General features: G+C 36.9%; 2 protein-coding genes and 1 pseudogene across 3 annotated transcripts; all 3 read left to right on the top strand.

The window, feature by feature from the left end:
* The first annotated feature begins 35041 nt into the window (after positions 1-35041).
* On the top strand, positions 35042-35779 carry LOC143567038 (uncharacterized). Its single transcript, XM_077053563.1, has 2 exons — positions 35042-35187; positions 35249-35779. The coding sequence occupies exons 1-2, from the start codon at positions 35148-35150 to the stop codon at positions 35617-35619; spliced, it is 411 nt and encodes a 136-aa protein (XP_076909678.1). The 5' UTR covers positions 35042-35147; the 3' UTR covers positions 35620-35779.
* Positions 35780-38374: 2595 nt separating this feature from the next.
* Positions 38375-43055, top strand: LOC143567037 (putative phytol kinase 3, chloroplastic). Its single transcript, XM_077053562.1, has 6 exons — positions 38375-38739; positions 39594-39661; positions 40885-41016; positions 41115-41230; positions 42540-42654; positions 42769-43055. Exons 1-6 carry the CDS (start codon positions 38599-38601, stop codon positions 42947-42949), a joined length of 753 nt encoding a protein of 250 aa, XP_076909677.1. The 5' UTR covers positions 38375-38598; the 3' UTR covers positions 42950-43055.
* A 19647-nt stretch (positions 43056-62702) lies between these two features.
* LOC143567036 (putative phytol kinase 3, chloroplastic) lies at positions 62703-67251 on the top strand (annotated as a pseudogene). Its single transcript, XR_013141333.1, has 6 exons — positions 62703-62913; positions 63767-63834; positions 65059-65190; positions 65289-65404; positions 66714-66827; positions 66939-67251. The product of XR_013141333.1 is annotated as a putative phytol kinase 3, chloroplastic (transcript).
* Positions 67252-72089: the final 4838 nt, after the last annotated feature.

The raw sequence follows: 72089 nt of genomic DNA, 5'->3' as shown, positions 1-72089 counted from the left end.
GATCAAGCTTAGTCATTTTTGACTAACTTTATGATTTTTGGGCATGCTTTGAAGTGTTTACACTTTCCGGGTAGAGTACACTAATGTACTAATTTCCCGAGCAAGCTTGAAGTCTTGAGATGAATATGTGTTATAGCTAGCTTTTAACAAGAAATTCTTGTTCTGGGCAAGCTTTGCATTTTATATGCTGATTATTGTTCCAAGCAAACTTTGTGAACTTAGGATAGTCCACCGAGTAAGCTTTGTGATTTGTGTGAATATGTTCTCAAGAAAAGTTTTTTGACCTTTCCGAGCACACTTAGATATTTTTATTTAAGTTTGTCATTTTCGGGTATAATGTGATATGTTGAAGTCTCTCGGGCAGACTAAACTGTTTAGTATAGTTCTCAGGCATACCTGATGATTGAATATGTGTATCCTAGTAAGCTTAGTGCTAACATAGGATTTTCGGGCAAGCTCTTTGAAATTTTAGACTATAGCACACTTAAATGTTAATATGTTTAATTTCATTCATAGCATGCTCTGTAATATTTGTGTTTATGATTTCTTTGAAATTACAAGTGTTTCCGGGTAAACCTTATTTTTCGGGCACACTTTATATTTCGGGTATACTTTTGTTCCCTTAATATACTTGGTAATTTCAAAATTTGACTTTCCGAGTACACTGTCTACTAGAAGTCCTTTCCGGGTACACTTTGTACTCTATAAAGGTTATTCGTATATACTTTGCATTAGAAGGTTGTTCGGGCATACTATTTTTCTGAAAGGTTGCTTGGGCACGCTATGCAACAAAGTATGCTTGATTGAATATGTTTCTTATTCTGATAGGGTTTATGCTAGATTGAGTTATTTAATTTGAATTTGAGAAATTTTTACGGGTATCTTAAGTGATTCCTAGCAAGGATGTTTATTTGATATTTTATACTTGATTATTTGTCTTGTGATTAATTTCTCAAGAAATCAGGTATTTCAGGTAAGCCTCCTTCATTTTACTTAAATTCATTTCAAAATTACTTTAACTTTAAATACTTTACCATTTCTGGACATATTTCAAAGCAAACATTCCTTAAGTAGATAAGGAATTTTTGAGCTAAAAGACAAAACACTTTTTAAGTTTCTCACTTTACCTGGCATGTAAAAGAAAAGGGTAGAATCAAAAGAACTTTATCTACAGCTTTTCTGCCAAAATTTGCAGAGATGTACTTTATATTTGTCTTAACTCTCATTAAAAGGAGACCTGCATATGTTTTTCAAAATTGAAGTTTCACATTTCAAGAATAACTTACATTTCTGTTTTGTGCAGATTTCAATATTATTTAAGACAACGGTTTGAATCGAAAAATTCTTTATGCCTTAATCTTTATTTCTCTTGAATACACTTACTTAAAGTTCTAACTGACAATTGTGTGTTCATTACTTAACAGAGAATCTGCAATGAATCCAACTCCAAGCAATCCAAATTCCTACAGACATCATCTTTCTGAAGAACTGAAGAAAGCATTGCAACGAGTTCAAACCCTAATGTCTGAGGTTGAGAAGACCTCAGCTGCCCCAAAATAGGGGGAGAAATCACTGAATCAGGGGGGATTCGCTGAAGCTTCTTTCTATTTGTGAAGAAAACTGTTCAGATGCTGAAACTGACAATGTTCCAGAAGATCAAAAGAAAGATCTTGAGGAAAGAAATAAACTAAAAGGGAAAGAAATTTCTCCAGAGGATGATAACATTCAGACTTTCAATCTTCAAGAGAACACAATGGACTCAGATATGGATGAATCTGAATTAGAAGCCGAAAGAGTCTATGTGCAAAGAATGACAGAAATTTATGGCATAGAACTTCTAAATCAAATGATGACTGACAAAGACTTTGAAGAACAAGAGAGTCTGATGAAGCTATTTAAAGACAATAAGAAATTAATGGATGAATCAAACTATGAAGATCAAAAGGAAGTCCCCCAAGAATTGATTGAAAATTTCATAAATGATGAGGAAATTCCAAATGGTGTGCTAGTAGCTCTTCTCAAGCTGATTAGACAGGAAGAACCAGAGACAGAGGTAAAAAAGAAACTAGACACTATTATTGACAAAATTTCAATAACCATGGGTGAAGAAGAGAACAATGAATTGAAAAGTTTGAAAATGAAAGATGAATTGGAAGAAGAAATAAAAATTCAAAAGATCTTGTGTAAGTATGGTGGAAAACCAAACTTTTTGGTTGAAAATGGAATTCCCCTTGATTCAGTAAAAGTTATGACAAGAAAAGAGATTTTGAGCAACTTCAAGAAAATAAAAGGACAACAGTTAAACATGAAGAAGGGAGCTGCTCAGTCTCTAGTTGGTAAGAACAAAGGAATATCCAAAAAGATGGTTGATCTATCAAAAATGACAATGAAGGGGAAATCCAAAGTAAAGGAATTCTGCAAAAAGACAACATCCTTGGTCTCAAAACAGAACAGTACAAAGAAAAGGAAGATGTTTGTAACTACTCAAGAAAAACCAAAGCAGATGCACTTGAAGATGGCTAAACCTTTTGTAAAGGCTGCAGCAAAAGCCAAAAACCCTTCAGTCAACTACAAGATTATGCCAAGTGGAGTATTCTATTACTCCAGGACTGAACATCTAAATGTTATGATGGAAAATGGAGAGATGGTGAAGGTCTTCTCTAAAAATGATTTTAGAAAATTCAATCTATGGCAATTTACTGTGATTGCAGCACTGCATCTCTCTGATTATAATGAAAGGCAAAGGCCTACAAGTGCTAAGCAATCAGAACTGTTAAGCAAGAAAAGTTGGACTTTCCATGCCCAAACAAGCACCTCTGGCTAAAATGAAGAATTTTTAGCTTAGGACTTTGCTTTGTAATGTCTTCGGACAGAATTTTGAATATGTAAATTGTTTATGTTATGAATATGTACTTTGATTTTGATTTGATGTGTATTTTGACTAAGTGTAAGTAACCATAGAAATGTTTTGGGTCAGCTGAGGTGTTCCAATCTAGGGGGAGATTGTTGAGTCAAACAATTGACCTAAGGGGGAGATTGTTGAGTCAAAGATTTGACCTAAGAATGATATTTGGAAGATTGGAATCTTCTCAACCTCCTCAGAATTCGCTAAGTATGGATCCGGGCACACCTTAGACCTCCGAGCAAGCTTTTACTTAGCCGGGTACGACATTTTGCCTATCGGGCAAAGTTATCTTCAAGAAGTCTTCTTTAGTGGATATCCGAGCAGGGTTTGCAAATTAGTGTATTATCGGGCAAGGTTCACTAGTTTATGCAAATCCGGGTAAGGTTCACTTTATCAAGCAAGTTTGTTCTTCTTAGCCAAGTAAAGTTCATTCCCGAGTAAGCTTTTGGCTAACCATGCTCTGAAGCCAAGTAATTGGAAGACCGGGCAAGGTATTCATTAATAATTATGGTCCGAGTATGCTTGATGTTTTAGTAGAATATCTCTAAGTAATATCCGGCAAGGTTCAACTCAAGCAAGGAACAGTGTTGTCGGGTACACTTTGCTAATAAGTTATTTTCTAGCAAAAATTTGAATGGACCATTGAAGAACAAGGTTGCTCGTAAGGTTTTGTCGGGCAAAGTTTGGCAAAGTCAAGAAGATTGAAGTCTACCCGGTGAGTATTTTACTTGGTAAAATACTCATCAAATAAAGTTTACCCGGAAACTGATCCCGGACACACTTCTATTATTACCTAGTCTTAAAGGATGACAGAGTACACAGCCTACCCGGATGAATATTGTTGCAAAGCCTACTCGGAAGATGAATATTGTTGCAAAGCCTACCCGGAAGACTTGTTTTACACTTAATATATTTCTGATTATGTAATTTGAACATGTATTTACGTTTGGGGTTTCTAGAAGGAATGACAGCTGTCCTAGGGTGGCAGGCCTATAAATAGGAATAATTTAGGGCACGCCTAAAAACAAGGGCAGCGGTACACACAACAAGGCAGAGTCTCATTAATTAAGAAAGAATATTTGAGTGTGACGTCTGCCTTTCCTATCAAGAAACCCTATATCGATTATCCTTTTGTATGATTAACCTTATATGAATGGAAATCTTTTGAGTGAATCTTGTGTGTGTTAGTTACCTTTGATTATTCATTGCAACTACCCTGTTTGTTATTGATTCCGCCTTTAACAAACAGTAATCTTTCTAAATATAGCAACCCGTCATTAACTCTCTTGTCGACACATTTATTTGTGTGAGTTATGGCATGATTTGAGTAAGATCCAGCAGAAATCGGGGACCTGACACGATCGAATGATATTTATGAAGATATGGTTGTCATGCGATCACCTCGATCGAATGAAATTTATGATTTAAATATGAGTTCTAAGGTATCTACATCATCTGAAACATGTTTCGTCTCTAAAGCCACTGAGAAGGACTCCATTCTGTGGCATTGTAGAATGGGTCATATATATGTTCGAAAGATGAATTATTTAATGGCAAATGACTTGGTCGAAGGTGTTTCCATGAAACACTTTAAGTTAACTGACCACTGTGTTGCTCGCAAGAAAGGTAAACAAAAGAAAAAGTCACACCCTTCTAAGTTATTCAATTCCATTGATAGTCCTTTAGAACGACTTCATATGGATCTGTTCAGTCCAGTGAATCGTGCTTGTATCGCTGGGGATTGGTATTGTCTTGTAGTTTGTAAGGCCCCGTTACCGGTGCCTCACATTTGGACGTTGGATTTACTCATCAACATAGTTCTATTCATCAGAGTTAATAAAAACATATGCGGAATATTAAAACTTTCATAAAATATTACTTAAATCCATAACTTGTTTTAAAACAAACATCCTGTCTCTCGAATAAAACAAAACATTAAACATAAACTCCTCGAGTCTTCCGATGCCAGCCTCTTATTCAATGCCACGTGTTCCCCTCAAGCGAGCTGTCTCATTCTACTCACATGCGTGCATACTAAAGGTCAGCTACGCTGAGTGAGTTCTAGTTAATACAAGTAACATACAATACGTTCTTATATTACATACTTAACCTCTTTTACTTTATTTCGCACATACGTAAGTCTATACCTTCGTTCTTACTTTCATAGTTTCTTTGTTACTTTCAAATTTTATCTTACTTTACATACATACTTCTACGTTTTAAAGATCCTTTCACCCTATAACCTCACATATATTATTAGGGTCTGCCACCCTCCTTCACAGATATTATAAGGGCCTGCCACCCTCCTTCACAGATATTATTAGGGTCTGCCACCCTCCTTCACAGATATTATTTGGAGTCTGCCACCCTCCTTCACATATATTATTAGGGTCTGCCACCCTTTACCGTCAATTCCTCGTTTCATACTTTTCTTTTCTTTTACACTTTCATATACTTCATTTACATACTCATAACCTATAACATATATACATCATACATACACATATATAAGCAATCCCAACCTCAAGCAATCACATGACAGTACGTGCAATATCTGTTAAGACCCGGGCCCCGGTGCGGAAGCGTGAATAATCGGTATTAACAGTGGAGCTTGGATCTAGGGTTAGGATCAGATCTCACTCGTATTCGCTCTTGAAATATGTTTGGATGGATGAGGTGTATTGGGAGAGAGCCTGATTTGATTAACAATCAATAATAGGATGAACAATTGTAATCAAAACACAAACAAGATAAAACTGGTAGTATGATTTCATTAGTCGAATGATTCAATAAAGATGAACCTCTCATACATACATACATACACAAGAAATATCAGCCGCCACCAGGAGAGCTCATCCTGAAGGCGGAGACTCTCTCAAAGGGATAAAAGACTAAATCTCACACATACACAATACAGTCACTCATACTAGACAAATAAATAAAAACATCTATTTATACTAGTCTAGCATGACTTGATCTTCAAGCCATCCACCCTTGGTTGAGACCAAATAATATATTTTTCAACCATATATAAATTCGATACATCGGTCTAATATATAAGTCCAGAAAATCTCCCCGTTAGACCGATGCCATCGAATTTCTTCCATGATCACCTCATAACTCGTTGTCTTTCTTTGAAATTCTCCCCCTCACGTTAAGCTTCTCCAATTGTTCATTTCAAATTATCACTCTTATATCACTTTTGGATATAGTTGTATGGGCATATGAACAAGGCTTTGAAATTCAAAGATCAACTTCAAGTAACAAGGTTATCACAAAAAGAAATAAACTCAATGTGATCATCAAATAATCTTCAATTCTTAACATGAGTCTTTTACTTGATTTGAAGCATGCCATTTGCAATGAAATTCAAAGATTTTTATTCCCCCAATTTCGTTGCAATTGTCTTTAATGAATGTGTCTTCAAATCAAGTGTGGGTGAAACAATATTGATCATCCTCATCAAGATTGTAAAAATCTCAGATAAACATATTCAAAAGTTGGTTGACACTTAATGTGATTAAATCCTTAAGCTTGGTCAACACTTGTTCTTGTAAAGCTCTTGATGAAGTCAAGAAATTGAATGAGGTTTGAATTCCATAAGCTTGTTGATGATTGAAGAAAAATTACCAAAATACCCCTGGTATATATCTTCCGTAGAGAGCAGCTTGGTCAAACGGTCAACGGCACCAAAAACCTGAAAAGTTTCTTCAAAACTTTGAAATGTTTCACAAACTCTGTTTCCTGGCACACAGTGTGCTTTGTAGCACTTTCCTAGCACAAAGTGTGCTTCGGAACACTTTCCTAGCACAAAGTCTGCTTGGGTGCACTTTCCTGGCACAAAGTGTGCTCGGAAGCACTTTCCTAGTACAAAGTGTACCCGGAAAGCAAAACACTTGTGATTTTTTCAATTTTTTCACTAGCACAAAGTATGCTCGGAAGCAGTTTCCTAGCCCAAAGTGTGCTCGGAAGCACTTCACTAGCACAAAGTGTGCTCGGAAAGTAAAGTACTTGTGACTTTAATTTTCTTCACTAGCACCAAGCATGCTCGGGAGCAAAAGTATGCTCGGGAGCAAGGGTGTGCTCGATACAAACTTGTGTTTTCTCTTCACAAGCATAATTGTTGAAGACAAAATAAATTATACTCGAAAAAGAGTCTTCTCGAATAAATGACAAAGTGTGCTCGAGACTTAAAAAGAAAGTTTTCTCGAGGACAAAGGATATGCTCTGGGTTTCACAAAGTGTGCTCGAATTTGATGTGCTCGAGATAAGCTATGCTCGAGCCAAACAAAATGTGTTTGGGCAAAACACATCATGTGCTAGAGACAATACTTAGTCACTATATTTGCTCGAGTCCAATCTTATATGTTCATAGTGTGCTCGAGACATCAAAACTTCATTCCTGAATCATCAGTTGCTGATTTGCCCTAGCAGAACCTGCTCAAATATTCACTTTGCATCTGCTACAACAAATTATGATGAAATTGCCTTTAGTACTTGTTTATTCTTGACTTATACATTCTCCTTATCAGTTTGTACCATCAGCAATATTTTTCAACGCACATCTACTGTTTGTGCAGCACGAGCACACAAAACCCTAATTCTTTAGATCCAGAAACAAGTTTCGTAATCTGAAATAAATCATTGTGGCACCATCCAAGTCATCTCGAAATCAAAGAAACCTATCTTTATAACATCAATCAACCTTTTCAGATCTGGAAATCATCAGATGAACAGAGTCGCCTCAAAACGAGCCAAATAACACTGTTACATCAGATCTGGACCATTCTGACCAAATAAACATGAAATTGATGTTGGATCTCCAAACGAGTCATCAACCCAAACATCAATCCACATACTTTTCTCTAAAACATCAAGTAATTCCAAAACCCCCAAAAATAATATCAACGAACTTCATCGTTTAACGTCCATGGTGGATTCAAGAGCGAAATGAATATGTTCAGCGGTTAGTCTGAATGATTCGGTAACCCCGCTCTGATACCAATTGTTAAGACTCAGGCCCCGGTGCGGAAGCGTAAATAATCGGTATTAACAGTGGATCTCGGATCTAGGGTTAGGATTGAATCTCACTCGTATTCGCTCTTGAAAGATGTTTGGACGGATGAGTTGTATTGGGAGAGAGCCTGATTTGATTGACAATCAATAATAGGATGAACAATTGTAATCAAAACACAAACAAGATAAAACTTGTAGTATGATTTCATTAGTCGAATGATTCAATAAAGATGAACCACTCATACATACATACATACACAAGAAATATCAGTCGCACCAGGAGAGCTCATCCTGGAGGCGGAGACTCTCTTAAAGGGATAAAACCCTAAATCTCACACATACACAATACAGTCACTCATACTAGACAAATGAATAAATACATCTATTTATACTAGTCTAGCATTACTTAATCTTCAAGCCATCCACCCTTGGTTGAGACCAAATAATATATTTTTCACCCATATATAAATTCGATGCGTCGGTCTAATATATAAGTCCCAACAATCTCCCCCTTAGACCGATGCCATCGAATTTCTTCCATGATCACCTCATAACTCGTTGCCTTTATTTGAAATTCTCCCCCTCACGTTAAGCTTCTCCCATTGTTCATTTCGAATTATCACTCTTATATCACTTTTGGATATAGTTGTATGGGCATATGAACAAGGCTTTGAACTTCAAATATCAACTTCAAGTAACAAGGTTATCCCAAAAAGAAATAAACTCAATGTGATCATCAAATAATCTTCAATTCTTAACTTGAGTCTTTTACTTGATTTGAAGCATGCCATTTGCAATGAAATTCAAAGATTTTTACTCCCCTAATTTCATTGCAATTGTCTTTAATGAATTTGTCTTCAAATCAAGTGTGGGTGAAACAATCTTGATCATCCTCATCAAGATTGTAAAAATCTCAGATAAACATATTCAAAAGTTGGTTGACGCTTAATGTGATTAAATCCTTAAGCTTGGTCAACACTTGTTCTTGTAAAGCTCTTGATGAAGTCGTGAAATTTGATGAGGTTCGAATTTCATAAGCTTGTTGATGATTGGAGAAGAATTACCAAAATACCCCTGGTATATATCCTCCGTAGAGAGCAGCTTGGTCAAACGGTCAACGGCACCAAAAATCTGAAAAGTTTTTTCAAAACTTTAAAATGTTTCACAAACTCTGTTTCCTGGCACACAGTGTGCTTGGGATCACTTTCCTAGCACAAAGTGTGCTTCGGAACACTTTCCTAGCACAAAGTCTGCTTGGGTGCACTTTCCTGTTACAAAGTGTGCTCGGAAGCACCTTCCTAGTACAAAGTGTACCCGGAAAGCAAAACACTTGTGATTTTTTCAATTTTTTCACTAGCACAAAGTGTGCTCGGAAGCAGTTTCCTAGCACAAAGTGTGCTCGGAAGCACTTCACTAGCACAAAGTGTGCCCGGAAAGCAAAGTACTTGTGACTTTCATTTTCTTCACTAGCACCAAGCATGCTCGGGAGCAAAAGTATGCTCGGGAGCAAGGGTGTGCTCGACACAAACTTGTGTTTTCTCTTCACAAGCATAATTGTTGAAGACAAAATAAAGTATGCTCGAAAAAGAGTCTTCTCGAATAAATGACAAAGTGTGCTAGAGACTTAAAAAGATAGTTTTCTCGAGGACAAAGGATATGCTCTGGGTTTCACAAAGTGTGCTCGAATTTGATGTGTTCGAGATAAGCTGTGTTCGAGCCAAACAAAATGTGTTTGGGCAAAACACATCATGTGCTCGAGACAATACTTAGTCACTATATTTGCTCGAGTCCAATCTTATATGTTCATAGTGTGCTCGAGACATCAAAACTTCATTTCTTCATCATCAGTTGCTATTTTCCCTAGCAGAACCTGCTCAAATATTCATTTTGCATCTGCTGCAACAAACAATGATGAAATTGCCTTTAGTACTTGTTTATTCTTGACTTATACGTTCTCCTTATCAGTTTGTACCATCAGCAATATTTTTCAACGCACATCTACTGTTTGTGCAGCACGAGCACACAAAACCCTAATTCTTTAGATCCAGAAACAAGTTTCGTAATCTGAAATAAATCATTGTGGCACCATCCAAGTCATCTCGAAATCAAAGAAACCTATCTTTATAACATCAATCAACCTTTTCAGATCTGGAAATCATCAGATGAACAGAGTCGCCCCACAACGAGCCAAATAACACTGTTACATCAGATCTGGACCATTCTGACCAAATAAACATGAAATTGATGTTGGATCTCCAAACGAGTCATCAACCCAAACATCAATCCACATACTTTTCTCTAAAACATCAAGTAATTCCAAAACCCCCAAAAATAATATCAACGAACATCATCGTTTAACGTCCATGGTGGATTCAAGAGCGAAATGAATCTGTTCAGCGGTTAGTCTGAATGATTCGGTAACCCCGCTCTGATACCAATTGTTAAGACCCGGGCCCCGGTGCGGAAGCGTAAATAATCGGTATTAACAGTGGATCTCGGATCTAGGGTTAGGATTGAATCTCACTCGTATTCGCTCTTGAAAGATGTTTGGACGGATGAGGTGTATTGGGAGAGAGCCTGATTTGATTGACAATCAATAATAGGATGAACAATTGTAATCAAAACACAAACAAGATAAAACTGGTAGTATGATTTCATTAGTCGAATGATTCAATAAAGATGAACCACTCATACATACATACATACACAAGAAATATCAGTCGCCACCAGGAGACCTCATCCTGGAGGCGGAGACTCTCTTAAAGGGATAAAACCCTAAATCTCACACATACACAATACAGTCACTCATACTAGACAAATGAATAAAAACATCTATTTATACTAGTCTAGCATGACTTGATCTTCAAGCCATCCACCCTTGGTTGAGACCAAATAATATATTTTTCACCCATATATAAATTCGATGCGTCGGTCTAATATATAAGTCCCAACAATCTCCCCCTTAGACCGATGCCATCGAATTTCTTCCATGATCACCTCATAACTCGTTGCTTTTCTTTGAAATTCCCCCCCTCACGTTAAGCTTCTCCCATTGTTCATTTCAAATTATCACTCTTATATCACTTTTGGATATAGTTGTATGGGCATATGAACAAGGCTTTGAACTTCAAAGATCAACTTCAAGTAACAAGGTTATCACAAAAAGAAATAAACTCAATGTGATCATCTAATAATCTTCAATTCTTAACTTGAGTCTTTTACTTGATTTGAAGCATGCCATTTGCAATGAAATTCAAAGATTTTTACTCCCCCAATTTCGTTGCAATTGTCTTTAATGAATTTGTCTTCAAATCAAGTGTGGGTGAAACAATCTTGATCATCCTCATCAAGATTGTAAAAATCTCAGATAAACATATTCAAAAGTTGGTTGACACTTAATGTGATTAAATCCTTAAGCTTGGTCAACACTTGTTCTTGTAAAGCTCTTGATGAAGTCATGAAATTTGATGAGGTTTGAATTTCATAAGCTTGTTGATGATTGGAGAAAAATTACCAAAATATCCCGGGTATATATCTTCCGTAGAGAGCAGCTTGGTCAAACGGTCAACGGCACCAAAAATCTGAAAAGTTTTTTCAAAACTTTGAAATGTTTCACAAACTCTGTTTCCTGGCACACAGTGTGCTTGGGATCACTTTCCTAGCACAAAGTGTGCTTCGGAACACTTTCCTAGCACAAAGTCTGCTTGGGTGCACTTTCCAGGCACAAAGTGTGCTCGGAAGCACTTTCCTAGTACAAAGTGTACCCAGAAAGCAAAACACCTGTGATTTTTTCAATTTTTTCACTAGCACAAAGTGTGCTCGGAAGCAGTTTCCTAGCACAAAGTGTGCTCGGAAGCACTTCACTAGCACAAAGTGTGCCCGGAAAGCAAAGTACTTGTGACTTTAATTTTCTTCACTAGCACCAAGCATGCTCGGGAGCAAAAGTATGCTCGGGAGCAAGGGTGTGCTCGACACAAACTTGAGTTTTCTCTTCACAAGCATAATTGTTCAAGACAAAACAAAGTATGCTCGAAAAAGAGTCTTCTCGAATAAATGACAAAGTGTGCTCGAGACTTAAAAAGATAGTTTTCTAGTGGACAAAGGATGTGCTCTGGGTTTCACAAAGTGTGCTCGAATTTGATGTGCTCGAGATAAGCTGTGCTCGAGCCAAACAAAATGTGTTTGGGCAAAATACATCATGTGCTCGAGACAATACTTAGTCACTATATTTGCTCGAGTCCAATCTTATATGTTCATAGTGTGCTCGAGACATCAAAACTTCATTTCTGCATCATCAGTTGCTGATTTGCCCTAGCAGAACCTACTCGAATATTCACTTTACATCTGCTGCAACAAACAATGATGAAATTGCCTTTTGTACTTGTTCATTCTTGACTTATACATTCTCCTTATCAGTTTGTACTATCAGTAATATTTTTCAACGCACATCTACTGTTTGTGCAGCACGAGCACACAAAACCCTAATTCTTTAGATCCAGAAACAAGTTTCGTAATCTGAAATAAATCATTGTGGCACCATCCAAGTCATCTCGAAATCAAAGAAACCTATCTTTATAATATCAATCAACCTTTTCAGATCTGGAAATCATCAGATGAACAGAGTCGCCCCAAAACGAGCCAAATAACACTGTTACATCAGATCTGGACCATTCTGACCAAATAAACATGAAATTGATGTTGGATCTCCAAACGAGTCATCAACCCAAACATCAATCCACATACTATTGTCCAAAACATCAAGTAATTTCAAAACCCCCAAAAATAATTTCAACGAACTTCATCGTTTAACGTCCATGGTGGATTCAAGAGCGAAATGAATCTGTTCAGCGGTTAGTCTGAATGATTCGGTAACCCCACTCTGATACCAATTGTTACGACCGGGGCCCCATTGCGGAAGCGTGAATAATCAGTATTAACAGTGGAGCTCGGATCTAGGGTTAGGATCGAATGTCACTCGTATTTGTTCTTTAAAGATGTTTGGATGGAAGAGGTGTATTGGAAGAGAGCCTGATTTGATTAACAATCAATAATAGGATGAACAATTGTAATCAAAACACAAACAAGATAAAACTGGTAGTATGATTTCATTAGTCGAATGATTCAATAAAGATGAACCACTCATACATACATTCATACATACATACATACACAAGAAATATCAGCCGCCACCAGGAGAACTCATCCTGGAGGCGGAGACTCTCTCAAAGCGATAAAACCTTAAATCTCACACATACACAATACAGTCACTCATACTAGACAAATGAATAAAAACATCTATTTATACTAGTCTAGCATGACTTGGTCTTCAAGCCATCCACCCTTGGTTGAGACCAAATAATATATTTTTCACCCACATATAAATTCCTTGCGTCGGTCTAAAATATAAGTCCCAACAATATCCGAAGATTGTTTACGTACCGACAGGCATTCACCATTCTTACATATATCATAATTGGCATACACTTACCACTTAAGGTAAGTGTATTAACTAAACACATCGAGTATGCACACAGCCTCGAAAACATAATAAGGAAATGGGGCTAGAAACTCACCTGAATGCGGTTACGTTCACCGTTTATGGTTATCCCTTTCTTAAGCTGTGCACGACTAACTGTATAACAATTACACGTATCATTTTAACTATCACTACCCATATCGTGTTGCTAGTTTAATTATTGCCCTCAACGAATGGGGGTCCGGGAGCAGCGCCCCTGGCAGCAGGGTTCTAGGGGCGGCAGCCCCTAGCGGGGTCCAAGGGGCAGAGCCACCCTGGCTGGGATTAAGATGGTAATGGGCAAGTTTGCTTTATATTAGATATGGGCTTAGCCCAACTGTTCATTATGGTATCTGGGCCCAACTGGATTTAGGCCCAAAACCCAAAATAATGGGGTGGCCGAAAACATAGCCGAGAACCCCTGTTGACCGAAATCCCAGGTTTGACCGAGAACTCGTGTTTGACCGAGATCCCTACTTGGCCGAGAAAGTGGGTTGACCGAAATCTCTAACTTGATCGAAAACCCTTGTTACTTGTGGGTTGGTAGAGAAAGTGGCCTTGAACCCTCAGTCTTGGCCGAGATCCCTCAGGTTAGGTGTGTTCAGCTCATCTTTCCATCTCTATCATATTACCTAGCTCAGTTAACTGTTTTTAAGGTTCATATCATGAACTTTAACCACCCCTTTCTATTCATACTAACCGTTTTACACCAGTCACTATATCATCATCTAGATCTAACCCGTTTTAGGCATAAAGCTTAGACCTTTATGGTTTTAAAACGTTCTACGCTAGATCTAGGGTTTCCTCTAAGAACCGTATATGCCCATGAGTCCATTTTGTCCCTTTTAAATCATCAAGTTTGAATTTTTATGAAACATCTACACCCGTTCTACTCTAGGGTTAAGTTTCATGGCAAACCGTTCATATAAACGTGACCTTTAAACGAAAAGAATATACCTTTGTGATGTTTCTAGGTTATGGCTTTGCTTGGCTATGAACTACAATCTTGTATGTTGTTGTTAATCAAGGATTTACTAAGGTTTAGCTCGGCCGGCCTTTGGATCCCCTTCTTCCTCTTACGGCCGTGACTAGGGAGGGTGTGTGTGTGTTTTGTGATGTAAAATGGAAAAGATGGATGGAAATGGAAAGGATTAGGGTTTAAGGGGGTATTTATACTCCCTTAAGCCCATGGACCTAAGGCCCATCTTTCCTTTTTAGTCCATCCTTAATCCCATCTAATTAGCCTATTATTTTATTATTTATTTACTATCTCAAGTGAACTTTTCCGCCAAAAGAATTCAATGTAAAATATTATTACTTGAAATTTCAGGATGTTACATAGTTACTGATGACTATTCAATATATTCATGGGTTTTATTTTTGAGTTCGAAAGACCAAACACCTGTTCTAGTTCAAAATTTAATCACTAAGATCGAATCACTATACAAGCAAAAGGTGAGGAGAATTCGAAGTGATAACGGTACTGAATTCACAAACACTGTATTGGATTTCTTTTGTGTTCAAAAAGGAATTCATCGAGAATACAGTGCCCCATATGTACCACAAAAGAATGGTGTTGCTGAGAGGAAAAACAGAACTTTGATTGAAGCAGCTAGAACAATGCTTGCAGATTCTAAGCTTCATGTTCAATTCTGGAGTGAGGCTGTGAATACTGCCTGTTATACGCTTAATCGAGTTTTGCCTGTAAAGAAGCTTAAGAAGACATGTTATGAATTGTTAAACAACAGAAAGCCTAACTTGAAGTACTTGGAGCCTTTTGGGTGTCCGTGTACGATGTTGAAAAGAGATTAACACTGCATTTTTGAGTTTTTTATTTAAGGGATTGGAAAAGAAAAGATAAGAAAATTTTTCTTTTTTTCATTCTTGAGTTTTTTCATTAAAAGAAAAGAAAGAGAATGGAAGGAAAGTTAGGCCTTTTTTCCTTCACAACTTTCCTTCCAAATATGGCCGGATTGTGAAGGAAAGTTTATATCCCATTACCATATTACCAATTTACCCTATCTTAATTCTCTTTTCCATGTTGCTATGAGGACATAATTGTAAAGTTACAAATTTTTTTCCTATCTTTTCTTTCCAATCTAACTCAAGAATGTAATAAACACTTTCTTTTCATTTATTTTAACTCGAGAATGTATTTTAAGTATATAATTTTTTTTCCTTTCTTCCTCTATCCAATCTTATCATTTCTTTTCCTTGTATTTTAAACCCGAGAATGCAGTGTAAGGTAAATTAGATGAAAAAGTTGTGGAAGGTTATTTCTTAAGATATGCATCACCTAAGAAAAGGGTATTTAATTTTACTTCAGGATGTGTTGAAGAGTGGTACCATGTTGATTGCCAAAGCTACACCACACATCCTCAAGGTAAAGGACCCGACTGGATGTTCGATTATGAAGTTCTATTTGACTCATTCACTCGATTAACCGAGCAACCAGATGAAGACTTGGTGCGTGCTTACTTTGAAGATCAATTCTTACCTCCAAGATCTTCTAGTCCTATTTATGTTGATGCTTCTCAAGATGATCTCCCTGATACATCTGATGTGATTTCGATCTCATCTGATGATGGTCATTTTGTTGATTCCTCCTCAGCTCCTCTTCATGAATCACATGAGACTGGTGAATCGTCTCATGATGCTGAGGAGAATATCACTAATTTATCTGAAACAGTTGTTGTGCCTGAAAATTCAACTTTTCGGATTCATTCTTGTCATCCGCAGGACAACATCATTGGTGATTTTGATGTAGGTGTGCAAACACGTCATCAGATTGCTTCTTCCAGTAATGATCATCTTTCATGTGCTTATGCTGATATGCACACTTCCAGGGTGATGAATCTGGCTAAATACACTTGCTTTCTTTCTGAAGTTGAACCAACAAATGTTCGTGTGGCTCTTGCTAAACCATCTTGGGTAGAAGCAATGCAGGAAGAACTGCAACAATTTCAGAGATTGGGTGTATGGGATCTTATTGATAAGCCTACTAGAGTGAAGAAGCCGATCCCTACGAAGTGGGTATTTTAAGTGTAAAAAGGATGACCGTGGGGTGATTGTTCGAAATAAAGCAAGGCTTGTTGTTCAAGGATTTCATCAGCAAGAAGGCATTGATTACACTGAAGTGTATGCTCATGTCGCCCGATTGGAAGCTATACATATTTTCTTGGCCTATGCAACGTATAAGAATATCAAGGTCTATCAGATGGATGTGAAGAGTGCGTTTCTCAACGGAGAATTGCATGAAGAAGTGTTTGTTTTACAACCTCCTGGCTTTGAAGATTCTGTTTATCCAGACCGCGTTAACTGATTAAACAAGGCCCTGTATAGTCTCCATCAAGCCCCCAAAGCTTGGTATGGCACGCTTGCCGACCATCTGACTGATAACGGCTTCAAACGAGGAACTGTCGACTGCACTCTCTTTTATAAATATTTTGGTGATTGTCTGCTCCTCATCCAGATATATGTTGACGACATTATCTTTGGCTCAACAAACGACAAGCTGTGTTAGGATTTCGAGAAATCTATGCAAACGAAGTTCGATATGATCTCGATGGGAGAGATGAACTTTTTCTTAAGGTTGCAGGTTCACCAATATGACAAAGGAATCTTCATTCATCAGATAAAATTTGTGAATGATGTCTTGAGCCGATTCAAGATAACTGCCGGAAAAACCCCTTCAACTCCTCTCCCCGTGTATTACAATTTATAACCGGATAAATTGGAGGATACCGTTGATCCTACCATCTACCGTGCTATGATTGGTTCTTTAATGTATTTAACTGTTTCTCGACATGACATTATGTTTGCAGTTTGTTTGTGTGCTAGGTACCAATCAAGTCCCTGAGTGACTCACATCGCAGCGATTAAACGTATACTTCAGTATCTGAGGGGTAATCATGACATCGGGTTATGGTATCCCAAGGACGACAACTTTGAACTCACTGCGTTTTCCGATTCGGACTATGGAGGATGCAAGATCAACTTTAAATCGACTTCAGCGAGTTGTCAATTTCTGGGAAGCCGGCTTGTTTCCTCGCAGTGTAAGAAGCAGACAACAGTCTCAACTTCAACCGCAAAGGCAGAATACGTGGCAGCCTTGATTTGCTGTTCGCAGGTTCTGTGGATACAACAACATCTACGCGACTATGGTTTGAAGTTTCTTACTACTCCAATTCTTATTGATAACTCTGCTGCAATCAGTATCACCAAAAATCCTGTGCAACATTCAAAACTAAAAATATTAAGATTCGATATCATTTCATAAGAGGTTGTTTTGAAAATAAACTTATCGATATCAAAAAATTGCACACTGATTTTCAACGAGCAGATTTGTTTACCAAGGCATTTGACAAAACTCGTTTTAAATTTTTTACTTGTTTTAAACGGTCTGAAGACACTTGCTGATATCCTTCAACAAGGATGACTATCTTAACTTGCTTTGTTTTCTTTATTTTTAAGTTTACTTTGTTTATGTTTTGGGTTTTAGGGGGTGAAAATCTGAAAAAAACAAAAATATTTTGTCTTTTGTACTAAAAAAAATTGAAAAAGACAAAAATATTGTGCTTTTTGTATGAAAAATCTGAAAAGATAAAAATATTGTGAATTTCTTGTATGTATAGAAAAATCCGAAAAAGTCAAAAAGAGTGTGTTTTTATGTATGTAAAGAGAAAATCCAAAAAAAAATTTTGCATACGTTCCCTGAATATTATGTCAATTACTTACATTTGATGGAAATATACATGTATATGTTTGGTCCTGATGTTTACTCGTAATTGTTCAGGATAGTCATTTACCTGACAATGGAACGTAGTTGGGGCGTTTGTTATCGTTTTTACTTTATTCTTTCACTGAAAATTATGTCAGTTATTTAAGTTTGTGGAACATGCTTGCATGTTTTGGTCATGTTATCTACTTGTAGATTGATAGGATAGCCATTAATCTAAAGGCTGAAAGTGACTTGGGCGATTGAATTTTTTTTTTTGCTCCTAAAAAATTGAGTTTTGAAGCAAAAAGAGAAAATGATAGTACATTGATCATTTGACCCCATATCCAGAAAGAAATAAGCTTAAAAGACTAAGTGCTTAATTGTATTGGTGCACTGATAGGTCTTAAACAAGTCGTTAGAGTAAAGTATGTGATATAAACATAAAGAAACGCCAAATTGAAAGAGATGTTAGTCTCTACCAAAAATATCAGTAAGGATGGCAGAAATGTAATAGCCTGTCATACTCAAGCCTTATATTTCTCTGATCACCAAAAATAAAATAAAGCAAATAACAAGCGTTAGGGTTCTGGACATTGTGAGTATTTATGCGGCTTAATCATCTGGGTATTCATATGCATGAATATTTCAATCGCTTTTAGAGCAAATCCAAAGTCATTAAACTTGATCAATGTTGTACATCGTACAAACTAAACTACTGCTTGATCAAAATGCGTTGTTAGTCATACATTTGATCCTCCCTTGTGCGCGTCTCAATACCAATAAGAAACGGACCCCAGGGGATACAATGTATGTAAGCCGACAGATGGACCCGTGCATACTCACTCACAGTAAAGGAAACTTAATGCATTGCTCAAAAACTTCTAAAAATTTCAAATTTTGATCGACAATATAATGGTTTTAGTCAAGTTGGGGTGATATGGTAAAAATCAAACTAAGTTTGAACCGAGATTAGAGGCTGATAGTTTCTGATATTCTGTGCTCTAATTGAACATTTAATGATATCACAAAAACACTTGAAAGCTTGTTATAAGATTTAAGTGGACAACAATATCAATGACCGACTTAACGTCAGTCACAATATAGCTTAAATATAAAACTGTGATGGAAGGGCAATTTGGTTAATATGATTCTCTCCTTAAACTTAACAAAAATCCAAAAATATGTACTGTTTTTGAAAAACATGCAAAAACACAAAAAAAAATTCTGTTTTTTATTTTACTTTCGGGTATTTTTCCTGTAAATTTTTCGAAAAAAAAATGCAAAATACCAAAAAGATTTTTCTTTTTCATATTATTTAATTCTATTTTAAGTTAAGTGTTTGATCGTAAAACACGTTAAGGTATTACCGTTTACCGAATACGGTAAAGATTAATAATTTATTTGATCATCGGGATACGGGATTTCGTTGATTTTCTTATTTTGAATATTCTTTATTTAATTTATTTATTTATTTAAATTTAAAATTACATAAATGTAGTTCGTTACTCATGAATAACGAATTAGAGTCATTTATAACGAATTGCATCCCAATTCGTGAGCTAATTCGCTTCCGCCACTCTATATCGAATGACTTTAATTCATTATACTTAACTTAACGAATCAAGCACGAATTACTGCTAATTCGTTATTAATCCGTGATAAGTTTTAACGATTTAACTTTAATTCGTTTGCCACGTGTGACTTTATCATAACAAATCAACTGATTCGTTATTTCAAATTTAAACGAATCAGATGATTCGTTGCCTTGGAGACTGTGCCACATCAGTGTATATAGGGATATGTGAAAACCCATTCGTCTTCACTATTCACTTTCTTCCATCTTAAGTAAAGAAACTCTGTCAAAATTTTCTGAAAATCTCGACATCATCAATAACTCATTTTGATTCGTATTTCAGACTCAGAAGGTACTGGGAATCAAACTGGAATGCTTTTCGTCAGTTTTCATGATCTTTTTAAGGGTTAATTTATCGATTAAGTAATCGATTATTAAGTTATATATATGACCTGCAATATACCTAAGTTAAAAAATGTTTTGGACCAAATGAACGATAAGAAACATGTATTGATGTGTTTTCGTGATCCTTGAGATCATTCATTCGGCTTTACATCGTTAATCATGTTCAAATTGAGTCCAGATTTGAATTTTGACTTTTAGAGTTCTTGTTAATTTTGACTTGGACCTATTAGTCAAATTGTAAGCTTATTCATGGCCATTCGTTATAATTTAACGAATTGAAACTACTTCGTGTTCAATACGTTATTATGATCTAACGAATCAGATCTTTCATCAAAAATGATAACGAATCAATATGTAATTCGTTATATCTTCATAACTGATTCGCTAAATATAATTCATATTATTTACTTGATAACGAATTAGTCAATTCATTATAACGAACTACCAATTTGTTATGACGAATCATATTATCTAATGAATGAAATTTTTAAATTATTATAAAATTAAAAGTTTATAAATTATCATAATATTAATCTTTAAATTAAATTTAATATTATGTTTTACCCGTTTTACTAAATCTCGGGTTTTTATGTGTGTTATAGTTATAGCTGACTAGAAGGTTCAGGATCCTCCGGCTGTTGAGCCACAACCGCAACAAGAACAAGTTCTTTCCTTGCTTTCGCACGACAAAAGACATAACATTTGTGCTTTTGTCAGTACGAACTTCGCTGAAGAGGATATCTTTGGTGATTTATTGACTTTTCTCAGAAGATCTATTATTCATTATGCCGTGACAGCGAGACCGAATGTTCACTTTAGTATCATCCGTCAATTCTGGAACTCGGCACTCTACGTTGAAGCCGAGAATCACATTGTAGTTGACATCAATGGGAGGTCTATTATTATCACTCATGGAATAATTAGAAGAGTGTTGAAGTTTGGAGATACTATGGATAATCCGTGTGAGTTTGATCAGGATTTGATTCGGGGTTTATTTAATCGTGTGTTTTATGCTGTGGATCTGGACAAGTCCATGTATAACAAGGCCTAATTGTGTCCAACATACAAGTATCTACTCCATGTGTTAATACATTGCCTTGGTGGACGGAAGGGCGGCTCTGATGAGTGTCGTATCATGTTGCAATCAGCATTTGTTACATTGATTTTAAACAAGCCCTTCAACTTTTCTGAGATGATTTTTTATCATCTAAAGGAGAATTGTCTTGTGGTGAATCGATGCAAGAAATTCTTGATGTATCCTCGGTTTATTCAGCTTATTGTCCAAGATTTGATTCCATACTTGGTGATTGATCAGACCATTCTGAATGATCTGCTGCCACTAGAACATATGACAACCGATACTGTCAGAAGAATGAAGAGTTACAGGAAGGATCCACATCCAAGAACAAAAGATTAATTGGTCATCTGATTAATCCAGATTGTGTATGTCCTTCTAATGATCGCTGGATCCATGACGATTCGGATTCCGAGCGTGAAAAGGGTTTAGGTGGCAACGATGGTGATGATGATGATGGTAATGATGGTGATGGTAGTGATCCGGGTCAACGACGAGCTGAGGTTGAGGCAGCTACTGCTCAAGCTGCTCAACGTAAAAGAAAAGGAAAGGAGGTGGCCAGCGGTGGGCCATCTAAACATCGTGTGACAGCTGGTGCTGGTATTTCATTTGTAGTTCAGCCTCCAAGGTCATCTACTACACAAAGACCGGCGGTGCCGCTTACTACTAGCACCCCGGAAGTTACATTAACGACGACGATGGTTCATGATCAAAGGCTTGGTATGATTCCACATTCTGTATTATCTGATATACCAAGGCCTCCTGCTAGTGCTTCGATGGTTCCTCCAACACCGACGATGAGGCCTAACCAACCTCTGGATGTTACATTTATGAGGATTACACGTCCTCAGGGTCCAATCCAGCCGGTGCATCCATATGTTCATACCATGCCGGCAACTCATCAAACTGACATGCTCTTGAGCTTGATTCAACTTTATGAGAATCAAATGGCTGCTGACCGTCAGGCTCAAGAGCGTATGCTGGAAAATCAAAGAATGTTGATGAGTTATGTTTCTTTCTGCCAAAAGGAGATTCGAGCCCTTCGTGAGATTGTTACGTCTCAGGGGTTGAAGATAAAAGAACAAGAGGATCTGATTCTGCAGCTTACATGTAAAGAAGATGCATTAAAGAAGCTCAGGAATGATGATGAATATCCAGATGAGTCGGGTGCAGGGGGAAGTGAGCCGAAACAAGCTCATAGCTCATCCTCCGGGGCAGGTACTAGTGGAGTGGCTGGTGATTTGGAAAACAGTTAGTCATTTATCAGGACTCGACTAATGCAAAACCAATTGAGTCAATAAAGGCTAATACTGTTATATTTATTGATGGTACGGGGGTGGTCAGAAGCATTGTGAATGCCGATGAGATTGAAGTGGGACATTTTTTTCATCGGTCCTTAACACGAGAGTAGATCTCTAAACTGCTGGGTTTGAATGAAGATGAGCTGAACGTGTTAGAAGCTGAGGAAGATTAAGGTGACAACCGAGGAGGAAGTCATATTTGATACGATGATTCCGATGAACACACCATTTATTTATGAAGATGAGGAGGTCGAGATAAAGGACGTGACGGCTGAGGAATACCCTGATCTGTTTCAGAGAACAAATGTTGATCAGGGTGCTCCTGTATTTACTGAAGAAGATGTTAAAGCAGCCGAAGATCACTTGGAGAAAGTATCAAAGGGTAAGAGTATTAACACAAGATTTGACTCGAAGCCTAATCCGACTGTTGCTGATATCGAAGGATGGTTTGCTTGCCGAAACAAGAGAACTCGGAAGATTATAGATGCATACAGATATGTTGATGAAGAACGAAAGCAGGAAGCCATTGCACGCGCTAAAGCCAATCAGATGACGTCTTTCAAGGTCGTTTCAAAAGTTCGAGGTGATATTATTTCATGGCTTTTCGATTCTGATTTAAAAGTTTGTATCATCAAATGGGAGAACGGCGTTCAGTACTACAAAAACATTACTGACGTTCTCTCATTACCGCGATGGGATGTACGGACCTTCGCGTGTCGACCCTTCATCAACAGTGGGGGAAATCGTCAAGCAAAATGGTTTCATCAACATCTGCTTTTCGAGGTCAATCACGGGTTTAAATTCTTTAAGCAGCAAATTCCAATCCGTAAACGTATTGACAAGACAGATCCAAGAACGGGTTCGAAGAAGCTCGTGCTTAAAGTTAAACCGCCAAAGACGATGAAGACTGTACCGGTCAAGACGCTTAATCAACATATTTATTTGTCTTTCAACCGTTGGTATTATGATAATCGTACTGGCGAGGCCGTTATTGTTTTGGGAAAGGGTTTAAAGACCGAGTTGATTAAGATTATTGATCCAATGTGGCTCGTGAATTTGACTGAGACTGACAATGACGTGCCATTCAAGAATAAGATATTTATCGAGCGTCGTGAAGACTATGACCGAGCAATGCAGTTTCAACATGTCGTTCGTGTATGTCATGAGTATGGAATTCACAGATGTTGGGACTGGCAGACGAAACGCTTCAAATAAGATAAAGACAAAGAGCTCAAGACGAGGGGGTGTCTATTAGTGCACGATTTTGCGTCTCGATTCTTTGTATCTGTCGTTTTGTATTTAATGTTTATTTATATGAAAAATATATTTATATATAAGTCTAGTTCGTTAAAGTATAACTAGTTCGTTAAGGATGTTTAACGAACTAGTCAGTTAAGTTAATGGTTTTCCCATTCGTTAAGGATGTTTAACGAATGGGATCTTAGTTCGTTATGTATGTTCCCATTCGCCATGGAATGTTGACGAATGGGGCATAACGAATCAAGAGAATCGTTATGTTTTTCTTATGAGTCTGTAATGTAATGAAGTGGATGCTAATTCGTTACAGCATGTGTAACGAATTAGATACATCTTCTATATATAGAGGTTCATACCTCAGATTAATTTAAGTTTTGGTTTTAAAGTAATCACACTTTGTCCAATTATCTCTCGATCCAAACTTCGTTTAATCTATATATAATACACCTAATACAACTAATATATCATGTATATCAACATAATTAAGAGTAATCAATGAACTAGATCCTTTAATAGTATTAATAGATCTTAGATCTGAATCGTTAATTATCATATCTCAGGTTTCTACAAGTGGTATCAGAGCTTTCGGTGTTCGAATTGCTCTTGATTTGATAATTTGATTGATAATTGAAGTGTTGTGGTTTACCGACCAAATAAACATCATTTTAAATATATTGCTTTATATATATATATATATATATATATATATACATACATATATATATACATACATATATATATATATATATTATTTGACGAATTTATTTTTTGTGGTTTTAACGGTTGGACTTTATCAACGTTGTTTATTAATAACGACCACAACCGATAATGATCGAATCCGCGTAGACTTTCCATCATAACGCTCGGGTTATACCAACCAACTGCACCGGGTAAAATTCTAGATATATATAAAAAATGAAAAGTTTGCCGTCGCATGACCATGATTGGTCCATGTGGCGCCGAATTATAGGGTCAAGCAAATTTTTTTTAATTTGATAACTAAACGGTTATTTAAGTTGACTCGCCGAGACAAAGTCTGGGATCAACAACACTCGGGTTTTACCAATAACCGGGTTCTATGACCTTTTTATTTTAGTTTCGGTACTGTCACAAATTTAATCGTAACCGACCGAATTCGCATATTCTCACCAAGTTTTGTTTTAGTTCCGATACCGTAACGAAAACCAACCGGATGCCGATTTTTTTTAGTTATGGTATCGTAACAAACGTGACAGAATTTGACCGAATATGTGTAGACTCACCGACTCAACGCCCGAAATCGACAATGGTTGGTTTTACCAATCGACGTCACCCCCATTGGTCCATCTCAACTTTTATATATATATATATATTTTTTTACAACGCACCTAACCGAAACTGACCGAGTTCGCGTCGGAGTACCGCTTTAACGCTTGAGACCGACAACAATTAATTTTTACTGCCGTCCGGGTTTTACCGACCTACCCGGACACAACGCCACTTGGCGGCACCGGACTGGTCCGAAAAGTTTGTTTTTGTTTCTTTAGTTCAGTCATCGTAACGAAACCGAGTGAACGCCAATTTTTTGTGTTTTTTTTTGTTTTAGTTTCGGGATCGACAACGATCAACTTTTACCAACGCACGAGTTTTACCGACTGACGTCACCCTATTGGTCCACCTCAACTTTTATTCACTTTTTGTTTTATATTTAGTTTTAATTACGGTACAATAACAAACATCACCGAAACGACCGAATTCGTTTCGATTTACCGGCTCAATGCTTGGGGCTGACAACACTTGAGTTTTACCACCATCTGAGTTTAACTAACTTGTCCGGCGCAACGCGCCAGGTAAAACTAGTTATACATAAATGTACATTACGCCACACTTGAAATTTTTCACACACTGGCAAAATCAAACAAATATTTAAAAAAAATTCGCTAAAACATAAATGTTGCAAATAACATTAGTATGTTTTTGTACTACAGAATCTAAACATGTGGTTCGAATATCGATTCCACAATGAAAATTAAATAACGGACATCTATTTCTTATTTTGACTAGCCAACTTGTTTGCTTCCGTTATGTCCGTTATTTGTTTGATTCTGATAACACAGCAGCAGTCGCCATTATTTCGTAAGAGTTTCAAGCTTTAATTTAATATTCTTCAAATCCACCCAGTAGCCATTTGTTTTCCCCATCCATGTTTCCATATATATTATGGTGAAAATTCTACCATCGAAAAAATTTCCAGGTGCAGCCAAATCAACATTCATTGTTTCGGGTACAAGCTTTTCAACATCTATTTTTCAACATCTATTCACTTTGAATGATATACTTCTTTCAAATATTTCACAAATATATCTTCCTGTGAAATGCAAAAAATAAAGGCATTTAAAAAAAAAGCAACATCATTATACACATATGTAGGACAGACACATATGTACAATTTCAAACACTTCATTAGTATATGTTTAACTCCGAACAATTCATCATTATACACGTATGTATGACAAAGAAAAGCTATAATTTCCAAACACTTCATCATTATACACTTACGTATAAGTTTTTAGTTGCCTTTTATAATTGTTACTCATTAAACAATATCTACACCTACATAACATTACATATTATACACATATGTACTAACAGAAATATTACTTCATATACATATATTATGACATAGATAGCCTACAAATTACCAAACACTACATCGTTATACATATACGTACATACAGTTTTTAATTACCTTTCATAACTGCTACATGTTATTCATTCAACATACACAAACAGTTTTTAATTACCTTTCATAACTGCTAACTGCTACATGTTATACATTCTTTACTCATTCATACATATTCATATGTTGTACATATATCTATCATACATATTCATCTATTACAAACATACCTCCCTTGTCAATATGTGCAATATCCGAAGAGCGTTCACGTATCGACAAGCTTTCGTTCACATTCAAGATATACATAATTAACATATAAATAATACATGTCATACACTTACCATTTAAGGTAAGTGTATTAAGTATCACATCGAGTATGCACACACCCCCGGAAACATAACAAGGAAATAGGACTAGAAACTCACTTGAACTCGGTTACGTTCACCGTTAATTGTTATTCTTTTCCTTAGCTGTGCGCGACTAACTGTATAACAATTACCGTATCAATTAACTATCACTACTCATATCGCGTTTCTAGTATAGTTATAACCCTCAACAAACGGAGGTCAGGGGGGCAGCGCCCCTGGCAGCGGGGTTCTAGGGGCGGCAGCCCCTAGCGGGGTCCAAGGGGCAAAGCCCCGGGCTGGGGTTAAGCTGCCAGGTCAGCTTGGAAAAATTTTATTTTCATTAACTGTCTTAACACATTTTCATTAGGATTTTTAAATTATTATCTAATTCGCCCACTTGTTCGCTATAGCGAATTAAGCCTAATTCGTTATCTAAACATAGCTCGATTCGTGGCCTAATTCGTTATCAAAACATGGCATGATTCGTTACCTTAACTTAGCAAATTGGTGAGTAACGAATCACCTGATTCGTTATCTTACATGATCTGATTCGCTATCCTAGTTCGTTAGCCTAATTCGTTATGTTGATGTGACTTGATTCGTTATCTTAATCATAACGAATTAGTGAGTAACGAATGACCTAGTTCGTTATCGTAATCATAACGAATTGGGTGAGTAACGAATCATCTGATTCGTTATTTTATCATAACGAATGGGCTCAGTCTTATCCAAACTTTGACTTAGAGGTCAAAGTAAAAAATCATTAAGAACACAAAACAGTCAACAGCAACGGATTCTGCAATTGAACCTCAAATCTCAACGAAATAACACGAATTTGGTACCAATCAACTCGTATTAGCAGCGCCAATAAAACCTAACGATCCATACATCAAAATATTACGTTTTAAAGGGTGCGATTTATGTATATATAGGTATGGCTCAATACTCGTTCAATTAACCTATCTAATGTTAACGAATTGCAGTAGGATTTGTTGTGTTGGATTCGTTTTTTACATACTCAAACATATCTATAATTTCTAGATGAAATCCGGACCTAAACGAACAAGTTCTCGATATAAACGTACCTTAAACGAGTCAGTTTACGAACATGGTCTTGTCTTGATGTTTGCTTGGTTCGTCACAACGCTCTAACACTATCACGCTCGGGTTCTCAACTTCGGATCTTGGCTCGGGATAAAGAATGGTGTTTGTGTGTGTTTTTCAAGGTGTAGGCTATGGTGTAGATATGGATAAAATGGAAAGGATTAGGGATTAACGGGTATTTATACTCCCTTAAGGCCCATTTCAGCTCTTATTCCATCTTCTAAAGTCCAAGCCCACCCATGATTATTTATTTATCTAAACCGATAAACGAAACACAATAAAATAACAAAATTTATTTTATTATTTCTTATCGAAAGTAGGATGTTACATCTTGCATTCTTTTTATCTATATAAATAGATTTTAAAAACTTTATAAAGGTAGATAATAACCATTAACATATAATTAACAACATGTTTAAATCCTTACGTGGAGCCATTTTTTGTTTGTGTGTGCACCTGATTTAATAAACAAAAACTCATTAGTATTGTTAGCTATTAAGAACATTTTTTTAATGAACATCTATTTGATGCATAATATTTCTATACATATATGTATATTCTTATTATTATTATACATATACGTATAGATATCATGTATCCTTGTATGTATATACAGTCAAATCATAAAATGTACCTATAACAAAAAAAAAAACTTATTACTATTGTTAACTATATAAAAACAATTATATTATGCATGTATGTATAAAAGGTCACATCATATATCTACATATGTGTACAGTTTTACCCAACAACTAACTACACTAACTATTACACGTGGTTAAGCACGTATTTAAACGTATGTGTATAGTTCGCCTAACAATTAATTATTACACAAGTTTCAACAGCTAACTGCCTATTAAAACATTTTTATAAAAAATGCATATATGTATGCACAACCACATCATATGCGTACACAATTCACTGAACTAACCATTATTCAAGTTTAAAAACCTGTTTGTTCAACATTTTTCAAATCAACATATTTTCTAAAATCTTACTCAAACTTAAATTATGCAATCTGAGTCATAATTAACCCTAAATTAGCAAAAAAAAAATGATTGAAAACGAGACTAACTAGTCAATGAAACCCCTAAAAAACTTAAATTATGTAATCATAATAATCAAAATCAACAATTAACAACCACAACATCTTAATTTCAATTTCATAACCAATGACTAGAGACGAGACTAACCTGCAACAAAAAGTGCGACGGAGAAGATAACCCTAACTCAACGACGGTGGTGCGACGGGAGACTGGTAGTGTGACGGAAAACATGGTGGGGATGCGATGGTTTGTTCGTATCACCTAACTCAAAGGTGCTATGGAGACTTGTGGTTGTTTTTTGTTCGTTCATTTTGTATCTAGATGGAATTGGAATTGAATCTTCGTTATAAACCAAAATAGTTGTTTGCAGGTTTGTTAGATGGAATTGAATCTTCCATAATTTCCACTCCAAATTTTTCATATTTACAAAAATACCAGTGCTTTTCTAAAACTCCTGAACTTTAAACATGTGAATCGAAATGGTTCTCAAAGTTCTCAATTTCAAAAGGTTCTTTCATGATCCTCACCCCATATATATATATATATATATATATATATATATATATAAGGAAAGGTTAACGTACAAATGAAATTAACGTGCTAAACGTGATAATCAAGTAGAGTAATTATATATATAAGTAGAGTAATTATGTAACTATATCATAGAGTAATTACATAATTACTCTACTTGTATATATAATTACTCTACTTGATTCTCACGTTTAGCATGTTAATTTCATTTGTATCTGATCCAAACCCTATATACACACACACGCATAGACACATAGACACACACACATTAGGGTGGGTTAACGTACAATAATGTCTTATCGTACATTACGTACGCGAAATTCCAGAGCGTTAAATTAAAAACACGCGGTGACAGTTTCGTAAATAACCCAACAGTAGTTCGCGATCAAATTCATCGATTACAAATCGACTCTGATCCAAATTCGGAACTCATCGCTCTATCTTATCCAATTTCTAAACTCTAATCACAGCTTAAAGTATGAAATCTCTAAAGTCAAAAACCAAATCAAACTCGAACGTCGTTGAACATCAAGAAATCTTCAAAATTGATCAAAATGATGATTTAATCAATCAAATTGATGTGTAGAGGTATTTAGATTCATCAGTCGATTATGAAATTGCAGAAATAATGCACTCAATCGAGCTCTGATTATGGTTCAATATATTACGTTTAAACATTCTGAACAAAACTGAAGACCTTTAAACATTCTGACCAAAATGAAAATTTAAACGTTCAGACCAAAAATGAACATCTTTAAATGTTCAACTAATACGTTCAAAAATTAAAAGTAATGGGTGTTCAAAAAGTTTAGAAGTTCCGAACTTCTAAACTAACAAAAAAGATTCCTACCCTTAAACATTCAAATGTTAAACCTTTAAACGTTTAAGGTTAAAAGTTTAAACGTTCAGGCAAAAAAAGCAAAAAAAATAAAAATAAATGTTTAACTTATACGTTCAGACCTTTAAACTAACACCTTTAAACGTTCAGAAGTTCATATATAAAATTAAACACCTGTAACATGAAATTGAACACTGAATTCACTTCATATAATCTCGTAATCATCAAATAATTATCAATCGATCGTCAATTTGATCATCGGTTCCATCATATGAACAAATATATATGGAAAGTTTGCAACTGGGTTTCTGCAAATGGCTTATTTCAATTTAAATAAATTGAAGTGTATGTCTGCAAATGACGTCGGTGACGATGGTTGAATTCGATGTAACGGTTAATTAGGATGGAAACGATTTGAAATAATTTACAACTTTGCCACCGCGTGTTTTTTGAAATCTAGGGTTAAGGGTGTCACGTACGTAATGTACGATAAGAGATTATTGTATTGTATCCTTTATCAATCTATATATCTATATATATATATATATATATATATATATATATATATATAATATACTAGATTTTATCTCTCGTATTACATGGTTGTTTTACATTATTATTTTTAATATTTATATATTTTTTAGGATTTTAATTTTGTTTATTGTAAGGAAGTTAATAATATGCTTTGGATTTGATAATGAAAATGTTTCACAAATAAATGAGATATTATAACCCGGTTTAAAAGCTATTTGGGTTTGGTGAGACGTATGACCCGCTTATTTTTTTACTAAAAAGTTGTTTCTTAATTATAAATAATATCTTTAAAAAAATCGGATACTAAATTTTAGTATATCCCTATTTTATAGTATTTTCATATGAAATATTTTGTAAGATTAATTTTTAATTTAGTGAGATATTATAACCCATTTAAGGGCTATATAGGTTTTGTGAGACCCATACTCGTGAATTCGGGTCAAATGCATGAAAAACCTTCATTTATAAATAAAGCAATCTGATAACTTAAGGAAATATAGAGAAGTTTTGTTTATATATATTTAAGATATTTTATAAATAAGCTAATTAGTATTGATTTTCAGAATTTCTATCCAATGCATGAGAATAATCAAATACAAGCAAAGTTTTTCTACAAGTGTTTGGATCCAAGATCACAAACATATTGCTACTCGTTCCTTTCCTGGTTACCCCAAAATCAATAAAAAAAAACAAATATATATTAATCTACATTAAGTTTCCATAAACTTTTAAAAATGAGGAAGAAAGATAAAGATTCTAATGTAAGAGTGAAAAGAACAAATCTATATCTGTTCATATAATTTTAATTTGAGGATAAGGAGGGAGATTGAGTCTGATGAGAATGTTTTGTTAATCAAAGGGCAGACGGTGGTTCTTGGAATTGGAGAAGAGAGATTAGAGGGGGGAGAGAAAGTGAACAATTTGATAATTTGATGGTGGAGTTAGGACATGTAAGTTTAACGGATTCTCAAGATAGATGGATTTGGAGTTTTGGGGATATGACAGACTTCACGGTTAAGGGTGTAAGAAAGGTTATAGATGAATTTATTTTTCCTTCGTGGGCTCGAAAGACAATATGGTTCAAATTTCTTCCTAGAAAAGTTAATATTTGTGCTTGGAGGGTGTTACTTAAGAGACTTCCTATGAGAGTCAATCTGGTGAGTAAGGGTATAGACATTCCAAGTTCTTTATGTCCTATCTGTAATGATCATGAGGAGTCTATTAACCATGTTTTCGGTATGTGCTCGGTGGCTAATCGGATTTGGGGTCTTGTTGCTTCTTGGCTTGGCCTACCGTTGTGTTCCTCTTTGGCTCCGATTGAGCTGATGTCTTGGTGGGACACTTTAAGAGTCCAAACTCATAAGAAAGATATGATCGGGATGATTATATTTGTCACTTGGTGGATTATTTGGAGATTCAGAAATGACTTGGTATTTGAGAAGAATCAGCATAACAAATAAACGATATTTGATGAAATTTTAAATTTCTCGTTCTTATGGTATAGTAGCAGAAATCGTAAATGTAATATTTCTATGATCGAGTGGCTTAAGAACCCTCTATTGTATTTGTAATATTTTATGTTTTTTTTGTTCTAGCTACTTGCTAGGACTATTTTTGTTTATTTTTATAAAATACCGCCTTTTCAAAAAAAGTTTGATTAGAAGGTCAAATATGACAAACTAAATACGATATAACTGAAGTGTTAAACAAGACAAAGACAAGTAAATACATATAAAAGGTACTTTCAATAGTTTAAGTGCGTTGAATGTCTTATCTTGTTATTTTATGATGTGTTTCCTAGTCTCATTTAATGAGAAAAATAGACGAATTTGAATTTTATATGAAAAAATCATGTTTCATAGTTTTTTTTAGTTATTATTATTTTTTTAAAGAAAAATAATAAGCAAGTAATGGGAACGGGTTCGGGTTAAAAAAGAATTAGAGTCATATATTAGAGTATTATGAAATTGTACTCATAGAAATTTTAACATCAAACCCGTAGAAACCTTTACGTCGAACCCTTGGTAACCGTCATAACATACCTTAACTCACATTTGAATTCAAAATATTAGCTTGTTAAGCCTATAACATTAACTTTTTTGGCATTCTAATTAGATTTTTGCTATTTTTATTATGTGACTCGACCCAAGCTAGACAGAAAAACCCGAACATTAATAAAAGACAATCGATGAAAATTTTCGTATCCTGAAAATTTATAGGTAACCCACTAAGGTCATGTGTAATAGGCGCCGGATTGGGGCGAAATAGGGTGATAAAGGGCTAGAACACCCCCCCCCCCCCCCGGACGATAATTGGGCGAAAAGGGGCGGGGGCGGGGTTATCTTGTCGCTGATGGAGAAGATAAATAATAATATTATAATCAAATGACCGTTTGACAACGGTCAAATTTAAAAATAAAAATAAAAATTTAAACAATATATATATATATATAAACATACACCCTTCTTCTCCATTTTATACCCAAATTCTTACAAAAAATAAACAAAATGAATCCTAAAAACAACCCGAACCAACCGAACTACCAACTCCCTGGTTTCGGTCAAGCGTATGGTTCGCAATCGAGCCAACGGAACCAACCGAACTAACAATTCCCTGGTTTCAGTCAAATGTATGGTTCGCAATCGAGCCAACCGAACTTACAATGGAACCTGATGAACCTGAACAACCGAGCTATCCATATCAATTTTCCGACCCGAACCTAAACATGTACGCCAACTATCTCAGCCTCCAAAACAAAATGCCGGCGTTCGGTTCTACACCACCGGAGTCGGATCCGGTGACGGTACCAGATACGCAAACGTCACGGGCCTCCAGTTCAAGCAAAAAGCCGACCCGTAAACACAAAAAAAAACAACCGGGGGAGTCGATGGCGCAACGTGATCCATACAAGCATTGGAGCGAGGAGGAGGAGGTGGCCCTTGCAAGAGCTTGGATCGTCATTTCGGAGGATCCCAACGTCGGTAAGTTTTTTAATATTAAGTATTTATTAATTATGTATTTAGTGTTTATTAAAATGTATACTAATTGTGACAAATAATTTTAATTTGTAGCTAACTTTCAAGCCACCAGGGTGTTTTGGAAGAAAGTATTTGAAGCTTGGCTTGAGATAACCAATAAACCCGAAGACTACCGGGGAAAAGAAGCGGTTCAAGCCCACTGGAAGGGGCTTAACGCCGATTGTCAAAAATTTGCCTGCATATTTAATCGGTTGCAGGGGCCCGGCTGGCGTAGCGGGCATAACGAAAGCGACATTATAACTCAAGCCTTGAGCGAGCTCAGGGCCAAACTTTTGAGCGGCCCGGGAAACCGTTCAAGTATTTGAATTGTTGGAAAAAACTACGCGGTTGCACGAAATGGGCCGGGGCACCAACCGTTCCCGTCGCCCGACGAGCCGGCTCATCCCGACAATCAAAAAGGTCGAAGACATCGTCGTCGACAAATCCGAGCACACCAAACACACCCTCCAATGCTCGTAGCTTCTTCCTGGACGACACGGTTAATTTAGCCGAAGATTTTAATATACCCGACGACGATGAGGTAGATGAGTTGCCTCGACCACGCGGGAGATCGAGGAAAAATAAGGGGAAAGGTTCGTCGTCAACACGGTTCAATACGGAGCCCGTTGAAATAAACGAGTTGGTCGGTCGTTTGGAAACAAATGTCACCGTAATTGGAGCTGACCTTCGAGCATCCAACAAACAACAAGAAAAGTTGAACCAGACGTTCGAATTAAAACAAATGAAAGACGACTACGAATCCCTCAAAGGGGAGGGGTTTCACGAGGATGCCGCGTGATTGTTTCAACGCCGACGTAAAAAAATGCGCGAATATTACGGATATTAGTTTCTTTTTTTCAGTTATGTTTTTTTTTATTTTTTTCTTTAGTTATGTTTTTTAATATTTTTATTTATGTATTTTTTTTAGTTATGTTTTTTTTGTATTTCTTTTTAATTTTAATACATTTTTATTTAATTATTTAAATAAATTGGTTTTTATTTAATTAGTTTAGTTATAAAAAGAAAATAATAAAAAAGACACTGTGGGCCCAACTTGTAGCCCCTACACCATTACACCCTAAAAACAAATTTCCACTCCATGCTGACTGGGCGTCACGTGTCACAATTCGCCCCTAATTATAACCCTCCACTAGACATAGCCTAAAGAGAATTGTAAGAAAAACTTATATTTTATGATGTAACCCACTAAAAAAGAATTGTAAAAAAAACTTATAGTTAATTACATTTCTTCCGGATCCATCTAAATTGGGTGGTGGCGAAAACAAAACCCTGGATGATCCAAGATGAACGCCGTGTCGAATTCTGAAACCAATCTCACTGAAGGTAACCCAAACCCATCTTATTATTCACTTAGATCTCTATTCTATAGTTTTCTTTTCTGCAGGTGGAAGTGACACCGACACGATCCCTGACGAATTACCGGAATACTATGAACCAATATCTAACCTCGATGAAGAAGATTCTTTTTCTTATAATGATCAGGATCTGGTCAACGGTTGCCTGGAGAATGGAATCACTTATCTCGATCTGAACAACGAAGAAGATGAAGAAGAAAGGATGAGAGAGGCGGTGCAGAGAGCGTTTAGAGAAGACGAGAGCCGAAGAAGGGCTCCGTTGACACCGGAGAATACGGTGAGAGTCATGGAGGCAATGCGTGGGATATCATTGCCCGGATTGGCTCCCCATTGGGCCGCTGATGATCGATGGATGGATGAGCTTGCACGGATTAGACGCCCCCCCGCGTCTTCTTCGTAAGCGTTTATTGAATTGATTACCCTTTGTTTTCATCATTCTCTTTTTAGTTTAATGAGCCTATGTTTTGGCATCAAACAAACAAAGACCGGCATTTGGAAATATTTTGATGCAAATATCTGAGTCTTGTTGTATCGTATCGTAGAGAAAAGGGTTTATATTATATGGGTCAGGTGTAAACTTGTCTGGTCTATACGGGTTTGGGACTGTTTCCAAGATCTCTGATATCAAAAGAAAAGAATGAACTAGATAGACAAAGAGGTAGGCTCATCCTTTGCTTTTACAATCTCATTAATGACTTTCAGTCTTAATATTTACGCTTTCTCTCTTGTTTAAACATCATTATGAAATTTGGGTGTTGTCTCTGAATCGTACTATCCTTCCAATGAATCAAATTTCGGCCCATAGCTATGTTTCTTTTTCCGCCTATCCTAAAATCCAATACACAAAATCTTAGAGCGGATGGAATAGGATTAATCGTAGTAGTCCACTTCTGATGCAGTAGTCCGCTATTGATGCTAAGGTATCTCGTGTACGTAAGGGACTTGAAGAGGTGGTGGATACACCTTTTCATTTCTATCACATTGAAGATACTTTGATGCAAATATGAGTTTTTGAGCAATGTGATACACATCTTGGATTGTGGATACAATGTGAGTTTTGGTCTAGTGAAAACCGCGTACATTGGTCGATCTGGTCTAAATGGGTCATATTTTTTTTTAAACCATTGATCTACCGTCTATATACGATTTGGGTCATAATGGGTTTGGGACAGTTTATAAGGTTCTGAGGCTACGGATACAATTGTTAACTCTTAATAAAATCAAGCTAATGACAATCACTACTTTAAACAATTATAAATAATATCATTTGTTCTGAATCGTGCAATGCCTTCTTTTCCTGCTTTACTTCTGAATTTATAATCAGTGAACTTGGTAATTTCATGTATATTAATTAAGGCTGGAATGATTTTAATACGAATTTATCGTATAAATTCATTTGTAGGTTAACATTATTACTATTTACATTTAGATACGTATATGTTAGCTAGCGTTTGTTCCCAGAAGTTTACATAAGAAAACAAGATTGGAGCAAACCAGTTTCTGCAAGTGTTCAGAATGAATGAAAGTAGCAGAAAATTTATCTAAAGTTGCTTTAGCCTCTAGAATATTGATCATCTTGAATTCGTCTCTGTCACAAATTCTCACCCTCATCACTTCATTTTGCTGTCCACATTTTCACCTTTCTAGCATGCCATGTCTCCATAATAGAGGTCAGTCCAATATGAAGAAATTTGAATGAATAAATTGTCAGTCAAACATACTACGAATGGAATTTAGATTATAATTCCAACATATTGTGCGACCAAACACATTACTAATGAAATTTAGATTCTAGTTTAGTTGAATTCCGCGACCAAAACGATATCTTAGTTTCTCAAACGAACTTTCTTTTGTTTTTTTTTTTTTATTTTAAAAGCTTTTGGAATTACCTCCAATACCAGGGTGTGCCTTCATGGGACGAGATGTAGTTGTCTGTGCAGAGTTTGACTCTTCTAAGAACATCATCAAGAATGAAACGCACCACCGTGGGAAAACTAATTAGGATTCAAATTTGAGACATTAAGATCTCAAGCCTTAACCAACATTCTCATATCATTAGACCAAAATGCCAACTACTGAGACGTCACTTTCTTTCTTACCAAATAAATCGGTATAGCTAACAAAAAGCATAATCGATATCTATAAAATTTGGTAAATATGGTATCATTTCCTTTTATTATCTTGATTTATGGCCAAATTCCAATTCCCTATTCATGGCAATATGAACTTCTTGATGAAATTTGTGTGCAAGTTATTCCTTTTCATCAAAATTTTGTTGAATGAACAAATGATGAGATTTTAATTTCCCTGATAAATGCTTATTGTTGAAACACCCTAAATATTCATGTAACAAAACTAAATAACTGGTACCAACCGACATCATGTCACATTGCCACGCCACGGTGCGGCTTATTTGTTCTTTAGAGCATTCTCATCCCACTCCCTATCCAAATCTCTATAATTAAATTAAAAAACACTATATTTCTCTCTCTTGTTCAATTAAATAATATTTTTTATACCTTTATCACTACAGTTTTATCTCTCATTTACTCACAACCAATCCAACAAATATTAAAAAATAAATAGGGGCAAACAATGTTCCTCAAATCATCATCATCATCGTACTCAGTATATCCCACCAATAGCAAAGCTATGGTAGGGTCTGAGGAGGGTAAGATGTAGGCAGCCTTACCTCTACCCCATAGGGATAGAGAGGCTGCTTCCGGTGAGACCCCCGGCTCGATAGTAGTTTTGCATCAAGCCTTGGACATAAGGCACATAGCACTCAATCATCGGGACACCGGCTGATCGGTGCATGTACCCTTATCTTTCAGCTATCAACGCCACTACATGATGCCTGATTAACCGTCCGTCACTTTTAACGTTATTTTCACGAGATTAGTAAAATAACGTCAAAATTAGTGCAATTTCACTTTTGCCCACCCGAGGGTTCACACATATATACATCATATGTGCGCACCGCAAGCAGGGCTAAAACAATTTTCCTCAAATGTTTTCCCAAATTTACAAAAAATCACTACATTTCTCTCTCCACCCTATAATTTACACTCACAATCACTCACAACCATACCTTATAATTTGCAAACTCCCTACACATAATTATAGGGGATGGGATGAGAATACTTTCTATTAATTGAAAACTAAACTTAACATAACTTGAATCAGTCCAAGCCAATGACAACAAAACATAAACATAAATATATTTTTAGAAAGAAAAGAGAAATTTATTTATCTAGGTGTTCGCTAATTTTGACTACAACATAATAAAAATATAATATTAGTTAGGCATCACAAAAAAATAAGTATATATTTGAAAGCAGGTTCCAAACAACATTAATTTAAGACCCAACTGAGAAACATGGGTGGTGGAGCTGGACCAATGTTGTTTCCAGGAACTCCCTTGGTCGGAGATCTTTGCGCTTTGGCATTGTCCACCTGTTATGCTGTCTTGTTGCTTCGTTTTTTTGAAGAAACAGCAAGCAGAGGGGTTTTTGAGCAGGTTTATTTTGAATATTGCTCGGTCAATTTTGGGCTTGTTTGAAAAATGCATTCCTGTGTATAAATGGCAATGGGTGGGGTTTTGGGTTTTGTTAGGCATACACATCCCAAAATCCATCTGATTTTGACAAAGGGTGTGTTTGGGATTCCTTATTTTCCTCTTCTTAAAACTTATGATGGTTAAATAAGCTCTTTTTGTTTTAACAAAATGTTTAGAAACACATAAGGCCTTTCTCATTTCTCCTTATCAACAAAGCCAAAACAAGAGTTTTCAATAAGTTAGAGTCCTTATAGGATTGGAATACCTGTTACACCCTTTCAAGTTCCATTTCCCCATTGCTAAATTATGTCCCTTTTGGTCATTTAAATCAATTAGTTAAACCAAGCACTTTTAAAAAATCAACTTATTGTTTTATATTTATCCAAACACATTTTTGGAAACTCCTTACTAAAAAGCCATAAGACCTTTTTAACTTATCATAAAAAGGCCTTTTTAACTTAAACAAGGAATCTCAAACACCCCCAAAATATAACTAATCGGTTCCAAACAATGATAATCATAAAATGTTCCAAATAATAGCTATAAACAAGTTTTGACAAATAAGAATTTCTCCAAAATAAATATATAGAAAAGAAAAAAAAATTATTTCGGGTACATCGGATATATAATTAGGTAAAGGTAAATGGGTATGCTATCGGGTATAATACAAATCCCAAACCCACGAAAAAATTTCAAAACTAATAAACCTGTCTCAGTTATGTCGGGTTTCAGGTTTTCCCTCGGGATCGGGTGGCGCTGCCATTCCTAGATGTATTTCTTAACAAATGTCTGATTTTATTTTAATTTGTTTTCAGAAGCTAAACAGGAAACTTTTGCATATAACATTTGGACTAGGATTTATGTTATGCTGGCCTCTCTTCAGGTATTAATTACATTAAGTTGAAAAAATAAAGCGAAGGGCACTTTAGGTATTTCACTTAGGGTGTTCACGGTCCCCGTTTTGCTGTTTTTAGGTCAAACCCATTGTTTTAAAAACCGTTTTTTTTACTCGTACTGGATTTGGTTCAAAAATGGTACAACCGGTTAAACCGGGATGTACGGGGAGGTTTAACCGGGTTGAATATTTAACCTTGTAATTTCATATAAATAACCAAATGTACATTAATAAGCATCACACATGAACATTGATCGAGTCAAATAGAAAGTTTTGTACTTTATATACGAAATTAATCCATTATAAAAGATGTTAAGAAACCAACCTTGGATTTGCAGGATACAAAATTGGTTGATTAACGAATCATCGTTTACTAGTGTTTGCTCGTTTCAGTTTTATCTGCTATGTTAAAAGTCATTTTTCAAAAATATGGGCCGCAAAAAATATCAAAAATCTCTTGGTTTAAAACAGTTTGCCGTTTTAAACCGGTATTTTTAGAAAAACCAGCGGCACGATGTTCTAGCAAACTGCCGAAAAATACCGGGTTGCCTTACAAAAATCCGGTATAACCAGTTCAACCGGCCGGTACGTACCGGTTTTTAAAACATTGGTCAAACCATTAGCAACTGTATTTTATTTTTGTAAAGCAAAACCAAGCGGTAGAACTTTTAAACCGAACCGAAATAAACCGTTAGTAATGGTTTGATATCACGGTTTGGGCTTTAACATTGTTAACCAAACTTAGCACCTAGGTACATAAGTAATTTCAAAAAGAAAATTATACAACAGTTTACAAAGACAAAGATATCTTAATATGACCATATGATATTTAATTGTTTAAAAACTTGAAATTTAGAAAACACATGGAAGATGGTTGGATGTGTTGATATTTAAGAATGTGAAAATGGACACAGTCCACTTTCGATTTAATTTAATTTAACTAGAGTTAAAACAATTTTAATATTAATTTTAATTATGTCATATATATATCAAAATTCTAATATAATAATTCGTTCGGTCCGGATTTATTTGGTTGTTTTTCGGTATAAACTGTATACCGAACTGTTTTCTTCGGTTGGAAAATATAGAAACCACCGACCAAAAGTTAAGTAAAAAAAACAACCATGAAACCAAACCAATGACCAGTTTAGAAACGGTTTGAAATCGAACCGTGAACACCCCTAATTTCACTCATGTTAGCTTTGTTGTAGTTCCAGCATTCAAGGAGCAGCGCTTGCAGCTCTGGTTCCTGGAGTAAACATAATCAAAGTACTTCTCATAGGACTTGGAATTGTCAAAGACGAGGCTACCGTCAAGTCTATGAGCAGATTTGGAGACTACAGGTGTCTGTTTTTTTCATAATGACAATTGAGACACTTTTCTTTTAGTAAATAAACCAAAAAATCTTGTTTGACTGATTAATGTTGTTTCCGTACACCAGGGAGCTTATTAAAGGTCCTATGTACTATGCTATTACAATCACTTTGTGCTGTGTAATCTACTGGAGAACCTCTCCCATTGCCATTGCTGGAATTTGCAATCTTTGTGCTGGTGACGGTAATCACTGTTTCCAATAGTATCTCTCTTACTGTATTCATCTTGGTTTTTTTTAATGCCAATTGAATTAAAAGAAACACCTTCCCGGTTAGAAAATCCTAACCAGGAAGAAAAACAAAGTTACATACTAAGCAGTGAATTTTTTTAACCACTCTACCCAATTCGACTTACTCTTGGTTTTAAATTGCGTGATGCTCTCCGATGCATGTGGTTCAACAATCCCATACGCTATGCGTGGTGGGCGATGTGCTCTGTATTATAAAAATACTAAAATTCTGAAACATGTGTGTGTATATATATATATATATACACGGATTATTAATTTTTTCGATATTGAATAACTCCTTATCACATAAACTCGTTATCACGTATTCAATTTCCAGTTGTTAACTCGCTATCGCTGAAACACCTTATCTTATTTAGAAAGACCGATTATTCGATTTTGAAAATCGAATGTTAGTAGCATCACTATTTTTTACAGCTTCAACCCAGTTTAAATAAGGGAAAAAAACCCCTAATGTGTGCTCACAGCGTATCTCGCGTTTGACCACGTTATGCAAAATAGGCGCAATTTCAGCACAGCATGGAAACACTTCACCAATAACGATGCATTTTCACTTTTCACTAGCGCAACAACTGCATCAGGTAACATGCTCGCAAATTAAAACCAGCCTATTCTTTAGGTTTTTAAAGGGAAGATCCATTGTCCACAAAACTACCTTGACCAAGAAATATTCGTTTGAACACGTGTTTAGTGATTTAAGCAATGTTTTGAAACCTGTACCGGCAGATCGAACAGGGGACCGGCTTGGTCACCAGTCTGGTTTACCATGTTTGAACCGTTTACGGTTGAACCGGGCGGTTCCTAAACGAGTTGGGTTGAATCAGGAACTGGCGAACCGTATGAACCTGGCTTAGAGGACAATCTTTGTAGCATGGGTGGCTTGGGTGAAAAATGAAATCTTGCATACAGCAAGGTTCAAACTCTGGTCCTCTAGGTAGCAACAACACAAACTAACCAGCTGATCTAGAAAGAAATTTAAGTATTTTCTTTGGGTTAAACCTCTACATCTATTAATTCTTTGTCCCCCCCCCCCTTCTTTTTTTCTGCTTGTTTTTTTAAAAGGCAAATAATGTTTATTTTTTATGTAGTTTTCAAGTTTCATGAATATTAATTTTTTTTGTACTTATATATGTCATCTATGTCATCTGGTTACATTGGATTTAAGAAAGCAAAACCAGTAAATGTTTCTCTTTTCAACATGGAATAGGTTATGTTCCCCTTTAAACGCTTTTCCCCCTTATCCAGGTATTGCTGACATTATCGGGAGGCGGTTTGGAAAAAAGAAGATCCCTTATAATAAAGATAAATCGTTTGCTGGGTCCATTGCCATGGCCACTACTGGTTTCATCGCGTCTGTCGGGTAATCATTTTGCCAACCTTTAGGTTTGTGCCTTTACCGATTTATTGATAATATGTTCATACTAGATGAATAGTTTGATATTGGTTATGATGTGAATTTTGGTTATATGTGTAGGTACATGTATTATTTTTCGATGTTCAGCTTTGTTGATAAAAGTTTCAAAATGGTGGTTGGTTTCTTGGTCGTGTCTCTTGTGAGTGCAATCGTTGAGTCTCACCCGATTAGCACCAAGTTTGATGACAATCTTCTCGTTCCACTTGCCTCTGTATCGCTAGGAACGTTGGTATTCTCATGATCATATCGAGACGTGTATCTTGAACTGATGTCTAAATAATTTTCTTGCAACAATTATTGTCTCTGAATGTTGACAATTGCTATGATCCTCATTGTTTATGATATTAATTTTATTACATAAGTTAGCTAAAAACCCTTATGTTGTGCGGAATCAGTGACGAAGCTCAGACGAAGATACCGCAGGGCTGGACTCAAAATGTATTAAAAATTTCACAAACGAGGGGGGCCGGGCTCAAATTTTCGATCGAAAACGGCTAACTTTTACCAACGCACGAGTTTTACCGACTGACGTCACCCTATTGGTCCACCTCAACTTTTATTCACTTTTTGTTTTATATTTAGTTTTAATTACGGTACAATAACAAACATCACCGAAACGACCGAATTCGTTTCGATTTACCGGCTCAATGCTTGGTGTGACATCTGACCCGATCCGACCCGACCCAGGTACCCGTTTCTCCGATCCGATCTCTTTCTTTTATGATTTAATATATATTTATACTTATATTTTACTTTTAATAATAATATATATATTTTCCTTCCCGCCTCTTTCTCTCTCTTTCTTTCCGCCGTTCCGTCCCTCTCCTTCTCTCTTTCCGCCTTCTTTTCCCTCTTGACGCCGTCCCGCCCTTACGCCTTGTTTCCCTCTTCTAACTCTTTGCTTGTCCTTTGTTTCTTCCCGCCTAAGGTTGTCTGCGCAGCTCCACGCGCCAGACCCCTTACAAGGAATCCTGCGTGAAGACCACCTGTTTCAGCGATACGCGAGACGAACTCTTCTCGCAGCGCGCTAAGAACTGTAATTCTTCTCGCAGCGCGCTAAGAACGGTAGTTCTTCCCGCGACGCGCTAAGGATTTGTAGTTCTTCTCGCAGCGCGCTAAGAATCGTAGTTCATCCCTCGACGCGCGAAGAATTATAGTTCTTCCCGCGGCTCGCTAGGAATTTTAGTTCCTCCCGCGGCGCGCTAAGAAATGTGATTCTTCCCGCGGCGCGCTTAGAAATGTAGTTCTTTCCGCGACGCGTTAAGGTTGGTTCCGTCTGCCTTCGCGCTCGCGCTCTCTTGACCTTCTATGTCTGCCTTCGCGCTCGAGCTTTCTCGCGCTGAACCCTTTGAGTTTTCTTCTGTTTAATCTAGCCGTTTGCTTTTGTGTTGTCTTATCTTTTGTGCTGTTGACCTAATCTGCTTTATGTCTGAAAAGTTACTTTCGGCGCAGCATGCGCACCAACCCCATTGGTTGGCAGAAAAAGTGACTGACATTATCTTTGGAGATCTGCTTTTCCATGCTTGACCAGTACCTTTATCTGACCCTCCCATGCCTTTTTACTGTTCCCTGTCAGCCTTTTTCTCTTTTTCCCTGCTGCCATATCTTTTGCTTTTGGAATCTTTTGCTTTTTGGAGATCTTTTCCCTTTTTCTAGGGATTGTGTTCCCTAGGGTTTCTCTATAAATAATAATGATATTTTCCTAACACTACACACACAAAACACTTAATCTCTCCTGTTCTCTCTTGCTCCTTGCTCTCTCTGCCGCCTCCCTCTCTGCCTCCGTCTTCCTCCCTGTTCTGCCCTGCTTTTCCGGTAATGTATATATTATATATAATAATTTACTTATTAATTATGCTAACTTATAATCAAGACTTAAAACCAATCATTAAAACAATAATCTTTAAATATAGGTTAACTTTGCTTGCTAAGAGTTTGGTTCTTGCTTTGTCTTTCTTCACACCGATTATCAAGTGAGTAATCTCGTACCTAATCCCTTTTTGCTTTTAATGTTTTGGGATGTTCATGTGTTCATACAAACTTAGAGTCTTAAACTGTTTATGAACTTTAGTCGCGCAGTATCCCATGTGTTGAGGACGTAGACTTGGCTGTTTATTTGTATGTGTGGATCATTAACCGTCTTGTCGGTCTATTCCGCAGTTCTCATGGTACCATTAGATGAACACGGGAGAACTATCGTTTATGATTTTCTCTTTTGTTTGCACATGCACAGTTTGTCTTGTTTGTGAGCTCAATTGTGAGCACTGGCAGTCTATGAATCTTAGAGTTGATCCCGATCAGATTACACCCTTGTTGAAAACCAGACATACACATGTTGCGCGCAGATTTATGGTTATCTATGTATTGTATTAAACTTGATTTCTCACCAACACGCAAGTGTTTGACGTTTATTTTAACACATGTTCAGGTTTGCAGTAGCTGTTTTGGAGCTTGTGGACACGTAGGAAGTTTTCATTATTTTGGACCTAGATTAAAATGTATCAAGACAAGTTATTGTTGTTCGAATATTTTGCCTTATAATATATTGAATTATGTTGCTTTATGTTATCTTGTGTTTACTTTGCGCGTGCGCGAATGAATGTATTTATTAAATATTGACACCCAATAGTGTCACGAGTAATGAAACAATATGTGGCGCCCCGATGTATAATCCGCCCTTGGTCGGGGTATTACAGATTGGTATCAGAGCTCGTTGACTTTAGGATAGGTGGTTAGACGTAACGGCCTAGAATACCTAAGAGTCCCTTCTCGCGCATGAGAGAAATCTCATGTTTGCGCGCTTATTGTTAATTACTCGTTATTTATGAACATGCTCGCGCTTGCGCAGTATATGATTTTATGTTTTATTTCGTGATATTTCGATTTTTGTTGAATTTCGATTTTTATTGATTTTTCTTACATATTCGTTTGTTGGGTTTGAAAATCCGAAAAGTCATGGTGATACATGAATAGTTGATTTTCAATTTCCATTTACGATTATGTTCTGAGGTTGGAGACTTGAAAAGTCATGGTGATACATGAATTGTCAACCTCCAATACTCATTTTCTTGTGTATTTTATATTGAAGATTGAAAAGTCATGGTGATACATGAATCGTCAATCTCCAATACTCGTTTGCTCGTATATTTTAAATTGGGAATTCGGAAAGTCATGGTGATACATGAATTGTCGATTCTTGATTCGAATTTGTTACCTTTATTAAGTCTGCATTTAGGGTCATTTATTTTACTTTAACTTTTGACAGTAACTGACTCCGCGAAACCAAGCTTTATAAGATTAAAACTTTGCGCTAAAATCAAGATATTAACTAAAATTAAAATTTTTATAGAATGCCTCCGCTATCTCGTCGCCATCTCAAGAAGAAAGAAGCCGCGCGCAGACGCTCGCAGCAACGTTCCCAGGAAATGGCCGCCGCAATAGCCCAAGCTTTGAGCCAAAACAATACCAACACCTCTGGTTACAACATTAAGTCCTTTAACGCGGGTAACCCTCCAAAGTTCACAGGTCTTGAAGGAGCCACCGTGATGCTCCAGTGGCTTGAGAAAATAGAAAACACTTTCCTCCACACCCAATGCCCCTCAGACAGACGAACCCTATATGCTTCCAGTGTCCTGGAATCTAGAGCGCTTACATGGTGGAATGGAGTAGCTCATGCGCGTGGCGCAGAAGCTGCTTCCAGCATGCTCTGGGAGGAATTTAAGGAAATTCTGACGCGAGAATTCTGCCCTCCCAACGAAGTTAAGCGCCTGGAGGAAGAATTCTGGAACTTGAAGCAATACAGCGGTGAAGCGCGCGAGTACGCGACGCGCTTCCATGAACTAAGTTTGCTGGTCCCTCACCTTGTTACCCCTTCCCGCCGAGCCATAGAGAAATTCCTTGGGGGTCTCCTCATGGAAATTCAAGATTCTGTATGGGCCAGAAACCCAGTTACCCTCTCTGACGCCATCGAGTTGGCCGCTGTGCTCAGCGACAACCATGTCAGAGCAGGAACCCTGTTCCTGCGGGGAACTGAGAAGACCAAACCCACCAAAACTGTCCATGAACCCGCAGAAACCAAACCTGAACCCTCAAACCATAACCAGAAACGTAGGCGCAGACAAGCTTACGCGCTTACCAACCCGCCCATAGTCCAGCAACCCGCCTACCAACCTCCAGTTTACGCGCCTAACCCTCTGTCAGCCTACCCAACACCTCCTGTAGTCCACAACTATGCCCTAACCAATCCAGCACTCCCTGCCCCGCCAACTAAGAAACCTTACACAGGAAACCATCCCTTTTGCCCAACCTGTAGACTTCACCACCCACCTCAAGTCCCATGTCGACTTTGTAACCGATGTGGCAGCGCTGGTCACCTTACAGAAAACTGTAGAGTCCTTCCCGCCAAACCAATTGCGCCAACGCCACCAGTCTACCCGCAGAACCCACAACCAACCTACCAAAACCCACGACCCAGGTCGTGCTATAACTGTGGTGGTCCCAGTCATTTCCGGAACGCGTGCCCGAGACTACAAGTGCAAATCACACAAGCGAATCCGGTGAACCAGATTTCGAACCAAGTGACACGCGGACGAGCTTTTAACATAACCGCGCACCAAGCGCAAGCGAATAATGACGTAGTTAATGGTACATTTTTGCTTAACAGATTTTATGCTTCTGTACTTTTTGATACTGGCGCCGATCGAAGTTTTATTTCTCGCGCGTTTGAGCAGAAGCTTGCGCGACCGCGCGATAACTTAAAAGAAGATTTTTCAGTTGAATTGGCTAACGGTGAAACTATTTTAATTAACTCTGTGATTAAAGATTGCACGCTTAACCTTAACGAAAACGATTTTCTGATCGACCTCATCCCTATGCCTCTTGGAAGCTTTGATGTTATTATTGGTATGGACTGGCTTACGCATAATCGCGCCGAAGTTATTTGCGCCAAGAAGATGATTCGCATACCTCGAGAAAATGGTGATCTTCATATCTACGGCGAGAAACCCTCCCGCGGTCTTAAACTTATGTCTTGCGCCGAAGCCCGAAGACTCATGCGAAAAAGGTGTATTGCATTCTTAGCTCATGTGGTTAAACCTGCTGAAGAAAAGAAGCTTCGCGATATCCCTGTTGTGCGTGATTTCTCTGAAGTTTTTCCTGATGATCTTCCTGGTATCCCTCCCGCTCGTGAAGTCGAGTTCCGTATTGATCTTGTCCCTGGTGCTTCCCCCGTAGCTAAATCTCCTTACCGTCTTGCGCCCGCTGAGATGCAAGAATTGGCAAGCCAACTTCAAGAGTTGACTGCTAAAGGATTCATTCGCCCTAGCTCTTCGCCCTGGGGTGCTCCGGTGTTGTTCGTTAAAAAGAAAGATGGATCGTTTCGCATGTGTATTGATTACCGCGAGTTGAACAAACTCACCATTAAAAACCGGTATCCCTTACCGCGTATTGACGACCTCTTTGATCAACTCCAAGGTGCCTCTTGTTTCTCGAAGATTGATCTCCGCTCTGGCTATCACCAGTTGCGCATTCGCGATGAAGATGTTCCGAAGACTGCTTTTCGAACTCGTTATGGCCATTTTGAATTCTTGGTCATGTCCTTCGGTTTGACCAATGCACCCGCCGTTTTCATGGATCTAATGAATCGGGTGTGTAGGCCTTTCTTGGATAAATTCGTGATCGTGTTTATCGATGATGTTCTGGTGTATTCTAAGACCAAGGCCGAGCATGAGCAACATCTTCGGTTGGTGTTGCAAAAGCTTCGAACCGAGCAGCTCTATGCTAAGCTTTCCAAGTGTGAATTCTGGTCTGATGAAGTACAGTTTCTTGGTCATGTTGTAAACAAGATGGGTATTCATGTCGACCCATCCAAAATTGAAGCAATCAAGAACTGGATTACGCCATCCACTCCTACCGAAATCCGTTCCTTTCTGGGCTTAGCTGGTTATTACCGGCGCTTCATTTCGAACTTCTCAAAGATCGCATTGCCTTTAACAGCTCTAACGCACAAAGGTAAACCGTATATTTGGGGCTCGAAGCAAGAAGAAGCCTTTCTATCGCTCAAGCGTTTGTTGTGTGAAGCTCCTGTTCTTGCGCTACCTGAGGGTAATGATGATTTTGTCGTGTATTGCGATGCCTCCAACCAAGGTCTCGGTTGTGTTCTTATGCAACGAGGCAAGGTTATCGCTTACGCATCAAGGCAACTCAAGGTTCACGAAAAGAATTATACAACTCACGACCTCGAACTAGGTGCAGTTGTTTTTGCCTTGAAGATCTGGAGACACTACCTTTATGGTACCAAGTGTATCCTCTACACTGACCATAAAAGCCTTCAGCATATCTTTGATCAAAAGGAACTCAACATGAGGCAACGCCGATGGAACGAACTCATCAGCGATTACGATTGTGAGATCCGGTATCATCCTGGTAAGGCTAATGTGGTAGCCGACGCGCTCAGCCGAAAACCCTGCCAACTTAACTGTATCTTGCCGCGCACCCAGCTTCACTTCGCGCCGATTCAAAGCAACCTTGAATCGCGTATTCGTGACGCGCAGCGCGCATCCATCAGTAATGGTAACCTTCGCGTCGAGTTAGCGTGTGGCGCGGAAGCGCATTTTGTCCCTAATCTGAGTGGAATTCTCTGCTATCTCAATCGCATCTGGATTCCCTTTGATAAGAATCTTCGCGCTGATATCCTGAGTGAAGCGCACAAATCTCGGTATTCTATTCATCCTGGCGCTGATAAGATGTACAAGGATTTGCGCATTACTTATTGGTGGCCCGGTATGAAAAAGGATATTGCTATGTTCGTAGCTAAATGCCTGACTTGTTCTAAGGTAAAAGCTGAACACCAACGCCCATCTGGTTTGCTCGAACAACCAGAAATTCTAACGTGGAAATGGGAATGTGTAGCGATGGACTTTATTACCAAGTTACCTTTGACAGCAAGCAAACATGATAGCATTTGGGTAATAGTGGATCGTTTGACTAAGTCTGCTCACTTTCTGCCCATTCGTGAAAACTACCGTGTTGAGCAACTCGCGCAGCTTTATGTCAAGGAAATTGTCTGCCGCCATGGTACTCCTTTGAGCATCATATCCGATCGCGATGGCCGTTTTATATCTCGCTTTTGGAAATCTCTCCAATCTGCGCTTGGAACTCGCTTGGACATGAGTACGGCATATCATCCTCAGACTGACGGTCAGTCTGAGCGAACTATTCAAACTCTTGAGGATATGCTCCGATCTTGTGTTCTTGATTTTGGAGGTAATTGGGATTCACACCTGCCTTTGATTGAGTTCTCTTATAATAACAGCTATCATTCCAGTATCGGTATGGCCCCATTTGAAGCACTTTACGGTCGTAAGTGCCGCTCCCCGATTTGTTGGAGCGAAGTGGGTGAAACTCAAATCACAGGACCCGAACTTGTTCAAGAGACAACCGATAAAATCGCCAAGATCCGTGATCATCTGCTGACTGCCAGAAGCCGACAGAAGAGTTACGCAGATCGCAGGCGAAAGCCTCTCGAATTTCAAGTTGGTGATCTTGTTCTCCTCAAAGTGTCGCCCTGGAAGGGTGTTGTCCGCTTTGGGAAGAAAGGTAAGCTTGCTCCTCGTTATGTTGGTCCATTCAAGATTCTCGCGCGTGTAGGAAAAGTTGCCTACAGACTTGACCTGCCGCCCGCGCTCAGTAATGTGCATCCAACGTTCCATGTATCCAATCTCAAGAAGTGTTTAGCTGACGAGAACCTTCACATTCCACTTGATGAAGTTCAAGTTGATGAATCTATGCATTTCGTTGAGAAGCCTGTTGAGATTATGGATCGCGAGGTAAAGCAAACCAAGCGCAGTCGTATCCCTATCGTGAAAGTTCGCTGGGAGTCCAAGCGCGGAGCCGAGTTTACATGGGAAAGGGAAGATCAAATGAAGATCAAGTACCCGCACCTGTTCTCTGCGCAACCTACTTCGAGATAAATTTCGGGACGAAATTTCTTAAAGTAGGGGAGACAGTGACATCTGACCCGATCCGACCCGACCCAGGTACCCGTTTCTCCGATCCGATCTCTTTCTTTTATGATTTAATATATATTTATACTTATATTTTACTTTTAATAATAATATATATATTTTCCTTCCCGCCTCTTTCTCTCTCTTTCTTTCCGCCGTCCCGTCCCTCTCCTTCTCTCTTTCCGCCTTCTTTTCCCTCTTGTCGCCGTCCCGCCCTTACGCCTTGTTTCCCTCTTCTAACTCTTTGCTTGTCCTTTGTTTCTTCCCGCCTAAGGTTGTCTGCGCAGCTCCACGCGCCAGACCCCTTACAAGGAATCCTGCGTGAAGACCACCTGTTTCAGCGATACGCGAGACGAACTCTTCTCGCAGCGCGCTAAGAATTGTAATTCTTCTCGCAGCGCGCTAAGAACGGTAGTTCTTCCCGCGACGCGCTAAGGATTTGTAGTTCTTCTCGCAGCGCGCTAAGAATCGTAGTTCATCCCTCGACGCGCGAAGAATTATAGTTCTTCCCGCGGCGCGCTAGGAATTTTAGTTCCTCCCGCGGCGCGCTAAGAAATGTGATTCTTCCCGCGGCGCGCTTAGAAATGTAGTTCTTTCCGCGACGCGTTAAGGTTGGTTCCGTCTGCCTTCGCGCTCGCGCTCTCTTGACCTTCTATGTCTGCCTTCGCGCTCGAGCTTTCTCGCGCTGAACCCTTTGAGTTTTCTTCTGTTTAATCTAGCCGTTTGCTTTTGTGTTGTCTTATCTTTTGTGCTGTTGACCTAATCTGTTTTATGTCTGAAAAGTTACTTTCGGCGCAGCATGCGCACCAACCCCATTGGTTGGCAGAAAAAGTGACTGACATTATCTTTGGAGATCTGCTTTTCCATGCTTGACCAGTACCTTTATCTGACCCTCCCATGCCTTTTTACTGTTCCCTGTCAGCCTTTTTCTCTTTTTCCCTGCTGCCATATCTTTTGCTTTTGGAATCTTTTGCTTTTTGGAGATTTTTTCCCTTTTTCTAGGGATTGTGTTCCCTAGGGTTTCTCTATAAATAATAATGATATTTTCCTAACACTACACACACAAAACACTTAATCTCTCCTGTTCTCTCTTGCTCCTTGCTCTCTCTGCCGCCTCCCTCTCTGCCTCCGTCTTCCTCCCTGTTCTGCCCTGCTTTTCCGGTAATGTATATATTATATATAATAATTTACTTATTAATTATGCTAACTTATAATCAAGACTTAAAACCAATCATTAAAACAATAATCTTTAAATATAGGTTAACTTTGCTTGCTAAGAGTTTGGTTCTTGCTTTGTCTTTCTTCACACCGATTATCAAGTGAGTAATCTCGTACCTAATCCCTTTTTGCTTTTAATGTTTTGGGATGTTCATGTGTTCATACAAACTTAGAGTCTTAAACTGTTTATGAACTTTAGTCGCGCAGTATCCCATGTGTTGAGGACGTAGACTTGGCTGTTTATTTGTATGTGTGGATCATTAACCGTCTTGTCGGTCTATTCCGCAGTTCTCATGGTACCATTAGATGAACACGGGAGAACTATCGTTTATGATTTTCTCTTTTGTTTGCACATGCACAGTTTGTCTTGTTTGTGAGCTCAATTGTGAGCACTGGCAGTCTATGAATCTTAGAGTTGATCCCGATCAGATTACACCCTTGTTGAAAACCAGACATACACATGTTGCGCGCAGATTTATGGTTATCTATGTATTGTATTAAACTTGATTTCTCACCAACACGCAAGTGTTTGACGTTTATTTTAACACATGTTCAGGTTTGCAGTAGCTGTTTTGGAGCTTGTGGACACGTAGGAAGTTTTCATTATTTTGGACCTAGATTAAAATGTATCAAGACAAGTTATTGTTGTTCGAATATTTTGCCTTATAATATATTGAATTATGTTGCTTTATGTTATCTTGTGTTTACTTTGCGCGTGCGCGAATGAATGTATTTATTAAATATTGACACCCAATAGTGTCACGAGTAATGAAACAATATGTGGCGCCCCGATGTATAATCCGCCCTTGGTCGGGGTGTTACACTTGGGGCTGACAACACTTGAGTTTTACCACCGTCTGAGTTTAACTAACTTGTCCGGCGCAACGCGCCAGGTAAAACTAGTTATACATAAATGTACATTACGCCACACTTGAAATTTTTCACACACTGGCAAAATCAAACAAATATTTAAAAAAAATTCGCTAAAACATAAATGTTGCAAATAACATTAGTATGTTTTTGTACTACAGAATCTAAACATGTGGTTCGAATATCGATTCCACAATGAAAATTAAATAACGGACATCTATTTCTTATTTTGACTAGCCAACTTGTTTGCTTCCGTTATGTCCGTTATTTGTTTGATTCTGATAACACAGCAGCAGTCGCCATTATTTCGTAAGAGTTTCAAGCTTTAATTTAATATTCTTCAAATCCGCCCAGTAGCCATTTGTTTTCCCCATCCATGTTTCCATATATATTATGGTGAAAATTCTACCATCGAAAAAATTTCCAAGTGCAGCCAAATCAACATTCATTGTTTCGGGTACAAGCTTTTCAACATCTATTTTTCAACATCTATTCACTTTGAATGATATACTTCTTTCAAATATTTCACAAATATATCTTCCTGTGAAATGCAAAAAATAAAGGCATTTAAAAAAAAGCAACATCATTATACACATATGTAGGACAGACACATATGTACAATTTCAAACACTTCATTAGTATATGTTTAACTCCGAACAATTCATCATTATACACGTATGTATGACAAAGAAAAGCTATAATTTCCAAACACTTCATCATTATACACTTACGTATAAGTTTTTAGTTGCCTTTTATAATTGTTACTCATTAAACAATATCTACACCTACATAACATTACATATTATACACATATGTACTAACAGAAATATTACTTCATATACACATATTATGACATAGATAGCCTACAAATTACCAAACACTACATCGTTATACATATACGTACATACAGTTTTTAATTACCTTTCATAACTGCTACATGTTATTCATTCAACATACACAAACAGTTTTTAATTACCTTTCATAACTGCTAACTGCTACATGTTATACATTCTTTACTCATTCATACATATTCATATGTTGTACATATATCTATCATACATATTCATCTATTACAAACATACCTCCCTTGTCAATATGTGCAATATCCGAAGAGCGTTCACGTATCGACAAGCTTTCGTTCACATTCAAGATATACATAATTAACATATAAATAATACATGTCATACACTTACCATTTAAGGTAAGTGTATTAAGTATCACATCGAGTATGCACACACCCCCGGAAACATAACAAGGAAATAGGACTAGAAACTCACTTGAACTCGGTTACGTTCACCGTTAATTGTTATTCTTTTCCTTAGCTGTGCGCGACTAACTGTATAACAATTACCGTATCAATTAACTATCACTACTCATATCGCGTTTCTAGTATAGTTATAACCCTCAACGAACGGAGGTCAGGGGGCAGCGCCCCTGGCAGCGGGGTTCTAGGGGCGGCAGCCCCTAGCGGGGTCCAAGGGGCAAAGCCCCGGGCTGGGGTTAAGCTGCCAGGTCAGCTTGGAAAAATTTTATTTTCATTAACTGTCTTAACACATTTTCATTAGGATTTTTAAATTATTATTTAATTCGCCCACTTGTTCGCTATAGCGAATTAAGCCTAATTCGTTATCTAAACATAGCCCGATTCGTGGCCTAATTCGTTATCAAAACATGGCATGATTCGTTACCTTAACTTAGCGAATTGGTGAGTAACGAATCACCTGATTCGTTATCTTACATGATCTGATTCGCTATCCTAGTTCGTTAGCCTAATTCGTTATCTTGATGTGACTTGATTCGTTATCTTAATCATAACGAATTAGTGAGTAACGAATGACCTAGTTCGTTATCGTAATCATAACGAATTGGGTGAGTAACGAATCATCTGATTCGTTATTTTATCATAACGAATGGGCTCAGTCTTATCCAAACTTTGACTTAGAGGTCAAAGTAAAAAATCATTAAGAACACAAAACACTCAACAGCAACGGATTCTGCAATTGAACCTCAAATCTCAACGAAATAACACGAATTTGGTACCAATCAACTCGTATTAGCAGCGCCAATAAAACCTAACGATCCATACATCAAAATATTACGTTTTAAAGGGTGCGATTTATGTATATATAGGTATGGCTCAATACTCGTTCAATTAACCTATCTAATGTTAACGAATTGCAGTAGGATTTGTTGTGTTGGATTCGTTTTTTACATACTCAAACATATCTATAATTTCTAGACGAAATCCGGACCTAAACTAGCAAGTTCTCGATATAAACGTACCTTAAACGAGTCGGTTTACGAACATGGTCTTGTCTTGATGTTTGCTTGGTTCGTCACAACGCTCTAACACTATCACGCTCGGGTTCTCAACTTCGGATCTTGGCTCGGGATAAAGAATGGTGTTTGTGTGTGTTTTTCAAGGTGTAGGCTATGGTGTAGATATGGATAAAATGGAAAGGATTAGGGATTAACGGGTATTTATACTCCCTTAAGGCCCATTTCAGCTCTTATTCCATCTTCTAAAGTCCAAGCCCACCCATGATTATTTATTTATCTAAACCGATAAACGAAACACAATAAAATAACAAAATTTATTTTATTATTTCTTATCGAAAGTAGGATGTTACATCTTGTATTCTTTTTATCTATATAAATAGATTTTAAAAACTTTATAAAGGTAGATAATAACCATTAACATATAATTAACAACATGTTTAAATCCTTACGTGGAGCCATTTTTTGTTTGTGTGTGCACCTGATTTAATAAACAAAAACTCATTAGTATTGTTAGCTATTAAGAACATTTTTTTAATGAACATCTATTTGATGCATAATATTTCTATACATATATGTATATTCTTATTATTATTATACATATACGTATAGATATCATGTATCCTTGTATGTATATACAGTCAAATCATAAAATGTACCTATAACAAAAAAAAAACTTATTACTATTGTTAACTATATAAAAACAATTATATTATGCATGTATGTATAAAAGGTCACATCATATATCTACATATGTGTACAGTTTTACCCAACAACTAACTACACTAACTATTACACGTGGTTAAGCACGTATTTACACGTATGTGTATAGTTCGCCTAACAATTAATTATTACACAAGTTTCAATAGCTAACTGCCTATTAAAACATTTTTATAAAAAATGCATATATGTATGCACAACCACATCATATGCGTACACAATTCACTGAACTAACCATTATTCAAGTTTAAAAACCTGTTTGTTCAACATTTTTCAAATCAACATATTTTCTAAAATCTTACTCAAACTTAAATTATGCAATCTGAGTCATAATTAACCCTAAATTAGCAAAAAAAAATGATTGAAAACGAGACTAACTAGTCAATGAAACCCCTAAAAAACTTAAATTATGTAATCATAATAATCAAAATCAACAATTAACAACCACAACATCTTAATTTCAATTTCATAACCAATGACTGGAGACGAGACTAACCTGCAACAAAAAGGTGCGACGGAGAAGATAACCCTAACTCAACGAAGGTGGTGCGACGGGAGACTGGTAGTGTGACGGAAAACATGGTGGGGATGCGATGGTTCGTTCGTATCACCTAACTCAAAGGTGCTATGGAGACTTGTGGTTGTTTTTTGTTCGTTCATTTTGTATCTAGATGGAATTGGAATTGAATCTTCGTTATAAACCAAAATAGTTGTTTGCAGGTTTGTTAGATGGAATTGAATCTTCTATAATTTCCACTCCAAATTTTTCATATTTACAAAAATACCACTGCTTTTCTAAAACTCCTGAACTTTAAACATGTGAATCGAAATGGTTCTCAAAGTTCTCAATTTCAAAAAGTTCTTTCATGATCCTCACCCCATATATATATACATATATATATATATACATATATATATATATACATATATATATATACATATATATATATATATAAGGAAAGGTTAACGTACAAATGAAATTAACGTGCTAAACGTGATAATCAAGTAGAGTAATTATATATACAAGTAGAGTAATTATGTAACTATATCATAGAGTAATTACATAATTACTCTACTTGTATATATAATTACTCTACTTGATTCTCACGTTTAGCATTTTAATTTCATTTGTATCTGATCCAAACCCTATATACACACACACGTATAGACACATAGACACACACACATTAGGGTGGGTTAACGTACAATAATGGCTTATCGTACATTACGTACGCGAAATTCCAGAGCGTTAAATTAAAAACACGCGGTGACAGTTTCGTAAATAACCCAACAGTAGTTCGCGATCAAATTCATCGATTACAAATCGACTCTGATCCAAATTCGGAACTCATCGCTCTATCTTATCCAATTTCTAAACTCTAATCACAGCTTAAAGTATGAAATCTCTAAAGTCAAAAACCAAATCAAACTCGAACGTCGTTGAATATCAAGAAATCTTCAAAATTGATCAAAATGATGATTTAATCAATCGAATTGATGTGTAGAGGTATTTAGATTCATCAGTCGATTATGAAATTGCAGAAATAATGCACTCAATCGAGCTCTGATTATGGTTCAATATATTACGTTTAAACATTCTGAACAAAACTGAAGACCTTTAAACATTCTGACCAAAATGAAAATTTAAACGTTCAGACCAAAAATGAACATCTTTAAATGTTCAACTAATACGTTCAAAAATTAAAAGTAATGGGTGTTCAAAAAGTTTAGAAGTTCTGAACTTCTAAACTAACAAAAAAGATTCCTACCCTTAAACATTCAAATGTTAAACCTTTAAACGTTTAAGGTTAAAAGTTTAAACGTTCAGGCAAAAAAAGCAAAAAAAATAAAAATAAATGTTTAACTTATACGTTCAGACCTTTAAACTAACACCTTTAAACGATCAGAAGTTCATATATAAAATTAAACACCTGTAACATGAAATTGAACACTGAATTCACTTCATATAATCTCGTAATCATCAAATAATTATCAATCGATCGTCAATTTGATCATCGGTTCCATCATATGAACAAATATATATGGAAAGTTTGCAACTGGGTTTCTGCAAATGGCTTATTTCAATTTAAATAAATTGAAGTGTATGTCTGCAAATGACGTCGGTGACGATGGTTGAATTCGATGCAACGGTTAATTAGGATGGAAACGATTTGAAATAATTTACAACTTTGCCACCGCGTGTTTTTTGAAATCTAGGGTTAAGGGTGTCACGTACGTAATGTACGATAAGAGATTATTGTATTGTATCCTTTATCAATCTATATATCTATATATCTATATATATATAATATACTAGATTTTATCTCTCGTATTACATGGTTGTTTTACATTATTATTTTTAATATTTATATATTTTTTAGGATTTTAATTTTGTTTATTGTAAGGAAGTTAATAATATGCTTTGGATTTGATAATGAAAATGTTTCACAAATAAATGAGATATTATAACCCGGTTTAAAAGCTATTTGGGTTTGGTGAGACGTATGACCCGCTTATTTTTTTACTAAAAAGTTGTTTCTTAATTATAAATAATATCTTTAAAAAAATCGGATACTAAATTTTAGTATATCCCTATTTTATAGTATTTTCATATGAAATATTTTGTAAGATTAATTATTAATTTAGTGAGATATTATAACCCATTTAAGGGCTATATAGGTTTTGTGAGACCCATACTCGTGAATTCGGGTCAAATACATGAAAAACCTTCATTTACAAATAAAGCAATCTGATAACTTAAGGAAATATAGAGAAGTTTTGTTTATATATATTTAAGATATTTTATAAATAAGCTAATTAGTATTGATTTTCAGAATTTCTATCCAATGCATGAGAATAATCAAATACAAGCAAAGTTTTTCTACAAGTGTTTGGATCCAAGATCACAAACATATTGCTACTCGTTCCTTTCCTGGTTACCCCAAAATCAATAAAAAAACAAATATATATTAATCTACATTAAGTTTCCATAAACTTTTAAAAATGAGGAAGAAAGATAAAGATTCTAATGTAAGAGTAAAAAGAACAAATCTATATCTGTTCATATAATTTTAATTTGAGGATAAGGAGGGAGATTGAGTCTGATGAGAATGTTTTGTTAATCAAAGGGCAGACGGTGGTTCTTGGAATTGGAGAAGAGAGATTAGAGGGGGGAGAGAAAGTGAACAATTTGATAATTTGATGGTGGAGTTAGGACATGTAAGTTTAACGGATTCTCAAGATAGATGGATTTGGAGTTTTGGGGATATGGCAGACTTCACGGTTAAGGGTGTAAGAAAGGTTATAGATGAATTTATTCTTCCTTCGTGGGCTCGAAAGACAATATGGTTCAAATTTCTTCCTAGAAAAGTTAATATTTGTGCTTGGAGGGTGTTACTTAAGAGACTTCCTATGAGAGTCAATCTGGTGAGTAAGGGTATAGACATTCCGAGTTCTTTATGTCCTATCTGTAATGATCATGAGGAGTCTATTAACCATGTTTTCGGTATGTGCTCGGTGGCTAATCGGATTTGGGGTCTTGTTGCTTCTTGGCTTGGCCTACCGTTGTCTTCCTCTTTGGCTCCGATTGAGCTGATGTCTTGGTGGGACACTTTAAGAGTCCAAACTCATAAGAAAGATATGATCGGGATGATTATATTTGTCACTTGGTTGATTATTTGGAGATTCAGAAATGACTTGGTATTTGAGAAGAATCGGCATAACAAAGAAACGATATTTGATGAAATTTTAAATTTCTCGTTCTTATGGTATAGTAGCAGAAATCGTAAATGTAATATTTCTATGATCGAGTGGCTTAAGAACCCTCTATTGTATTTGTAATGTTTTATGTTTTTTTGTTCTAGCTACTTGCTAGGACTGTTTTTGTTTATTTTTATAAAATACCGCCTTTTCAAAAAAAGTTTGATTAGAAGGTCAAATATGACAAACTAAATACGATATAACTTAAGTGTTAAACTTTTTTGGCATATTAGCATGTTAAGCCTATAACATTAACTTTTTTGGCATTCTAATTAGATTTTTGCTATTTTTATTATGTGACTCGACCCAAGCTAGACAGAAAAACCCGAACATTAATAAAAGACAATCGATGAAAATTTTCGAATCCTGAAAATTTATAGGTAACCCACTAAGGTCATGTGTAATGGGCGCCGGATTGGGGCGAAATAGGGCGATAAAGGGCTAGAACACCCCCCCACCCCCGACGATAATTGGGCGAAAAGGGGCGGGGGCGGGGTTATCTTGTCGCCGATGGAGAAGATAAATAATAATATTATAATCAAATGACCGTTTGACAACGGTCAAATTTAAAAATAAAAATAAAAATTTAAACAATATATATATATTATATAAACATACACCCTTCTTCTCCATTTTATACCCAAATTCTTACAAAAAATAAACAAAATGAATCCTAAAAACAACCCGAACCAACCGAACTACCAACTCCCTGGTTTCGGTCAAGCGTATGGTTCGCAATCGAGCCAACCGAACCAACCGAACTAACAATTCCCTGGTTTCAGTCAAATGTATGGTTCGCAATCGAGCCAACCTAACTTACAATGGAACCTGATGAACCTGAACAACCGAGCTATCCATATCAATTTTCCGACCCGAACCTAAACATGTACGCCAACTATCTCAGCCTCCAAAACACAATGCCGGCGTTCGGTTCTACACCACCGGAGTCGGATCCGGTGACGGTACCAGATACGCAAACGTCACGGGCCTCCGGTTCAAGCAAAAAGCTGACCCGTAAACACAAAAAAAAAAACAACCGGGGGAGTCGATGGCGCAACATGATCCATACAAGCATTGGAGCGAGGAGGAGGAGGTGGCCCTTGCAAGAGCTTGGATCGTCATTTTGGAGGATCCCAAAGTCGGTAAGTTTTTTAATATTAAGTATTTATTAATTATGTATTTATAGTTTATTAAAATGTATACTAATTGTGACAAATAATTTTAATTTGTAGCTAACTTTCAAGCCACCAGGGTGTTTTGGAAGAAAGTATTTGAAGCTTGGCTCGAGATAACCAATAAACCCGAAGACTACCGGGGAAAAGAAGCGGTTCAAGCCCACTGGAAGGGGCTTAACGCCGATTGTCAAAAATTTGCCGGCATATTTAATCGGTTGCAGGGGCCCGGCTGGCGTAGCGGGCATAACGAAAGCGACATTATAACTCAAGCCTTGAGCGACCTCCGAGCTCAGGGCCAAACTTTTGAGCGGCCCGGGAAACCGTTCAAGTATTTGAATTGTTGGAAAAAACTACGCGGTTGCACGAAATGGGCCGGGGCACCAACCGTTCCCGTCGCCCGACGAGCCGGCTCATCCCGACAATCAAAAAGGTCGAAGACATCGTCGTCGACAAATCCGAGCACACCAAACACACCCTCCAATGCTCGTAGCTTCTTCCTGGACGACACGGTTAATTTAGCCGAAGATTTTAATATACCCGACGACGATGAGGTAGAGGAGTTGCCTCGACCACGCGGGAGATCGAGGAAAAATAAGGGGAAAGGTTCGTCGTCAACACGGTTCAATACGGAGCCCGTTGAAATAAACGAGTTGGTCTGTCGTTTGGAAACAAATGCCACCGTAATTGGAGCTGACCTTCGAGCATCCAACAAACAACAAGAAAAGTTGAACCAGACGTTCGAATTAAAACAAATGAAAGACGACTACGAATCGGTATAGCTAACAAAAAGCATAATCGATATCTATAAAATTTGGTAAATATGGTATCATTTCCTTTTATTATCTTGATTTATGGCCAAATTCCAATTCCCTATTCATGGCAATATGAACTTCTTGATGAAATTTGTGTGCAAGTTATTCCTTTTCATCAAAATTTTGTTGAATGAACAAATGATGAGATTTTAATTTCCCTGATAAATGCTTATTGTTGAAACACCCTAAATATTCATGTAACAAAACTAAATAACTGGTACCAACCGACATCATGTCACATTGCCACGCCACGGTGCGGCTTATTTGTTCTTTAGAGCATTCTCATCCCACTCCCTATCCAAATCTCTATAATTACATTAAAAAACACTATATTTCTCTCTCTTGTTCAATTAAATAATATTTTTTATACCTTTATCACTACAGTTTTATCTCTCCTTTACTCACAACCAATCCAACAAATATTAAAAAATAAATAGGGGCAAACAATGTTCCTCAAATCATCATCATCATCGTACTCAGTATATCCCACCAATAGCAAAGCTATGGTAGGGTCTGAGGAGGGTAAGATGTAGGCAGCCTTACCTCTACCCCATAGGGATAGAGAGGCTGCTTCCGGTGAGACCCCCGGCTCGATAGTAGTTTTGCATCAAGCCTTGGACATAAGGCACATAGCACTCAATCATCGGGACACCGGCTGATCGGTGCATGTACCCTTATCTTTCAGCTATCAACGCCACTACATGATGCCTGATTAACCGTCCGTCACTTTTAACGTTATTTTCACGAGATTAGTAAAATAGCGTCAAAATTAGTGCAATTTCACTTTTGCCCACCCGAGGGTTCACACATATATATATCATATGTGCGCACCGCAAGCAGGGCTAAAACAATGTTCCTCAAATGTTTCCCCAAATTTACAAAAAATCACTACATTTCTCTCTCCACCCTATAATTTACACTCACAATCACTCACAACCATACCTTATAATTTGCAAACTCCCTACACATAATTATAGGGGATGGGATGAGAATACTTTCTATTAATTGAAAACTAAACTTAACATAACTTGAATCAGTCCAAGCCAATGACAACAAAACATAAGCATAAATATATTTTTAGAAAGAAAAGAGAAATTTATTTATCTAGGTGTTCGCTAATTTTGACTACAACATAATAAAAATATAATATTAGTTAGGCATCACAAAAAAATAAGTATATATTTGAAAGCAGGTTCCAAACAACATTAATTTAAGACCCAACTGAGAAACATGGGTGGTGGAGCTGGACCAATGTTGTTTCCAGGAACTCCCTTGGTCGGAGATCTTTGCGCTTTGGCATTGTCCACCTGTTATGCTGTCTTGTTGCTTCGTTTTTTTGAAGAAACAGCAAGCAGAGGGGTTTTTGAGCAGGTTTATTTTGAATATTGCTCGGTCAATTTTGGGCTTGTTTGAAAAATGCATTCCTGTGTATAAATGGCAATGGGTGGGGTTTTGGGTTTTGTTAGGCATACACATCCCAAAATCGATCTGATTTTGACAAAGGGTGTGTTTGGGATTCCTTATTTTCCTCTCCTTATAACTTATGATGGTTAAATAAGTTCTTTTTGTTTTAACAAAATGTTTAGAAACGCATAAGGCCTTTCTCATTTCTCCTTATCAACAAAGCCAAAACAAGAGTTTTCAATAAGTTAGTGTCCTTATAGGATTGGAATACCTGTTACACCCTTTCAAGTTCCATTTCCCCATTGCTAAATTATGTCCCTTTTGGTCATTTAAATCAATTAGTTAAACCAAACACTTTTAAAAAATCAACTTATTGTTTTATATTAATCCAAACACATTTTTGGAAACTCCTTACTAAAAAGCCATAAGACCTTTTTAACTTATCATAAAAAGGCCTTTTTATCTTAAACAAGGAATCTCAAACACCCCCAAAATATAACTAATCGGTTCCAAACAATGATAATCATAAAATGTTCCAAATAATAGCTATAAACAAGTTTTGACAAATAAGAATTTCTCCAAAATAAATATATAGAAAAGAAAAAAAATTATTTCGGGTACATCGGATATATAATTAGGTAAAGGTAAATGGGTATGCTATCGGGTATAATACAAATCCCAAACCCACGAAAAAATTTCAAAACTAATAAACCTGTCTCAGTTATGTCGGGTTTCAGGTTTTCCCTCGGGATCGGGTGGCGCTGCCATCCCTAGATTTATTTCTTAACAAATGTCTGATTTTATTTTAATTTGTTTTCAGAAGCTAAACAGGAAACTTTTGCATATAACATTTGGACTAGGATTTATGTTATGCTGGCCTCTCTTCAGGTATTAATTACATTAAGTTGAAAAAATAAAGGGAAGGGCACTTTAGGTATTTCACTTAGGGTGTTCACGGTCCCCTTTTTGCTGTTTTTAGGTCAAACCCATTGTTTTAAAAACCGTTTTTTTTACTCGTACTGGATTTGGTTCAAAAATGGTACAACCGGTTAAACCGGGATGTACGGGGAGGTTTAACCGGGTTGAATATTTAACCTTGTAATTTCATATAAATAACCAAATGTACATTAATAAGCATCACACATGAACATTGATCGAGTCAAATAGAAAGTTTTGTACTTTATATACGAAATTAATCCATTATAAAAGATGTTAAGAAACCAACCTTGGATTTGCAGGATACAAAATTGGTTGATTAACGAATCATCGTTTACTAGTGTTTGCTCGTTTCAGTTTTATCTGCTATGTTAAAAGTCATTTTTCAAAAATATGGGCCGCAAAAAATATCAAAAATCTCTTGGTTTAAAACAGTTTGCCGTTTTAAAACCGGTATTTTTAGAAAAACCAGCGGCACGATGTTCTAGCAAACTGCCGAAAAATACCGGGTTGCCTTACAAAAATCCGGTATAACCAGTTCAACCGGCCGGTACGTACCGGTTTTTAAAACATTGGTCAAACCATTAGCAACTGTATTTTATTTTTGTAAAGCAAAACCAAGCGGTAGAACTTTTAAACCGAACCAAAATAAACCGTTAGTAATGGTTTGATATCACGGTTTGGGCTTTAACATTGTTAACCAAACTTAGCACCTAGGTACATAAGTAATTTCAAAAAGAAAATTATACAACAGTTTACAAAGATAAAGATATCATAATATGACCATATGATATTTAATTGTTTAAAAACTTGAAATTTAGAAAACACATGGAAGATGGTTGGATGTGTTGATATTTAAGAATGTGAAAATGGACACAGTCCACTTTCGATTTAATTTAATTTAACTAGAGTTAAAACAATTTTAATATTAATTTTAATTATGTCATATATATATCAAAATTCTAATATAATAATTCGTTCGGTCCGGATTTATTTGGTTGTTTTTCGGTATAAACTGTATACCGAACTGTTTTCTTCGGTTGGAAAATATAGAAACCATCGACCAAAAGTTAAGTAAAAAAAACAACCATGAAACCAAACCAATGACCAGTTTAGAAACGGTTTGAAATCGAACCGTGAACACCCCTAATTTCACTCATGTTAGCTTTGTTGTAGTTCCAGCATTCAAGGAGCAGCGCTTGCAGCTCTGGTTCCTGGAGTAAACATAATCAAAGTACTTCTCATAGGACTTGGAATTGTCAAAGACGAGGCTACCGTCAAGTCTATGAGCAGATTTGGAGACTACAGGTGTCTGTTTTTTTCATAATGACAATTGAGACACTTTTCTTTTAGTAAATAAACCAAAAAATCTTGTTTGACTGATTAATGTTGTTTCCGTACACCAGGGAGCTTATTAAAGGTCCTATGTACTATGCTATTACAATCACTTTGTGCTGTGTAATCTACTGGAGAACCTCTCCCATTGCCATTGCTGGAATTTGCAATCTTTGTGCTGGTGACGGTAATCACTGTTTCCAATAGTATCTCTCTTACTGTATTCATCTTGGTTTTTTTTAATGCCAATTGAATTAAAAGAAACACCTTCCCGGTTAGAAAATCCTAACCAGGAAGAAAAACAAAGTTACATACTAAGCAGTGAATTTTTTTAACCACTCTACCCAATTCGACTTACTCTTGGTTTTAAATTGCGTGATGCTCTCCGATGCATGTGGTTCAACAATCCCATACGCTATGCGTGGTGGGCGATGTGCTCTGTATTATAAAAATACTAAAATTCTGAAACATGTGTGTGTATATATATATATATATACACGGATTATTAATTTTTTCGATATTGAATAACTCCTTATCACATAAACTCGTTATCACGTATTCAATTTCCAGTTGTTAACTCGCTATCGCTGAAACACCTTATCTTATTTAGAAAGACCGATTATTCGATTTTGAAAATCGAATGTTAGTAGCATCACTATTTTTTACAGCTTCAACCCAGTTTAAATAAGGGAAAAAAACCCCTAATGTGTGCTCACAGCGTATCTCGCGTTTGACCACGTTATGCAAAATAGGCGCAATTTCAGCACAGCATGGAAACACTTCACCAATAACGATGCATTTTCACTTTTCACTAGCGCAACAACTGCATCAGGTAACATGCTCGCAAATTAAAACCAGCCTATTCTTTAGGTTTTTAAAGGGAAGATCCATTGTCCACAAAACTACCTTGACCAAGAAATATTCGTTTGAACACGTGTTTAGTGATTTAAGCAATGTTTTGAAACCTGTACCGGCAGATCGAACAGGGGACCGGCTTGGTCACCAGTCTGGTTTACCATGTTTGAACCGTTTACGGTTGAACCGGGCGGTTCCTAAACGAGTTGGGTTGAATCAGGAACTGGCGAACCGTATGAACCTGGCTTAGAGGACAATCTTTGTAGCATGGGTGGCTTGGGTGAAAAATGAAATCTTGCATACAGCAAGGTTCAAACTCTGGTCCTCTAGGTAGCAACAACACAAACTAACCAGCTGATCTAGAAAGAAATTTAAGTATTTTCTTTGGGTTAAACCTCTACATCTATTAATTCTTTGTCCCCCCCCCCTTCTTTTTTTCTGCTTGTTTTTTTAAAAGGCAAATAATGTTTATTTTTTATGTAGTTTTCAAGTTTCATGAATATTAATTTTTTTTGTACTTATATATGTCATCTATGTCATCTGGTTACATTGGATTTAAGAAAGCAAAACCAGTAAATGTTTCTCTTTTCAACATGGAATAGGTTATGTTCCCCTTTAAACGCGTTTTCCCCCTTATCCAGGTATTGCTGACATTATCGGGAGGCGGTTTGGAAAAAGAAGATCCCTTATAATAAAGATAAATCGTTTGCTGGGTCCATTGCCATGGCCACTACTGGTTTCATCGCGTCTGTCGGGTAATCATTTTGCCAACCTTTCGGTTTGTGCCTTTACCGATTTATTGATATGTTCATACTAGATGAATAGTTTGATATTGGTTATGATGTGAATTTTGGTTATATGTGTAGGTACATGTATTATTTTTCGATGTTCAGCTTTGTTGATAAAAGTTTCAAAATGGTGGTTGGTTTCTTGGTCGTGTCTCTTGTGAGTGCAATCGTTGAGTCTCACCCGATTAGCACCAAGTTTGATGACAATCTTCTCGTTCCACTTGCCTCTGTATCGCTAGGAACGTTGGTATTCTCATGATCATATCGAGACGTGTATCTTGAACTGATGTCTAAATAATTTTCTTGCAACAATTATTGTCTCTGAATGTTGACAATTGCTATGATCCTCATTGTTTATGATATTAATTTTATTACATAAGTTGGCTAAAAACCCTTATGTTGTGCGGAATCAGTGGCGAAGCTCAGACGAATATACCGCAGGGCTGGACTCAAAATGTATTAAAAATTTCACAAACGAGGGGGGCCGGGCTCAAATTTTCGATCGAAAACGGCTAAATTTACACTGCATGTAAAATTTTTTAACGAAAATGGGTAAATTTACACTAGTGCACCAAAAAAAGGGGGGGGGGGGGTTGCCACCCTGGGCATAAGTATACTTCGCCCATGTGCGGAATGAACAATAAATAAATAAATAAAAAGTATGTAGTTTGTAATAAAGAATTAGAAACTGAAAAAAGAACATAAAACAATCGTATTGTTTAGTTGAAGATATAGAGAGAGGAAAATTAGTTATAGTAATAAAAATTTAAGAATTAAGAAATACAATCAAGAATCAAATTTAATTATCAAGTGAATAAAAAGAAAGAAGTGAAACAAAAGTGAGTGAAGGCTCACAAAATTATAAGTGACAATTTTATTTAGTTGCTCATTATATGTGGATTTTGAATTTATAATTCTGGTTTTCACTTTAGAGATCTTTGTTAGAGATCTTTGAGCGTATACATGACCATTTTGATTTTTGAGAATCTTTGTCTAAGGGAAAAAATGTAAAAGAATATTAACAAATTATTTTTATTCTTTTTAACGGAATGAGGTATTAAAACCAACAAGATGCTAATAGCCCAAAGTATGTAGCACCAAAATGGAAATGACACATAAGGCACAAATACCAACAAAAACAAATTACACAAAGATAACCAAGGATATCATAGTTCACAAAATGACGCCACTCCATTGCTCCTATTGTAGAGTCCCGGACTTTGGATCAATTCTTCATCCACGGTAGGCCCAACGTGTTTATTTCTTCCATGATCTAAGATACCTTGTTTCCAAATCCCTTGAGCCTGATATCAGGCGGCACTATTTGATGCTTGATACAAGACTCAGAACTGATACCACAATAATCAAAGAACTAATACCACCATAATCAAGTACGCTCATTACAACTTAGCAAATGAGTTGAGAAAGCATATGTTGGATTAGAGAAACCAACTTGAAACTCTTTCATGCCATTGCTCCACAAGCTCCATGGTTCTCTCAAAAGACTGAGAATACCAAAAAAGAGGGGGAGGGGATTTCATGGATCCTGCAAAGAAAGAAACAGAGAAAAAATCATATGAGTCTGAGAATAAGGCTGCTAAGGAAAAGGCTCATATAAAAAAGATGCTAAAAGATGAAATAGAAGCAAAAAATGAAGGCTCTAGTAAGAGACCTAATAGAGAAACCTGATGAACTAGGTCCTTCATCAAGAACGAAAAAAGAGAGCAGCTAAGAGATCTAAAACAACGAAATCAGATAGAGTAAATGAAGAAAGTGTTGCTACTGAAGAGGAAGAGGAAGGGGAAGAAGAAGAAGAAGCAATAATACCAACCGCTGAAACAACTGATGAACAACAAACAAGACTGGTGCCTGCAATAACAGATGTTCAAAGTACAAGACGAGTTGCTAAAACAACTTATGTTCCACAAACAAGACCAATAGTTTCCAAAACTACTAATGAATCAGTAGTCGTTCCACAAACCACGGATGCTCCATAAAAACCAACATTTATTTCTAAAACTTTTAATGGTGTGATGTATCTAAACTTATACAAAAGGAGATATATGTGGTTTAAAAAGATACAAAAGAAGGAAGTTATTTTAAGAAACCTTTTTGTCATAAAAGGAAGATGAAGAAAAAAACTCCTCCTCCTATTCTAAGAAACCTTTTTGTCAGAAAACCTTCAGTTCCAATAAAAGACTTGTTAGCTACTGAAGACCTGTTAATATCACAAAGTTAGTAGAATATCAAGAAACATTAAAGCAAACTATATTCTAGAAGAAGCTGCAGAAATTTTAACAACAAAATACATTGCAAAGAATTTTCCAAGAGGAACTACTCAAGGTCGGAGACACAAAACAATTGGCTTTTGAAAAAAAGCCTAATCGCTTCAAAAAGATCAATAACTAACAGGAAGTTGTTAATGGAAGTCGTTAAAGACGCTCTTGTTTCAATTAAATAAAATGCAAAATATAAGTTTGTTATGTAAGGCCCCGATCCCGGGCCTCACTTTGGAAATTGGATTTACTCATCAACATAGTTCTACATATCAGAGTTAGTTAAAACTTTCGCGAAATATAAAACTTTCATTAAACATTAAGTAATATTTCTTAAACTTGTCTTAAACAAACATCTTGCCTTTCAAATTAAACATCAATATCATAAAAAAACATATTGAGTCTTCAGATGCTAGCCTCTTATTCTTCTGCCATGTGTCCCGCTCAAGCTAGCTGTTGGTGCATAGATGTCAGTAGTTCATATGTCTAATGTCTGTAATCGAGTCTGTAATATTGTTTATGTATTTGTTTGTTTAAAGCGAAGTTGTTGACAAGTTCGCTTAGGCGAACTTGTTAACCAAGCGAAGTTGTTGACAAGTTCGCCTAGGCGAACTTGTTGAACGAGCGAAGTTATGGACAACTTCGCCTGAGGCGAAGTTGTCGTGTATTTATATAGGTTACGGTAGTTGGTTTTGTTGGTGAATTTACGTGTAATTCAGTGAGTCAAGTGACGTGAGGTCGAGAGTCTGTAAGTATCACGGTTTGAGTTATTAATATAACGTGAGTTTGTTCGTATCGTATTCGTGTGTTTGTGAGCTTGTATTCTACGTCCGTAACGATCTACACAGGGATTCCGCACCTGTGTATATCGGGATATCTCGTGTGATCCGTCCAGGGAACCTACAATTGGTATCAGAGCTTTTGCTCGATTGTGTGGTTCGGGATATTCACGCGGGTGTAGATTTGTCCCGTTTCGACTATTCACGGGACGAGTTTTTGGTGTTTTTGCTCATTCTAGCCTCCTACCAGTGTGTTGAAGCCTTTAAACCGTCAAAAACGTCGTTAAAATCCGATTTTCAGATCTGCAGAAAGTTTAAGTTCGTCAGGCGAAGTTGCTGTTCATCAGGCGAAGTTGCCGTCAGGATACGTAGGGTTTCAGCGAAGATATAAGGAGAAGCGAAGTTATTTACAACTTCGCCTACCTCCTCAACTTCGCCTAACTCAGCGAAGTTCTCATCAACTTCGCCTAGCTCAGCGAAGTTCTCATCAAGTTCGCCTACTCTCTAAGTTCGCTTACCCTAAGCGAAGTTATTCTTAACTTTGCCCAGTCACGCGAATTTAAGAAGAATCCAGCGAAGTTATTACTTAAGCGAAGTTATCCTTAACTTCGCCTACAGTACTGTTCAGAGGAAATTTCTTAACTTCGCCTACTCAGAATTTTTCGGGTTTCTTAGTCTTCAAGAAGAATGTCGTCGATCAACATTTCGGAGCTTGTAAAGATGGAAGTTGAAGCGGGGTCAGCTACAAAGGCCCCAAGGTTGCTGAAGGGAACCGATTTTGTCGCGTGGAAGGATCGGTTCATACAATACGTTAAGTACCAGGATGCGAAAATGTGGGTATGCATCCAAGATGGGTATATTCCACCAATCATGGAGTATGAGGGTCGAGACCAAATCAAGAAATACAGTAAAATGGAAGAGGAGGAGAAAAAGATGTATGAAGCCGAGAGCAAGGCTCATGCTGCAATCACAATGGCTCTTCCACAGGAGATCCTCTATACGTTCAGAAAGTATACATCAGCTAGAGAGCTTTGGGAAGCTCTTGAGAGCATATTTGAAGGAAATGTAGGTATTCGGGCTTCAAAGATAAAGTTGCTCAAAACTCAATTTTCAGTTTTTAAGTACTTGAAGAACGAATCTCTTGATGATATTATCACTCGATATTATTATCTAATGACTGAATTGAGTAACTACTCCATTTCCTACCGAGAAGAAGAGATTGTGGAAAAACTTCTCAATGCCCTCCCACCAAAGTGGGAGATGTATACTGTACTGATGAGGGAAGACAAGGACTTCCCTACTTATGATCTTGAAACCACTATCAACAAGCTCAGAACTTTTGAGCTTAATATGGTAAGAAAAGAAACATCTATGGATCAGGTTCAAGATCCAGGCATGTACGGTGCTAAAGTAAACTCCAATTCAAGTTCAAAGACTGATTCTGCCGCCTACTACTCGAAGAGCGAGTCGGGTGCCAAGTCTTCACATGAGGGGCATGTGTCAGTAAACTCAAATGGGGATGTTTGCTTTGTTGCGGGTGGATCAAGTGGTACTCAACAGACAGCAAGCAAGATTAGTGGATCTTCAAGTTCCTCAAGCAATAATTACTCTAAGATGCCAATGAGCGTCAAATCTGCTGAAGAGCAGTTTGGACTCTATGCTTCGTTTATTGCTTCATATGAAAACTATATTCAAGGAAAGGTGGTTGATCCAGCGATGATAGATGAAGACTATGACCAGATCGATGCTGATGATCTGGAGGAAATGGATTTACAATGGCAGATGGCCATGATAGTGAGGAGAGTGAAGAAGTTTATGAGAAAGACAGGGAGAAAGTTTGTTGGTGGCTGGCCAGGGTTCGACAAGTCTAAGGTGAGGTGCAATAACTGTCAACAAAACGGGCACTTTGCCAAAGAGTGCAGAAACGAGAGAGTTGAACGTGGTCAAGGCAGGTCTGCACAGTACAATGGGAATAGTAAAGAAGTCAATGCCATGATGTCCAGAGAAGCAGGTGAATACAACTGGAACCTGCATTTGAATGAAACTAGTGAGCAGGCAAATATGGCTAAGGTTGAGAATGAAGAATGTGAGAAGACTACCGGAGAAGAGAAAGCTACTGGTAAGGTAAAAGCTTTCATGACAGATAACAAGGATCAACTCTCCGAGGTAAGTTC

The sequence above is a fragment of the Bidens hawaiensis genome, unplaced genomic scaffold (assembly GCF_021521415.1).
Source record: "Bidens hawaiensis isolate Kalapana, Puna unplaced genomic scaffold, B.hawaiensis_p1.1 tig00023203_1, whole genome shotgun sequence".
NCBI lineage: Eukaryota > Viridiplantae > Streptophyta > Magnoliopsida > Asterales > Asteraceae > Bidens > Bidens hawaiensis.
This window is presented reverse-complemented; position numbering and strand designations above follow the sequence as displayed.

Bases quoted from the DNA above. Each gene is read 5' to 3' on its own strand.
- LOC143567037 (XM_077053562.1), top strand. From the start codon at position 38,599: ATGGGTGGTGGAGCTGGACCAATGTTGTTTCCAGGAACTCCCTTGGTC. The intron at 38,740-39,593 runs GTTTATTTTGAA...ATTTGTTTTCAG, and splicing joins GCAGAGGGGTTTTTGAGCAG to AAGCTAAACAGGAAACTTTT. The intron at 41,017-41,114 runs GTGTCTGTTTTT...TCCGTACACCAG, and splicing joins AGCAGATTTGGAGACTACAG to GGAGCTTATTAAAGGTCCTA.
- LOC143567038 (XM_077053563.1), top strand. From the start codon at position 35,148: ATGAACGCCGTGTCGAATTCTGAAACCAATCTCACTGAAG. The intron at 35,188-35,248 runs GTAACCCAAACC...TCTTTTCTGCAG, and splicing joins TGAAACCAATCTCACTGAAG to GTGGAAGTGACACCGACACG.